Source organism: Anabrus simplex, chromosome 1 (genome assembly GCF_040414725.1).
Source record: "Anabrus simplex isolate iqAnaSimp1 chromosome 1, ASM4041472v1, whole genome shotgun sequence".
Taxonomy (NCBI): Eukaryota; Metazoa; Arthropoda; class Insecta; order Orthoptera; family Tettigoniidae; genus Anabrus; species Anabrus simplex.
Window position 1 is genome coordinate 345,694,402 of NC_090265.1, and position 72,089 is coordinate 345,766,490.

Consider the following 72,089-nt stretch of genomic DNA (forward strand, 5'->3'; position numbering starts at 1 on the left):
GCGGAGGACCTTGGCAATTCGATCTGTGGTGTTGTGAATGTAAGCCAAGTAGGAAGTTCCCTTCACTTCTTCCTTCTGTGAGTTTTGCTTGGTCGTTTCTCTGGAATGCAGGGCTGTATGAATCTGCAAATCACTGTAACCATTACCCTTAAACGCAACTTTGAGCGTGTCCATCTCCATCTGGATATGTGATGGCTCACAAATTTGTCTCACCCTCTTGGCGAGTGTCATGAGGATGCCCTGTTTTTGTGCTGGATGGTGGTGAGAATCTGCATGAAGATAGCGATTTGTTTGGGTAGGCTTACGATGGAGCCGTCCAGTTTCTTTCTTATTAGAACATCCAAGAAAGGAAGGCATCCGTCCGACTCCATCTCCAAAGTGAATTTTATTGACGGATGTTGCTGTTTCTCAGGACCTTCTGTTCAGATCACAAATACAACATCAACATACCTCCACCATATCATAGGCTTGACAGGCGCCGAAGCAATAGCCTCCTCCTCAAGATGCTCCATAAAGAAATTAGCCACTACGGGCGAAAGTGGACTTCCCATAGCCACTCAGTCCGTCTGTTCGTAAAAATTCCCACCCCACAAAAAGTAGCTGGACGTCATGCAGTGGTAAAATAGCTTAGTAATGTCCTCAGAGAACAGGTGTTCAATGAGACACATGACCGAGTCAATCGCCACATTAGTGAACAAGGACTCCACATTGAAACTCACCAAAAGTGCATTAGGTTGAAGGGTTATGGTTGACAGCTTGTTGACGAAATACCGAGAGTCCCTGATGTATGATTCAGTATGTCCTATGTGTGGCTGAAGCAATTTGCTTAGATATTTAGCTAGAGCATTCGTAGCAAAACCTATCACACTAACAATAGGTCTGAGGGGAACATCCTTTTTATGGATCTTAGGCAGTCCATATAATCTAGGTGGCACTGCATCTCCCGGAGCCTCCTCTTTTGGAATTGAAGATTGCCTTAAGAGCTTCGTGGTGGCGTTTGACACACAAGTGGTGGGGTCACGTGAGCTCAGTCTGTAGACAGGCTCTGACAATATAGCCGATATCTTATTCTTATACTCGTCAGTGTCCATAACCACTGTCGCATTACCCTTATCAGCTGAGAGAATGGTCAGTTCAGAATCATCTCTAAGTTCCTTCAGAGCTCTCCTTTTGCCTCTTGTTAAATTGGGCGCGGGTACAACAGCGGACCTTATGAATCTCACACATTTCTGTCTTAACTCCTCAGCCTCATCCGTAGGTAGTTTGTGGATGGCTGCCTCAACGGAAGTAATTAACTCCTCGGTGGGAATTTTAGAGGGAGCGACAGCAAAATTAAGACCCCTAGCTAGAAATGGCGTTTGGTTCTCATCCAAGGATTTCTTGGAAAGATTGACGACAGTTTTACTACCATCCGGGTTAATGCGAGAGACCGCCTGTTTCTGCGCTAGACAGAGGAACTTTGATTTCTGTCTGAATGACACCTGGTTGAATTTTCGTTCAGCCTGTATAGCAGTAATGCGATAGAAAGTCAACCACAATTCCCGCGAGAGAGTGTTGCTTAACAGCAGGTGTAAATGAAACAACTCTCGGGAGACCGAATTCAGTTCCCTACGAGTGTTATGCACTCTCTCGATCACAAGAGCCTTGCTAGCGCGTTGATATATTCTCCTGGCTTTCGGTGTATTTAACGTGTGCTTAAGCTTCACACAGTGGGAATGATATTATGGTCCCTGCATCTCAGTAGAAAGCACAAAGATGAAAGAATAGACTTCTTTCTCCTTAATTTGCCAAATTTTGAAGCCTTCTTGAAAGTATCCTCCCCATAGAGGCAACCTTACAAATTCTTTTGCAGCTACAGCAAATGTAATAAATGCCTGTCCTACGGTACCTTCTTTTAAAACTATGCTGACCATGCCAGACACATACGCAAACTTGCAGCATTCAAGCCATGTTAACGTTGACCAAATTCTGGAACTACAGGTTTCTATTCCTTTCCTCACAGCTGCCATGGCGACAACCATATGAAATAAATTTCACGTTGATCTGTACTGATGAACAATTACAATTGGATAGAAAAGAATGTCTACCTAATCATCACACATTTTATTGATGTGACTATACAAACATCACACTGTGGTACTAGTTTCGACCTTAATCTAGGTCATCTTCAGCCACGTATATCTAAAATTGACGAAAGTATTTACATTAGCGTCCTTGAGAAACAATTATATAACAATCTTAAAACCTAATGTTACATTTATATAAAAATACTAGCGAATGTACCCGTGCTTCGCTACGGTATTCTACATTTTATTCGAATATCGAAGTAAATAGTGTACATGCAGTAAATAAGATTGTTTTAAAATTGCATGCCTCTTAGCGTTATCCGAGAAAGAGCATGGGGAGGACCCCGTACGTTGTTTCCAATGCAAATTGTTTGTTACGGATTTGTGATATAACGGCAGGCTCACTTGCCTACTGCCATTCACAATCGAGTTGGGAAGTTTACATTATAATTGCAGGCCCCATTGCCTACTACGCGGACAGAATCGATTTGGGGAGTTTCCGTTAAAATGGCAGCCCCCCTTTCCTACTTCCAGACAGATTACAGTTGAGGAGTTTCTATTATAATGGCAGGCAATTACCCTACTATCACTCTAAATTGAGTTGTGCAGTTATCATTATAATGCCAGGCCCATTTTCCTACTGCCAGCCAGCTTACTGCCAGTCACACCAAGTTGGTGAGTTTCCATCAAAATAGCAGGCCACTATGCTTAATGCCAGTCACATTTTAGATGAGGACATATCTTTATAATGGCGGGCACCCTTGCCTACTGCCAAACACAATCGGGTAAAGGAGTTTTAAACAAAACTGCATGCTCACTTGCCTTCTGCAAGTCACATCGAGAAGGGAACTATTCATTACAATTGTAGGCCTTCCTTACACAGGAGTTGGAGAAGGAACCCTTTCCTACTGCCAGTCAAAGTTGGTGTGGGGAGTACTGATTACAATAGCAGACCCACCCTTTCTCGATCGCTAAAAATCGACATCAGTGAATATATATAGATCGACATACGAAAGTATATGCGTGTTTACAATATTGAAGACCTTCATTTACAGATTAACTGCTACTAAACGTACGTCATATCGACAAAGGATTATACCATAAGACACGCCGGATGTAGTGGCCTAAATGGCTGGTCCTATGATATGTCATCTATTCTTGGGTCAGATTGAGTTAGAAACATGGAACAGCGTAAAGGTTTTGTAAGATTATCTCACATTACATTACTTTTTGGATAATTATGTGACAGCTACATACATAGCATTTGGCTCACATATGGCTACTGAGTGGGCCAAGAGTTTGATGATTCTGTATTTGATATAAGTAATTGAAAGAATGAATTATGCATGTGAAAATTCCAAATTGACTTAACATCGATTAATAGAGAAAAATCAAACGTAAAAGGGATAGAGATACGGCAAAAAGTCATAAGACCAAGGTTGTAGATCATTCCAAATTGAACGGAGATTGTGCAATCCGTTATGTGATAGGAATTTCCGAAGGTCTGCACCATCATGAAAATTGCCTGCATATTTCGATATTCTTCGGGGATAAAAAGTGAAAAATTTAATGATCTAGGATGTTTTCCGTTCGTTACAGGCTAAAACGTATAATTTTGTCAAATTTCAATTATCTTCTTTTTCTTCTGGCAGATCACGCCACAATCTGGATTTTGGGCGAGGCGGGTAAAAATTAGGACTTCCAGGTAACTAAACCAAAAATTACGGAGATGATCATTATTACCCCTTAAACGGAAAGCTGTACGAAAATTTCGCCAAAATAGTCAGTGTAGAGGCACACAGTCGTTACGATTTGATTTATATAGATAAGGAATCTGCTCCATGTAAAACACCCTTCGGGCTATGTGTGCTGGACTTAACATGCAAAAGTGACCATTCATGATATCTCCCTTATTAATCCTACTGACGAAAAAATGCACATGAAAAAAAAAAAGGGTTTGGTCGATTTCGTCAGGTTGGTCTTGTTCTGTATATATTGTGGAAGAGTAAAATAACCATTTCGGTTCCCTATAAACCGCCAGTCCATTCCGGAACATGAAATGTTATTTAAGTTTAAAACCTACCTTTGGACAGGTGGATGCTAAATACAAAGTTTGGTTCGAATGTCTTCAGTAGTTTTCAAGTTGTAAGGAATACGCTTTACACGCACCCGCTCGTGAGTTAAGTCCGATGGGACTTGTACAGAAAAACGGTCCGTTAATGATATCTCCCTTATTAATCCTCGTATCGAAATGATGCATATGAGGTAAAAGGTTTAGAAATTAATTTCTACCAAGGTAGGTAGATTTCCATTAAGTTTGGTTGTGTATATTTTGTGGAAGTGCAAAATCACTGTTTCGGTTTCGTATAAACCCCCAGTCAGTTCAGAGATTTAGAAACAATATTTGCCCAAAACCTATCAAGGACAGGTGTATTCTAAATGTGAGTCTTGGTGGAAATACATCCAGTAGTTTGTAGCACACGCGTACATACGGCGTAATTAAGGAAGAAAATAGTACAGTTAAGAAAGTTGAAAGTAATAGAAAATGGATTATAACTGAGGACAGCTGGATAACGACAAATATGTAAATGCCAAGTGAATGTATTGGAAAATCAAATGCCCCTCAATAAATTATGCTAGTGTGAGTTATGGATATAATAAAGCGGTAACAGAGGAGAAATTTAGGTCCAGTGATTCTTAGGTAAACAAATAATAAGAAGATGACTAATGGTGTTATTACTTAATCTATTCGAGGGCGGTTATAACATCCAACGATATTCCGCCAATATCCCGCAGATAGGCCGATTGACGCCTCTCTTGCCTTCTACCCAAGGAACAACCACGAATTTAAAAGCATGATGAGGAAAATGGCAATACGTTACTTCCCTGCTGGCATGCAGTCAGAGACGTTGCCATGGTAACCTGTAGGTTCGTTGTCGGTCTGTCGGTCACTCAATGCAGAGCATGATACCAGTGGAAAATTGTAAATTTCTCCGTCATGTGAAGAGTAAGGTAAATTATGAACATAACGAAAGTTGTTTATAATGAAGAGACGTTTCACGTACGGTAAACTAAGTTTACTGAAAATCAATAGTATAAGAGAAAATGGAGGAAAACCATTCGGGTTTTCCTATAAACCCCCCGTCTATTCAAGGATTTTAAAATAATATGCATATCAAAACCTTCCCCGGGATGAGTATACTCCAAATATGAAGTTTGGTTGAGATCTATCCAGCCATTTCGAAGTGATGGTGGAAAAACCATTCTGGTTTTCTTATAATCCCCCGTGTATTCAAAGATTTTAAAATGATATGCATATCGAAACCTTTCCCCGGATGAGTATACTCTAAATATGAAGTTTGGTTGAGATCTATCCAGCCGTTTCGACGTGATGGTGGAAAAACCATTCTGGTTTTCCTATAAACCCCCCGTGTATTCAAAGATTTTAAAACGATATGCATATCGAAACCTTCCCCGGGATGAGTATACTCTAAATATGAAGTTTGGTTGAGACTATCCAGCCGTTTCGACGTGATGGTGGAACAGACAAACAGACAAACAGACACAAAACGTAAAAACCACCGATTCGGTCTTGAGTTGACCTAAAACGGATAAATATCTGAAAAATTGGCAAAACAGAAGAAATTACAGACAGCGGACCCCCTACAATTTTATTTATATAGATTGTCCAGCTCCAAGGTAAATGGTTAGCGTGCTGGCCTTTGGTCATAGGGGTCCTGGGTTCGATTCCCAGAAGGTCGGAAATTTTAACCACAATCGGTTAATTCCGCTGGCAGGGGAGCTGGGTGTATGAGCTGTCTTCATCATCATTTCATCCTCATCACAACTTACAGGTCGCCTACGGGAGTCAAATCAAAAGACCTGCATCTGGCGAGCCGAACTTGTCCTTGGACACTACCCCCAAAAGCCATACGCCATTTCATTTCATTAAAATACACAGTTCAAAAAAAAAATAGGGGAATATGTTTCTGAACATATGCCATGCTCCACAAAGCAATACCTCATACCCAGGAATATTACCAACTAAACCTTTATTCTTTACTGTTGAAGTATAAAAAAGAAAATCAATGGATTTGCTTTCATTTCAGAACACAAACAGAAATGTCCAAATAGGGTCAAAAACAAAGTGATAACAGTACTCCAGTGTGGATTTTTATAACAGCTGGAAAGCTTCAGTATGGTGTATGTCCTCCACGAGCATTTATCACAGCTTGGCACCTACGTGGCATGCTCCGTATAAGTCAACGGAGGTCACGTTGCGGTATCGGGTCCCATTCTTCAACGAGAGCCTGTTCAAGGTCTTGAAGAGTCTGTGGTGGAACAGAACCACACATGCTCGATAGGATTAAGGTCAGGACTCACTGCTGGCCATTCCATCTCTTGAATGTCCAGTTCTCGCAAAACAGCTCTGGTGATGCGCGCTACATGAGCCCTGGCGTTTGTCGTGCACAAGTACGAATTCAGGGCCAACACAGTATGCAGCAACCAACACGTGCTGTAGCAGTATCTGCTCGATGTACCCCACGGCAGTAAGATTACCACGGACGACGACAATATCCGTACGGCCATCAATACTGATGCCACCCCACACCATCACAGAACCTTGTCCGAATCGGTCGCCTTCTTGGACAACATTTGGCATGTACTGTTCACCATGGCGTCTCCATACACGTCGACGCCCATCGCGCTGTGTCAGGGGTAATCTGGACTCTTATGTGAACAACACAGGTATCCGTTGGCGAAGTTGCCAGTTGACGTGGGTACAGGCAAACAGAAGGCGAGCTGCGCGATGTTGCTGCCTTAAACAGGGCACTCAAACAGGATGCCTGGGTCGTAAGGACACTTCTCTTAACCTGTTCCTTACTGTCTGGTCAGACACCGTGACTCCATTGACCCTCCTGAGGTCTTGTTGCAGTTCTCTGGCAGTTGCTGAATGACGCCGCAACTCACGGATGGTCAGATATCGGTCATCCTGTGAGATTGTCATGTGTCCTCGACCTTATCCAACCTTCCTTGTGAACTGGCCTGTCTCACTGTAGCAATTCCACAAGCATTGAATAACTGACAGACACACTGGGATCCACAGCAGTACGACGAAAAGTCCATCCTTCCTGGACCAAAGTGACAGCCCTTGCAACTTGAACCTCGTTAAGATGTCTCATGGGATGTGCCAGTTTACATACAATGTGCTCAAATGATGGCATAGTCTGTGTACCTCACAACGACACACGGGTGTATCGTTATTCACTTTGTTTTGAGAGGTCATCTGACAGTTTAATGCATGGCTATGCCTACAGATGGAATACAACTTGACATACCCTGAGTAGCTAAGGTCTCAAGGCATGCTGTACGGCTATTGGAACCCCATCTACCAAAACGTTCAGATACCATACATTACAAAACATGTTCCCCTCATTTTTTTGAACTGTGTATTTTGGTTATTCCATAAGGAACAAGAATTATTTAATAAATTCTTAAGTGATAATAGTACGTCCTCATATATTAAAATTGTAATGAATGTTGTGATTCACCTCATCAGGGATCATTTTAGTTGAATCTTGAGAAATATATTGCATTATTGTATGTTCACAATATGCCACAGTGCAATTATTAGTCACATCAATAAAATGTGTATCAATTAGGTGGACATTCTTTTTCATCTATATATATATATATATACGTATATGAATATAGAGTTTTGTCTGTTCATTGCTCAGAATTTCAAAAGAATTGTATCTCTGTATCGGTCGTGTCCACAATAACAAGGAAATACCAATATAAATGGTCCGTTATTGGACATTATAAATTTTCCAGCTAACTCATTCCAGGTTGCCAGCGTTTCACCCCCGTGTACTAAGTTGGGCTCATCAGTTGGTAAATAGCACACCCACCAAGACGCATGGCTAAGTGCATACCGTGGAGGCCACTGCGTAGGCTACATGGAGCCACCGGCAGTGCCAATGCACTATGAAGGACTTTGTCTCATTACCAAAAATTGATGCCTGCCTGAGATACACAGCCAGGGAATGAGCCACTACAATCTAGGCTATAAATAATTTTATTCATGCAAATTAAAATGGTAATTTAGGGGAAGGTCTAAAATGTACTTCTCAAATATTTATCATATTAGTAGTCCTATCAATAAATACTACATAACTAAAATTCTACAGAATTAAATTTACGATCTTTTAAGTCTTGTACATTTTCACTGTACCGACACAGACTGTAATAACAGAGATATTCATGAATTTCAATTTTGGTTGCTAAGTCCATATCAACACCAAGTCATGCAAAATGGGTTAATAGAATTGAATGAAAATCGGTATGTAAAGTCAAGGAATAACAGTTTAAGCTATAAATAATTTTATTCACGCTGAATGAATTGGTAATTCAGGGGAAGGCACCTGAAATTTACTTTTAAATACCTATGTTAATATCCTATCAAAAATTAGTACATAAAAAAATTATAGAAAAAACAATTTCCAATTATTTATGTCTTAATCAGTTTTATCATACTGACTATGATAAAAGTGGTGGTGGTGATTATTGTGTTAAGAGGAACTGCAACTAGACAACCATCCTCTATATAATGCTAATCAGAGTGAAAAAATGGAAGGAGTCCGATGCTTCAAAAATGAAGGTATCAGCCTACGAAACACAAAGGTCACGAAAGGCGTGAAAATGAAAGACTCGTTATGCTTCGATACGTAAAACTGTCAGGGTCAGAAAAGAACAAGAGTTGACCAAGGGAGATCATAAAGGAACAATCGTTTGAAGAATAAGACAAGAGGGAGTCATGAAAGATAGGAAGACTACCTTCAGATTAGCTGCCCTAATATCACAGAGTTGGAAGAAAACTAAATGTGAAGGCCTACAATGTTGAAAGCTCATAAAAATGATCAACAATAGCAGCACATTCATCATTAATTTTTGTGATATGCTTTTGTCTTTTCTGTTGCCACTCATCTCCGATAGATGGGATTATTGCTGCGTACCAAGTATATCAGCCTGCCTGAATATTGGCAGAAAGTAGCTGGGGAGTTAGGTAACTTTCTTCTTTAGCATGCCATTCCTCTGATTCATAAATTTTCTGATACTACTGGTACGTAACACACTTGTTCATCATAGTATCCTTACTCTGAGGCGCTGATTGGAATGAGCAGTGTGCACATTAAAGGAATAATGGCAGAGGAGTGTACACAGTTGTCTGCGGCCTGGTCATTCTGTTGTATGTCCGGCGCTCACTTCTCGCTCCGTCAGCCAGCTGCACGCGCGCCTGTGTATCATTCTGCTAGCTTCGACGCGCAGCCCTCAGTGCGCGTGCCTGACCATCGAGTGTACTATAAATAGGAGCTCCCTGTCTGCTCACTCGCCCACTTGCCCCGGTGTCCAGCTCCAGAATACACCCTACGTCGAGCACGGAGGCTACTCCTCTTGAAAATGTGCTTCGACCAGGTGGACTGAATTTCTGGCAGTACGAGGTTTCACCTCTGGTCACCGCACCCTTACCTGTTTCCGCTGCCTATGTCCCGTAATTCTTTTACAAGCCATTTTCATTCCCTAACTTATGCAAGCTCCCTTAGTTTCGCTAGGTGGAATTTCTTCAATCAATTGAACTTGCTTTTTAGGAATTCAGGCACTTCAACAACAAGGACTCTCAAAGACATTTATGTTAGTGTGCCAGATAGTTCTCGACTATCAACGTGTCAATTCACAAAGACTATCTTTTCAAGATAGAAGTGTATATAAAGACTGCAAACCTGTACATATTGTATAAAGACAGACTTTTCTCAAGATTCAATATTCCTTTTTGCTTCAAAATAAATTTCAGTTATTTGTGTAAATATCATAAAGTGAAGCAATAAAAGTTGTGTTCTGTAAACTTCAACCTTGGTTACAACACAACTCTATGGCGACGAGGTAAAAACGCACCAACCTACAATTCTTCGACCCCAGTTGCCAACTCTATGGCGACGAGGTAAAAAGCAACAAACTACAATTCTTCGACCCCAATTGCCAACTCTATAGCGACGAGGTAAACACGAAACCAACACTACAATTCAACGGGCCCAGTTGTCAGCTCTACGGCGACGTGCTAAACAACAACGACACTCCAACCAGTTCTGACACACAGCTTACCTTACTCTTTCTTGCACGCATCTCGCAATGGCTACTGCGGAACAACTTGCTACGGTCTTCCAAGCCTTACAACAGCAACAACAACAGTTTATGCAACAACAACAGGCAGCATTAATTCAGGCTATTCAAGCTATTTCTGTCTCTACACAGCCATCAGCTATTCCTCCGTTCTCTGCTTTTGACCCGGCTAAGGAAGAATGGTCAGTTTATTTAGCCCGCTTGCAACAGCATTTCATCTGCCATTCTGTCACGGATGATCAACGCCGCCGCGCACTATTTCTTAGTTCGGTTGGCAATGCTACGTGTGAATTACTACGTAAACTCAGTCCAGAAGAACACTTATCTGAGGTACCCTTAACGCAGCTCTTAGCCCGTCTCACGGAACACTATGCCAAAGCTCCTCACATAGTGGCTGCTCGCTATAAATTTTTTCAGAGCAGAAAGCAACCCCATCAGACACATACTGAATGGATAACTGAATTGCGTGGTCTAGCTAAACCCTGCCAGTTCATCTGCTCCAAGGACGGTTGTGGTTCATCCTACACTGATTCTCTCATTCGGGACATGATAATTTTACATACTCCTGAAGACAAAATACGTTTTGACGCTGTCAAGCAGAGTAACCCTTCTTTAGAAGACGTCCAGCGTATTGCTACAGTTTATGAGCTTACTACCACGACTGCCGCAGCCATAGCTTCTACACACGAAGTTGCACAAGTCTCGCCTCAGGCCCGCAAGTCCGCTGCTACAGTGAACCGTACGGATAAGGCGCTCTCCACCAAGCATTCTCGCCAGGTTCCCTCTCGTCATGCTACACGGAAGCCCAATTCTAAAAGCACCTCGAAACTCCTGCCTTCCTGCCGAGGTTGTTTCAGGCATCATGAACGTCGTGACTGTCGTTTTTTCAAAGCTACTTGTCAACGATGTAATAAACTTGGACACATTCAGACTGTCTGTCAAAGTTCGCTCCGCCCTGCTAAGACTACTGCAGCGCGCCGGAAGCATATACAGCCCCGCCAAGACATGGAAGTTGATCAGATCAATCTTATTCTTCCCACAAAGGATTCTCACAAAATCATCATTCCTCTCTCATTCTCTGATCGATCTGTCGATTTTCAATTAGACACTGGATCACCTGTCTCTATTATTAACCTGACTACCTACCACGACTTAGGTTCACCTTCATGCTCTCCAGCTGACATCCAGCTAGTGACATTTAACAAGAAGAAAATTGACATCAAAGGTCAAATTAAGCTTCAGGCTACTTATAAAGGAATTCAGAAGGCCATTCCTCTTCTCGTAGTTAACAACTACACTGCATCAAACATTATGGGCATGGATCTATTTAACTTATTTGGTTTCCAGATACATGACAACATTAACGTCGTATCTACATTGCATCCTACTTCTGACGTTACCGCTCTCCTAGCGCAGTTTCCTGAAGTCTTCGACTCTCAGCTCGGAACAGCAACAGACTATACAGCTCACATACAGCTGAAATCCGGAGCTAAGCCTCGCTTCCTTAAAGCACGGCCAGTACCCCTAGCACTTCAAGACCAGGTCACGAAAGAATTAGAAAGATGGATACAAACTGGAATAGTAGTACCAGTTACTTCTAGTCAATGGGCTACTCCACTCGTGGTAATCAAGAAACCTGATGGTAATGTTCGACTTTGTGGCGATTTTCGATCTACAGTCAACGCACACCTCGAAACCGATATCTTTCCTATTCCACGTCCAGAAGACTTATTCCGTCGTCTCTCTGGTGGACAATTCTTCTCTCGAGTTGATCTTAAAGAAGCATATCTCCAGCTACTTTTAGACGAAGAATCTAAGAAATTTCTCACACTCAACACTCCTCTCGGACTGCTCCAGCTCCAGCGGCTCCCATTCGGTGTTTCATCCTCAGCGGCTATTTTTCAGCGCTATTTGGCTCAACTCACCGCCTCCATTCCCGGTTGTGCTAACTACCTGGATGATATTATTGTTACTGGAAAAGATCATCAGGAACATCTCACCAATCTCCGCCTTCTTCTCCAGACATTGAAAGACAATGGCCTACGAGCGAATCTCGCTAAATGTACCTTCTTTCAGCCTCAAGTTCACTACCTCGGACATATACTTGATAAGAATGGAATTCGTCCTAGTATACAGAATGTCTCCGCGATAGTAAACATGCCAGCACCTCAGAACCTCAAGCAGCTTCAGTCCTTCATAGGCAAAGCGAACTATTATAATAAGTTCATTCCACACTTCGCTACGGTGGCAGCTCCATTAAACGCTCTACGTAAAAAAGGTGTTAAGTTTCAGTGGACTCCGCAATGCCAACAGGCATGGAAAACAATCAACAACGCCTTAATCCAAGCTATACAACTCACTCATTTTCAGCCTGACAAGATCATCACGCTAGCTACTGACGCTTCAGACTATGGTGTCGGTGCCGTTCTCTCCCAGAAGGATCGTCATGGACAAGAACGCCCCATCGCCTTCGCTTCGAAAACACTTAATGACCATCAACGTCGATACTCACAGATAGAGAAAGAAGCTTTAGCCATCATCTTTGGTATTCGCCGTTTCAATGAATATCTTTATGGCAACCATTTCCTGATCATTACCGATCATAAGCCTCTCGTACACTTATTCCATCCTGGTAATAAGATCCCAGAGAATTCCCTCAGAAAGCTTCAAAGATGGTCCATGTTCCTTTCTGATTATTCCTATCAGATTGTATATCGAGCCACATCCCAGCATTGTAATGCTGATGCCCTCTCCCGCTTACCCGTTGGTCCTGATACTGCCTTCGATTCTCAAGAATCTGAATGTCTTCAGTTGGACATAGAACTTGAAGATACTGTATCCAGTTTTCCTATTGATGCTACCTGCATAGCTAAAGCTACGGATCAGGACAGTACACTTGCTACTGTACGTACTTACATCCGCAACGGTTGGCCTCTTCAGAGCACACTTCCTGCCCACCTGGCACCTTATCATCGTATGCAGCATCGTCTCACGACTCGTGCCGGAGTTGTACTACTAGAAGCAGGCACCATCTTCCGAGTGGTTATCCCACTTAGCCTACAGAAACAAGTTCTCGAATTATTACACCAAAGCCATTGGGGTATCTCCAGAACAAAGCAACTCGCCCGTCAACACTGCTACTGGCCCGGTATTGATGCCGCCATCGAAAAGCTAATACGTCATTGTGAGCAATGTCAAACGAATCAGAACGCCCCGTCTTCTGATCTTGCTTCATGGCCTCCTGCTACTACTCCATGGGAACGAGTTCACATCGATTTCGCAGGTCCTTTCCTCAATTCCATGTGGTTAATAGTCATCGATTCACTGTCAAACTTTCCATATGTCGTGGATATGCATTCGACTACTACAACCGAAGCTACCATTCGTGCTCTCCAGAAAATCTTTACTACAGAAGGTTTACCGCAAGTACTCATTTCAGACAACGGACCTCAATTTACAGCTACTGCTTTTCAGACCTTTTGTACACATAATGGCATTCGTCATATCCTAGCACCACCTTTTCACCCTCAATCTAATGGTGAAGCTGAACGCTTCGTACAAACATTTAAAAGAAGTATGAAGAAAGCTGTCTCTTCAGGCTTAACTAAAGACCAAGCCTTGCTCCAACTCTTAAACAACTACAGAACTCTACCCGGCGCTGATAATATCACTCCTGCACAGAAGCTCCATGGACGACCTCACAGAACTTTACTTTCTCTGTTACAGCCTCTTCCGGCCCAGCATAAGACCTCACCAACGAAGTTCTCCCTCAACGACAAGGTCTACACCAGGACATTCAAATCCAACCCACTCTGGATACCTGGAGTCATCTGCAGATCTTTGGGTCATCGTCTCTACGAGATACAGACTACGGAGAAACGTATCTGCCGCCATCAAGATCAGATACGTCTGCGCTACCGCCCCTGTCCAGCTATTGATGCTATTGCTAAACCTGATAAATCTATTGCTGAACGAGCCTTAGATCATTTAATAACAATGGGTTCCTTTCAGGACGAGACAGCGCCACTCCGCCCAGTTCCAGCTCCGGACACTACAACAGAGACATCAGCAGCTCCGCCCCAGCATCGCAGTCGCCGCCAGCGCCGCCGCCGTTTCACGCCGTACCGGCGTATTTAGGAGGGGAGGGTGTTGTATGTCCGGCGCTCACTTCTCGCTCCGTCAGCCAGCTGCACGCGCGCCTGTGTATCATTCTGCTAGCTTCGACGCGCAGCCCTCAGTGCGCGTGCCTGACCATCGAGTGTACTATAAATAGGAGCTCCCTGTCTGCTCACTCGCCCACTTGCCCCGGTGTCCAGCTCCAGAATACACCCTACGTCGAGCACGGAGGCTACTCCTCTTGAAAATGTGCTTCGACCAGGTGGACTGAATTTCTGGCAGTACGAGGTTTCACCTCTGGTCACCGCACCCTTACCTGTTTCCGCTGCCTATGTCCCGTAATTCTTTTACAAGCCATTTTCATTCCCTAACTTATGCAAGCTCCCTTAGTTTCGCTAGGTGGAATTTCTTCAATCAATTGAACTTGCTTTTTAGGAATTCAGGCACTTCAACAACAAGGACTCTCAAAGACATTTATGTTAGTGTGCCAGATAGTTCTCGACTATCAACGTGTCAATTCACAAAGACTATCTTTTCAAGATAGAAGTGTATATAAAGACTGCAAACCTGTACATATTGTATAAAGACAGACTTTTCTCAAGATTCAATATTCCTTTTTGCTTCAAAATAAATTTCAGTTATTTGTGTAAATATCATAAAGTGAAGCAATAAAAGTTGTGTTCTGTAAACTTCAACCTTGGTTACAACACATTCCAGCTCGGAAACTTTGGATTGTAGGTCGGCAGTGTAGTGCTGTTCGTTAAAAGTGAGAAAATGTGTGGTTTTTCATTTGATCAAGTATTTCATATGATGGCATTGCTTTTAATTGTGACATTCCTACTGACTTCATTGTAATGACCTATGTTGATCACAGTTGGGAAAACTACAAAGACAGTCTTTCTGAGGATGTAAAAAGGCAGGTGAAGAGTGTCTATGATTATAATGAAAACTGCCCAACTCGAATGACTGGCAGTAGGCAAGTGGGCCTGCCATCATAATGAAAACTTTAACTTGATTATGACTGATAGTAAGCAAGAGGGCCTGCTATTACAATGAAAATTCTCTAACCCAGTCTTCACATGAGAAAAGATGTATGGTGACTTTCCTGTCACATTTCTGGGATAACGTTAAAGAGCTATGCAATTTAATATAATTTTACTCACAACGTGTACACTAGTTAACCTAGAATTCTGTATACAATGTAGAATTCCGTAGCGAAGCATGGGTTTATTAGCTAGTCCTATTGTAAAATGTGACAACAGTTCAAAGAGAAGAGCGGAAAGAATTTCTCTCTACACCAAACAAGCTTTTAAGGGCAGGGGAAAGAGTGATTTGCATATATGGGTTATACATTTTGTGGAATTTTTTGTATATGGACCAAGAAAAAATATCATAACGTTCCTAAAGGCAATGTTAGCAATTTAGTAGCACATAACAGTTTATCACAAACATGTTAAATTGCACTTGAATGACTAAATGAAGAAAATAACCACATTACATTTTAAAATTTTATTTTCACCATTTGTTTTATGTTGCACCGACACAGACAGATCTCATGGCGATGATGGGATGGGACTGGTGAAACTGTGAATCACCTTCAATACTGGTGACAGTGGGATTCGAACCCACTATTACCTGAATGCAAGCTGACAGCTACATGAACCAAGCCATGTAGCCAACTTACTTGGAAGAAATAAAATATTTTGATTTACGCTTGTATAACCTGGTTCATAGACATGATAATCTTTTAGATTTATGCTGCATGAAGAGTACTGCAGAGAAACTTAACATCAGAACATAAACCTAGAAGACTTTAATGTCTAAAATTGTTCAGAAATCAATGCTTGTATGTCCACTTCCCTAGTTCAGATAGTTGGCTACAGAAACCAGAAGCTGTATTACTAAGATTTGAATGAGTTAAAAGATTACACTTGAGGTGTGTATGATCAATAAAAAGTGTTTTAAAATGATTTAAGTTTAAACTTTATATGTTATTAAACAATAATTAAAGTTCACCACTGATGAAATCAAGTGCATTTAATTGTTTTCCTTTTAACATCTTATACTTTATGTCCTATACATATGACACACAGTCCAGTCCATAACAATAAACTGAACTCTCTTCAATAATTACCCAAATAGCCTGTTCAGAAGCAGGCACACCATCTCAGCAACTTTTCACTTTTACCAATGTGCAAAATGATGGTGTTTTTGTATAACATGATATGTCTTGTAAAACTGTGATATATGTACAGTTTTGCTGCTAACACTTAATGAAACAGATATAAATCTTGAGAAATATAAAAAGAAATGCATAGAACATAAGCTACCAAAACACAGATATGTCTCTGACTCACTAAGAGAATGAAATTTACATAATATTCATTAATCGTGATGTCAGCTTGACATGTGTTATTTGTAAGGTCTGGGAAAGCATTTTTTTATTATCTTAGAAACATTTGAGAAATTACTTGTTTGATAGAAGGCAGTTCGGGTTTAGGAAAGATTATTCCAGTCAGGTTCAACTCGCAGAATTCTAGCAAGATATAGCAAATATAGTAGTTTCAAGTCAAATTGACTGTATAGTTATTGACCTATCCAAGGTTTTTGATAAGGTAGATCACGGGAGATTACTGAAGAAAAGAAGGGCTACTGGACTAGATAGAAGAGTGGTTGAATGGGTGGCTACATTTCTAGAAAACAGAACTCACAGAATTAGAGTAAGTGATGTGTTATCTGATCCTGTAATGATTAAGAAGGTGGTCCCACACGGCAGTATTGCTGGACCTTTATGTTCTCTCATATACGTAAATGATATGAGTAAGAATAGCAGATGATGTTATACTGTACAAAGGAGTAAATACATTTCAGGACTGAAAGAGACTACAAATAAGACCTTAACAATCTTGTGAGTTGGACAGTGGACGATGGTGTGATGGTAAACTGGATGAAAAGTCAGCTTGTAAGTTTCACCAAGGGTAAAAGTCCTCTCAGTTTCAATTAGTGTGTTGACTGGGTCACAGTACCTCAAGGAGACCACTATAGGTACCTAGGTTAATATAAGGAATGATCTTCATAGGGGTAATCACATTAACAAGGTTGTAAAGAAAGGTTACAGATCTCTTCAAATGGTTATGAAGGTATTTAGAAGCTGTACTAAGTATTCATATGTGTCTATAGCTCTAATATCTTCCTTGCCATCAGACTGCTGATCAGATAGTGAGGAATGTGCAAGGCTTCAGGAATGTCATAAAAGTATATTTTGATAATCTTTTAAATGGATCTGCAAATTATATTCCTCGCGAATCGAATATGGCACTGCATCTATAACATTTAGTTACTAAATCTCGTACAGTATCATGATATGGCAAAACTGAGTCAAGAAACTGTTCACGAAATCTTCTTTTCACTGCATCCGTGTATTTGTCACCTTCCCGCAAAACCTACTGCACTAAAAACATTCACAAGCATCGTAAGTCTTGCAGTCTACTGACCACCTCCCTGAACTTCACTTTAATAGCATTGTATCCTTCTCCGTTTGGCTGGAACGCTGCCAACATATGCAGTGTCCCCGTCATCCCAGGTCACTAATACCAATATAAATGGTCCGTTATTGGACATTATGAATTTTCCAGCTAACTCATTCCTGGTTGCCAGCATTTCGCCCTCGTGTGCTCGGTTGGGCTCATCAGTTGGTACCTAACACACCTACCAAGACGCTGGCTAGTGCAAACCGTGGAGGCCACTGTGTAGGCTATTTGGAGCCACTGGCAGTGCCAATGTACTATGAGAGAATTTGTCTCTTCAGCAAAAATTGATGCCTGCTTGGCTATTAGATGATATACATGTTGATTCCCTAGCCCAACCTAGCACACGAGGGTGAAACGCTGGCAACCAGGAATGAGTTAGCTGGAAAATTTATAATATCCAATAACGGACCATTTATATTGGTATTATAGATTTACTCATTCGAGACATATATTTCAGATTCCCTATGGGAATCAACATCTATATCATCTAATAGCCAAGCAGGCATCAATTTTTGCTAAAGAGACAAAGTCTCTCATCGTGCATTGGCACTGCCAGTGGCTCCAAATAGCCTACGCAGTGGCCTCCACGGTATGCACTAGCCAGCGTCTTGGTCGGTGTGCTAGGTACCAAGTGATGGGCCCAACCTAGCACACGAGGGCGAGACGCTGGAAACCAGGAATGAGTTAGCTGGAAAATTTATAATGTCCAATAACGGACCATTTATATTGGTATTATAAATTTACTCATTCAGGACAAATATTTCAGATTCCCTATGGGAATCAACATCTATACCATCCCAAGTCACTGCACAGACTCATTTCTAATGCAACTGTATTATGTTAAAACATACTTTCTTTTAAGGGCTGGGTTTATCTTATCACAGAGAACTTGCAGTCTTCTTCTGAGTCACCATTGGCAGATTTATTCCTCATTTCCTGGTCATGCAGACATGTTTGAAACTTTAAACACATGGCAATTTAAAGATAAGCAATTCAGGGGAGTGCAAAAAGATGAAGGGTGGTTTGTTTTGCAGAAACATGTACATGCATGAAGTATCACTTGTATGTACCAACACAATTTAAGTTTTGATATAATTAAATCTCTGTTATGACAATAATGATGAGCTATACATAGAATCCAGTAAATCTCATGTAATTTCTATATGTGCTAGGATAAAACTGTTTATATCCAAAATCAGCACACCGTTTTTTCATATAAATCAGTCATTTTCACCAAGATGAGCAGAATCATCACAGGCCAGTGTTACTAAACTCATTTCTTTCTTTCAAGTATAGAATAATTAATTTTAAAAAGTATACTGTAACAATATTCTATAGCAACTTCAATAGAAAAGAGATAAACAAATGAGGCAAAGTCAAATTAAAGGAAATGAAGGAAGCAAGAAAAAATCAAAGGGCTTTCGTGTTTATTTAATGTCACATTATTATTGCTGCATTTATATATAAAAATTCAATTGAAAGCGAAGAGAACATCTTGCTCTACTATGTAATCGCAGTCACTGACAAAGGATTATATAAACTTCACAATGCAATTCATAAAAATGAACAGGGTAGAATGTGAAATAGAACAAGAAGCATCTAACATGATTTTGCAGTTCGACTTCTTCACCACTAAGCACTCTAGGCTCATTTATTACACAAGACAACTGATTTCCGTAGGAATAAAAAGAGACTAGTAGCGTTTCCTTTCAAAATCTTACACTGTTCAAGAGTCCTCTTGGCAGGTCGTTGCTCTAGTCTTCAAGACTAACAAGAGAATAATAGGATTAAAAAATTAATCACACAAACTGGAGTAACAAGTCTGAGCACATTACAGCAATCCAAACCACTATATTCAAACCTGTCCAAAAATATTAATTCCAACATGTAAGAATAACAGTTGCAAGGAAATTAGAAATGTGCTGTGAAGTTTTCTTAAATTCATTTCATTAACAGAAAGAAGCTCATTACAAAAGGTACGATTTTGTTACTCTGACAATTTTAAATTACACTGATTTGGCCTTTTAGAAATATAATACATGGAGAAAGATTAAAAATATAATAACTAGAATAAATTAACTATGAACAAAAGAAATATAATTCAAAATTTAACTTAGTTTTCCATAAAAACAAATACAAAGATAGGTTTCCTCAACAGGCCTATCTAGGGAAAAGTCTGGCTGCTTTTCTCATCCTTTACGTATCACCCTTGGGTCGGATCTGATTAAAAAGGCGGTCCTTTATCATCTGTGCCATAAGTCCATGTATAATCTCAATCGTGGTCTTGCAGCTATCCTTTGTGGCTTTATGCAGTTTCTCTTCTGTCCTCTTCTCAATAGGATCAGCGCCACCCAGCATAAAACCACCACATCGTAAAGAAGCCTCCGACTGTTCCAATTTCTCAGATAAATCAAATATTTGTCCAGTTGTATAATCTGCATTAGTTAGTAGATTGGAGGAGCTTAGTGTATTCACCCAATACTTGTTCCACAGTGAATCCAGAAGCTGGCGATCAAGGGCCGATTTAAAATAAGACACTTCAAGTGCATAGTATTGCTTACAATGGACACCAAAATCTTCAATTTTGTTCAGAGGAATTGTTTGATATTCTGAAGGCTCTTCATTAGCAGGTTTATATCCTTTAGGATAGGTCCTGAAGGCTCCCAGACAAACTTTTCCAGCAGATATAGTTCTCACAGGATCTACAACAATGGCAACAAATGGCTCCTGGTAATTCTGGTTCAGCATTTGAGTAGAAACATCAATTCCTGATAACCAACATCCATAGCCAGGATGACTGTGATACCAACCAATAGCATTCTCTAGCCGTCCTACTTGTTTGGCTGCCTCAATATAAGCTGCCATGTACTCATATGCTTGAGCTTGGGCATTAACTCTGGTTTCTGTTCCTTCAACAGGCAGAGCAAAAGAATCCATGACAATCATTGTGTTGGCATCAACCTTACCTAACAGCAATCCCATCACTTCTAGTGTGCCCCCTGACCTGGCATGCATCACCATCTTGAGAAGAGCAAGAGCAGAAATCTTGATGTCCTTGAAGAAATGGGGGTCCTTGTCCCAGGGCTTAGCAGCCAATATGTCTTGCTGCTGTTTCTTGTCATAGCGATAAATCTCATCAATGCTACTAATGGTTGTTATGTTGTTCTCCAATTCCCACGTTTTCTGTAATAAAAATGAAAAATCATCAGAACTTCAGTTAATTTCATTCCACTGTCATGAAAGTTTTAAGCATTTATAATAATTACAATAGCATAAGACAACACAATCTGGACTGGAACATGGTGATGGACAATGAACAGAAGAAAGAGAGTAAAATGAAGAGAAGCAATAGTAGACTCAATCTAGCAGAATGTGGATAAGGAGACATAGGCCTAGTGATGATATATCATAAACAAAACCTAGACATGCATTCCACTAGCAAACTGGTTCTGTTAGTACATTTCATCTGCAACTACACGATCAAAACAAAACTTATCATTAAAAATAATGGTATTTGTTGAATGGATCAAAATACAGTAGTGCAATATATTTAGAAAATGTTATTTCCAATTATTTGGCTTAATACTCTAATTTCAGTAGTACATAATACCAGTACTAATATAAATATTTTCAAAGCTCTGGTAAAAAAAAGTTATTCTGACATTTCTATACACAATGACTAGACGAGGATTTGCATATAAATGCATGTTTTTATTTAAAGTGTCATATTTAAGAAATATTTATGTTTCTTTGCATTTCAAAAATATAATCAAAATAAAACAATTTCATTTTACAGCATATTTTGCAAGTTTAATAATAATAATAATAATAATAATAATAATAATAATAATATTAATAATAATAATAATAATGTTATTGGTTTTACGTCCCATCAACAACTTTTACGGTTTTCACAGACGCCGAGGTCAATGATCTGTGTCCCGCAGGAGTTCTTTTACGCGTTGGTAAATCTACCAACAAGAGGCTGGCATACCTGCGCACCTTCAAATACCACCAGACTAAGCCAGGATCGAATCAGCCAACTTGTATTCAGAGGGCCAGTGCTCTATCATCTGAGCTAATCAGCCCAGCCATTTTAAGAGTTTTGGAGAAAAAGGTGTATATTCATTTCATCTAGCATACTAGCTGTTACCCACGGCTTCACTCGCGAGGATTTCATAAGTTGATGAACATTAATATTGTTCCTCGGTACTGCACTAAGACATTATCTGAAATCTCTAAGTATAAAAACTCACCGAAAAATTGCATTTCATTTATCCCAGAACCTCTTTGTAAACCACGATTGTGGCATTGCCTTTTGAGGCTAAGATGATCAAGCTACTAGCAGAGCTAAATCTGGATCATGCAACATGGAACTCTACATGTGAGAAACAATCTTTTAAGTCGAAAAAAAGAAAGGGTTTCTTTATATCTAAACGAGATTCCAAATACCAATTTTCATGCCTGTAAATTCTTAGTTGTTGAGATATAAGTAACCTCATAAAGAAAATTCTACTCCTTCTTCACTTATCTTCCATCTCCAGCTTAAGTTGATTTTCCAAAAAATAAGTATGTGTTGCTTTATTTTTAAAGGAGACTACAAATACCAATTTTAATGTCTGTAACATGTTATGTTTATGAGATATACTGTAGATATACTCATTTTAAAAACTGCCTCACTCCTTGACTGAATGGTCAGCGTTGAGGCCTTCGGTTCAGGGGTTCCGGGTTCGATTCCGGGCTGGGTCGGGGATTTTAATCGCGTGTAATTAATACATCTGGCTCGGGGACAGGTTGTTTGTGTTTGTCCCAACACTCTCCTCTTCATATTCACTCAACACACCATATTACCAACCACAACACGAAACACGCAACAGCAATTACATCCCTACACACGGGGTTGGCGTCAGGAAGGGTATCCAGTCGTAAAACAGGGTCTCACCGAGCTCGATAGCTGCAGTCGCTTAAGTACGGCCAATATTGAGCATTCGGGAGATAGTGGGTTCAAACCCCACTGTCGGCAGCCCTGAAGATGGTTTTCTGTGGCTTCCCATTTTCACACCAGGCAAATGCTGGGGCTGTACCTTAATTAACGCCACGGGCGCTTCCTTCCCTATCCCATCGTCACCATAAGACCTATCTGTGTCTGCAAAGTAAAACAACTTGTAAAAAAAAACCAGGGTCAAATCCACATGCGTGACGCAGTTCGTACCCATGACCCCACAGGTGTGAGAAAAGCGGTAGAAGATATCTTAAAAATTCACCTGCTTTTTAAATTATTTCACCCCCTCAAGTGGATTTTCCAAAAAAAGTGTGTTCATTTATTTTTAAAGGAGATTCCAAGTACCAGTTTTAACATAGGCTATGTAACATCTTCAGTTTCTGAGATATATGTATCCTCATATAAAGAATTCAACTCCTCTTCACTTCTTTTCAGCTCCCCCTCACCACTTTTGTGGATTTTCTGAAAACAAACATTTGAGGTTTTATTTTTAAAGGAGATTCCAAATACCAATTTTCATGTCTGTAACATGATAGGTTTTTGTGATATATTGTAGATAATCTCGCTGCTGTAAGAATCTTGGAGCTGACATTGCTATGGTTACAGCAGTTCATTTCTTTATCCCGATTCCTAGAGGAGGGATAGAGTGGTGCCAATATCTCCATAACGGTTGGTTTTAGGGCCTTAAATCATGGTTTTTGGGCCCGTAGGGCTTACCGAGTTTTGTTCTTTGCGTCAAGGGGCTTAAAATGACTTTGTCTCGTCCTTGTACGACAAATTTGATTTCGCCTATATTAGGCTATTATTTTTATATCTCCCCCCGGCGCCCCGCCCCCCAAATTGTTTTGAAAATAAAATACAGCCCATGTTACTCACTGGCAATGTAGCTTTCTATAGGAGGAAGTAATTTTTAAAATCGGTTCAGTGGTTTTTGAGTCTATCCGTTACAAACAAATATACAAATTTTTCCTCTATATAATATTAGTATAGATAACCGTCTACTTTGCCATTTTTCATACAAATTTACAATTTAGCAAATTTCTCAAAGTGAGGAAGAAGTTTATGAAAATATGGTAAGGAATTCACAGCTTGTGTCAGTTATAAAGTATGGCACAATGGAATGCCTTTGTATTAAACTTCAGGTACTGGACTGTCCTACTGTTTGCTTCCCAGAAGGTATATTTGAAAATATGGTTTTTGGGAAGGAGGTAGTTTCACATTAGCTTTCTATTCAAATACAAGAATTTTGGAGCTATAACGCTCTTTGGAAATGGATAAAAATAGCTTGGTTGCAGCTCTGCGGACATGAAACACCATGCAGCTGGTTCATAGCTCTTACAGCAGTTATCACCATGATGCCCAAGGAAAAAATTTGTAACATTTTTAATAAAAGCGTAGTTAGCACAAGACTGCAGCGATAAATGTTTTACCTTGAATAGCCAGGTGATATATTGCCAGATCTGTGAAAAGGAGGCAAGATGAAATAATAATAATAATAATAATAATAATAACAACAACAACAACAACAACAAAAACAACAACTTGCCAATCGCCTCCTCATCAACAAGAGGTAGCATATAAGCCTTTTATATTATAATATTATTATTTGCTCAAAGTTCATAAGTACTATCAGAGCTTAGAAGAAAGGATACAGTGCTGGAATGATTGCTTGAGTGAAAATGGTCTGCAGCTCAACATTTCAAGCAGTAATGATGGAATAAATCGTCGTAGCTTCCTAAGTGGCCATGACGGAATATTCCGTCATCACATTGAAAATGTCTTTCGGCGATGGTATGACGACTTATTCCGTCGTAGGATCCGCAAGGAAAACCCTATTCGGCGGTTTGTTGTGTGTTCAATTAATGTAGTAATGGTCCACCTTTCAATACTATAATATGCAATATTCTAAATTATATTAATTAGGGACTAGTTTCGGCCGGGGCTGGCCATCTTCAGCCTTAATGTAAAACACCTAATAACTAAACAAATGTACATGCACACAATTGACATAAAACAAATGAAAACAAATATATACAAAGTGACATTAAAAACTGGGATGGAATTATGAATAAATTTGAAAATGAACTAGGTTCTAACATCTTGAGTATGTTCATCATTGAGAATAATTTCAAGTATTAATTTATATACACAGAACTGTTAGTTCTAATACTGCTGCTCATTAATATTTCAATAGTAAATGGGAAGTGGTAAATGTTGATCCTGTAGTTTGTCATCAAATCTATTTGTGTGGTGTTAGCTATATGTAATCCATTGGACACCGCTGTAAATAACCACTAGCTGACGGGGAACTGGTAGATGTTGTTTCATCCTCAATCAAAGTAATAAATGAGATGCTCTCATGATGATTGTTAAATCTTGCTGAAATGTTGTTGGACATTGTCAGGACAGCACATGAAGATGTGGTTAACACAGATACATTGTGTCTGGTATAAAATTTTTGCAATTCATTGCGGTGCCCATGAAGTTAACCTGATAAATTAGATAAAATTAAATTAATGAATTGAATGAGAGAATGTGTTAGATGGCATAGGTTATATGAGACTTACCTCTCAATACAGCATGAGATGTGTGGTCTACTCTTGAGTGTGCTTCAGACTAACTGTTGTGAGATTCAAATGAAAAGGAAGGAGAGGGGAGGGGAAGGTCCTGAAAGAGAGGGGGGGATTAAGGTGGGGCCGGAGGATGTGGGAAAAAGGATGGCTGTTGAGGAAAGGTGCTGTGAATATTATGAAAAACTGAATTATGACTTGTTGGTTTGACATTGCTGAAAATGGAAATTAGGTCAAAAAGGATATTTGGTTTTTCTGAAATTTCATTAAGGGTTGAAATATTGATCTAAATATTGATCTAAATGTATGAAGCAGCTTTCGGTAATGGTAAGGAGGGGTACTTTATTGATGATTTTGAGAATTTCCATATCTTGTTTTATGTCTGTGAATTTGTGCTTACAGTCATGCATATGCTGTCCTACAGCTTAAAATTTATTGTATTTCAGGGCATTGACGTGTTCTGAGTACCTTATCTTAAAATTTCTCCCGGTCTGTCTGACGTAAGAAGAATTACAACTGTTGCAAGTGATCCTGTTACTCCTGATTTTGAATAACTATTGAACTTGTTTATGGATGTGGCATTATGTAAGATTTGTGCATTCCTATTGTTTGTTTTGAAAGCTACTTTTACATCGTGCTTTTTAAAGATGTTGGTGACTTGGTAGATTTGTTCGTTGAAGGTAAAGATAGAAAGAGGGGAGTTGTTTTTCTTATCTTTTTTTCAAGGAGGTAGAAGGGCGGTATACTACATTCATTTAATAATTAATTGTACTTACAATTCAATACGGATCAGAACCATGAAGTTTATAACCTATGATTGTTGTGTGTTACTGAATGGGACAGAGATGGGAATCTAGGTATGAGTGTGAAGATTGCAGAGTAGTCCTGTGCGCTGCACCTTGCTTCCAGAGCTACCACAAAGTTGTGGACTTCTGAGGACTACTTTTACGGAAGTGGAAGCAATGCTTCAAGATTGACAAATACAAATAAAGTATTGTACAGTAGAGAAAAAGTGTTGTGATGGTAATACCTAAGACAATTTCTTTTATCCTCTAAGTAAATAAGTTATTTGAAAAAGAGTTAGTAATGTAATGCCCTGACTGAACTTTAATATGGAGACTTCCTTGGAACTGTAATAATTTTTGTAAGTTGATAATGAGTGTGTATTTTTAAAATTTGATAAAATATTTGATTACATAAGAGTATATTATTGTAGGTTTCCTGTTGCTTTCCTCACTGAGCCAGATTCTCTTTCCTAGCCCTATAATTATTTTAATAGCTTGATAGCGAGACTTTGTGTTTTTAAACCTCATGAAAATACCTGACCAATTAAAAGTATCCCACCGTAAGTTCCCGTTGCTTTCCTCAGCAAGCCAGATGCCTCGCCCTCTGTACCATGATCATTTTTGACAGCTTGATACATATTCTGTACTTTTTGAACCTGATAAAAATACTATACGACACAAGAGTATCTCACTATGTGTTACTTCCCAGTACCTTTTGGAAAATGTGCCACTGTATTAGTAGCTACTCAAAAGAAATGTACCGCTTGAAAGGTTAACGGTAAAGATCTCTTTAAAACCTCCTGCCTGAAATATCTCAGTTCCTACATCAGCTTGGATGGCAAAGCGCTTCTTCACAATCGCTCAAGCACGAATGAAATCAGTGCAGTTGAAATGGCAGCAAGTCGCCAAGTTCTCTGCAACAACAAACTACCCGACCATCTCAAGGGGAAAGCGTACAAATCCATGGTTAAGGCCACCATTCACTAAATGGAGCACTTCCATTCGGATAATATCCAAAAGTAGAGGCTATTCCCTGCCACACCACAAATGCCAATTACCTAATCAACAAGAGGTAGCCTGTAGGCCTTTTCGTTGTTGTGCATTTAGTTATTAACTATTCTGCTTAATGTAAAGGAATAGAAGAACATAAAATCATTACCGCCTAAAGCCTCTGAATGAAGACAAGGAAAAAGAAGAAAAGAGTGTGGGCAAAGCAACAGTTGTTCAATCGATTTAATAACTTGTGAACTTGATGCATCAGTTGTCATTGGAGCCAGAGGATAGGATGAGTCAACATACTTTCAATTGCTGAACATGCAGAGCTATTCTGTTCTGCTTACAAGAACATATGAAGTTTAGTTGAACTGTTCAAATTTTTAATTTGCTTCGTAACAACTAGTTTAATCCATCACAAAACTACAAAGAACAAAATACAAAAACAATAATCAATGTAATGTTTGGTAGTTTGAGGCATCCAAGAAAGCCGTCGTAATGGTATAGGAGACCTTATTGGCAGAGTCGGTTACCACCCTTGAAGTAGCATTCAGGCTGCCAATTGTCACAAGGAAAAGCATATCACCAATCAATTTCTCATATACTGGAACCACAGTACGATTCATTGACAGCAACTTCTCTGCTACATGTTCAGCAAAAGTGTCATGAGGCAACTCCATTTCCATATGGTCTTTTGTGGTAGCATCCATCCATTTGGCTATTTTCTCCCAAACTTGGTTGGGTTTTAACTTCGGACCCACTGTGGATGGGAGCGGTAGAATAACATCCACGGTTACGCCTGCCTGTCGTAAGAGATTGCTAAAAGGGGCCCCAAGAGCTCTTAACTTGGGAAAGTGGTTTGGCGACCACAGGGCCTGTGGCTGAGTCCTGACACTGCTTCCACTTGCTTGTGTCGGGCTCCCCACTTTCATCTATTCTATCTGACCTCCCTTGGTCAACTCATGTTCTTTTCCAATCCTGACAGTATTACGTTGTGAGGCCTAGAGAGACTTTCATTTTCACGTCCTTCATGGCCCTTGTCTTTCTTTGGCCAATATTTTCATTTTTGAAAGTGTCAGACTCCTTCAAATTGTTTTCTCTGATTAGTGTTAATAAAAGATTGTTGCCTAGTCATACTTCCTCTTTAAACAATAGGCCCTAATCGCCAAAAAAGAAAAGAAAAACAATAATCACCACCACTAATTATTTTCGGTCCCTTAACACAATCATGCTGGTGATGCTTACAAGCATTCTTCCATGTGGAATTCTTTACATAATAATGATTTTATTTTAACACAGAGTCCTTGTTTGCTTCAAGCCTTTTGGCCTTGAAGAGCAGGTAACAAATTCTACTAAAGCAGCATTTATTTTGCTATGATAATCACTATTCATAACCTGCCACATGCAGACCCCTTGTAAGTTGAATTTCAAAATATACAGAAATGGTATTTTACAGTCCCATTAAAACAACGTGCATGTTCTGACAGCTCGCAGCAAGTGGCACCGAGCAAAGATGCAGGAGCACCATGTTGCCATGTGTTCCAGCTGATATTACTACCAACACAATTAACCTGTTGACAAGTGCAGCTAAGGACAGTCAATAGAGTGCGCACGGCATTTGCAGTTTGGTCCCACATGAGGGAGCACGGGATTAGTCATTTTGAGCTTGTACTACGAACTTAATTGCTTCCTGACGTAATATGACATCTGGTGTGTTTTTTGGAACTTTTTCAGTTATTCAAATAGTGTCGCTGTACAAATCATAGTTCTGTATGACGGTGGTCTCTAACGGAAATGAGTATACTCCCTATAGTGTAAGAGTTTGGTGCGCAGTTAGCCTACAGGTTACAGCAGTGTTATGATTGCCGCTGATGTGGATAGTTGTTCGTGTTCTTCGTAGCTATAAATATTGACAATGTTTTCTCGATCCAAAATGTCTTTTCACGTGCCTCGAAGTCTCTCAAAGTTGTAATAAATAAGTTTACTGTAATTTTTAAGAAAAAATTTCTTACTCCCCAGAAGTTGTTTACCGGTCAAAGACGTACTCGGATGCAGCCGGCATTATTGCACGCCATATGCCGTGCGCACTCGTGAAAAGGTTAAACCCTCTCACCCTGCGCTAGGTGCTGTACAGGAATCATGAGAGCATTAGCATAATATTAAATATTGTTCATATTATTCCAAGGTGGCTCAGCTGTAATTTATTTGGTTCAGATATCATAAGACATGCTTCTCATTTCCCTTTCTCTCAGGCTTTTATCAGTCGATCTCTGGACAATTGGTCTCCATTTTTAGGTATTTTAGCAGGAGAAGGGCACATTTAAAAATATGATCTGTCTTCATATTTATGATATATTATCATGGAAATGTCCATTGATATCATCGGCAATAATAATTAGACTGGCCTGCTCAATATTCCGGATTCAAATGCGGGTGAGGATGAGAGCTAAGAGCATACTTTCCTTTGGTTAAAAAAGTGAAATCAAGTTGGACCCTGCCATAAGTACCAACCGGCACAATAAGATGAGAGTTGTTATCTGTAGCTAATTGTTTTGCATGGATTTTAATCTCGAGATCATAAGTCATGGTGCCTCTTTTTACTGAAATCCGAAGCATAGTGCCGAATCTTCCCCCGTGTTGATAACCCGTGATGGTCCTTGACTTTCAGTGACCGTCTGTTCTGACAACTTTGCCATGAAAATGACGAGGAATTCGCACGCTTACTTCTACATACGTCTGTGAGTTGGCTTTCCAAAGGAAACTGTTTGCGCAGTTTCTTCGAATTATTTGACACGGTTACTGAGTTGCTTGACACGTCTGATACCATTTTAAGTGAGAATTTGAAGCAACTCAAGTTGGAACTTGCAAACTTTACAGATATTTTTTGAAAAAATGAACAAAGTCAGTATGAAGCTTCAAGGAAACAAGATGAACCTCATCAAGGCCAAAGGAATTATGTCATCATTCATCGCCAAGTTTGAAATTCACAAGGTAAATATTGGCCGTAAAGAGCTGATTCAGTTTCCGACCCTTAGAAGGTGTTCAGTGTCAGATAATGAGATCCCTGAACTCCCAGAAGACAAAATCCTAATTTTTAGGCTTCGTGCACACCGAGCGCGCTTCGCATAGTGTGTCGCGTGTTGCTCAACGCTAAGCGTCACGCTAAGCATAAACCAGTGCTTTGTTCCTAAGCCAGGTGTTCACACCGTCCGCGCTCCGATGCGCTGAACGCCTACCTTACAGCTAAGCGAAGCGCCAGACAACGCGCACTGTTGGTTAATTGCTTAGCGTTACCTAGCTGGTTCTGATGCTATGGAAGAATAAATTATTCATGCAGTGTTTCAAAGAGAAGAAATATGGAACCCAAGACACAAAAACTGTAAAAATGTAACTGTTTTGCAAAATAAGTGGACTTAAGTATCTACAACAGTTTCATCGCATTCCTACAGTAAACATATACAGTAATATTACTTCTACTGTCACACTTTACTGGGCTTAACATTGTGACAGGCTGAAATTGCGTATGAATTTTAGTGTCGGAAGTGTCCGAAGAGAAGTTCGGCTTGCCAGGTGCAGGTCTTTTGAATTGATTCCCGTAGGTGACCTGCGTCGTGATGAGGATGAAATGATTATGAATACACACATACACCCAGCCCCCGTGCCAATGGAATTTGCTAATTATGATTACAATATTCCCGACTCTGCAGTAATCGAACCCGTGACTCCTGTGGCCAAAGGCCAGTACGGTAACCATTTAGCCATGTAGCCGGACACTTTGTGACAAAGTGCATAGAATCTCCCAGACTCTCTAATATCGGTTTGTAATTTTGCCAATGGAGGGTGGTAACATTAAGAATATCACTCTGCAGGCTAGTAGTCGGCTTGGAAGTAAACATTGCTGTTTATTAATTATATTTGTCACACATTTACTCCACTTTTGTTACGATGATTAATTGTGTATGCTAATTGTAACAATACTGCAAAATACTATTTATAATTATAATTCATAATTATAATATAATATAATATAATATAATATAATATAATATAATATAATATAATATAATATAATATAATATAGCCGGAAATTTAATTTCCATGTGTTCGCTGAACGGTGCTCCTAGACAATTCGGAAAATTGAATTTCTCCCAATACTTCTCTGCTACTTGTCGCCACATTTCAGTTGCAGGGTTTGGAAGGTCAAAGGTATTTTTTGTCGTTCTTAAGTAATCATAAAATTTATCGCGATAAAGTCTTGCATCTCTGTACAAACGATGGAATTCTCCGAAAGTAATTCGTTCTTCATTTTTTTTTCAATTGGCTTAACGTCGCACCGACAGAGATAGGTCTTGCGGCGACGACTTCATTAAATTCATGAACCCACATTCGATTCTTCTTTCTAATTTTCAATATTAGGTAACTGTTATCCATCAGTAACCTGTTTCTAGTGTACGTCGATAATGGCATTAGTTTGTGACCACCCTAAAATGCCTCGCGCCAAACTAAGCTGAGAGCACGGCGTAGAGTTTTCGGTGTGAACAGCAAGCACGCCTTGCGCTATGCATAGCATTTCACGCTACACGCGACATACTATGCGAAGCGCGCTCGGTGTGCACGCGGCCTTACTGATCACCTTGACCAGTTAAAAACTGACATGGAATCAAGATTTGAAGATTTGACCAAGATACAAATTCCGGATTGGATTCTAGATCCATTCTCGTTTGAAGCTTTGGATAAGCTTGATACAGTAATTCTTTTCAGACGAAATTTCTGGATATGAAGTATGACTGTGAGATGAAAATCATTTTCAAGCAGAGTCGTTACGAGTTAGCCTGGGTGAAGCTTATGGACACTTATCCACATGTGGGGAAAAACTGAACCACTTCTCATCTCGTTCCCGTCAACATTCTTAGTTGAAAAAGGATTTAGTTCTGTTGTCCAGCTCCTCACAAAACTAAGAAATGTCGGAAATTTGCCTCAAAGGAGACTTGTGCCTGAACTTGACGAACATAAAGCCGAATATTCAAGCTTGAACTGAAATCCACCTAGTACAAGGCAGCCACTGAAAAGGTAAAATAAAACAATAACAAAGTTTTCAAACTTTCATTTACTTTTTCAAATTTAACTGCCAACTTTCTCATTTTTCCACATTCCAATTTAAAAATGAAAACATGTACCCCTGTTTTTTAATTGCACGTCAATTATATTAGTTAATTCTTTTACTTCTTTGTTCTTAAAAATTCTGTAAAAAATGCATATTTTAATTTTTTCTATTTTATTTAAGAGTGATCGGATAAAACTGCTTTGGTTGTTTTTATTTATGGTAGTCAAATTGTTTAAAATTGTAAAACTGCTTTATTATTTACACTTTACTTCAAATTAAAATTAGGCATAAGCAATGAAAATGAAATGGGGGCGATAGGTGTTAGTCAACCTCCAGAAAGGGGAGATGGGCCACAAAAGGTTGGGAACCACTGGGTTAAATGAAGCGTTTCCAGGGAAATGGATTGGTCACGGAGGTCCAATGTTCTGGCCTCCACGTTCACCAGACCTTAATCCACTAGATTTTTATTTGTGGGGACACTTAAAGGAACATGTTTATAGTACTCCACCCATGGATGTACAAGACCTAATAGCTCGCATGCATGCTGCATCAGCAATGGTGGATACAGGTCTGTTGCATAGGGTCTGGCAAAGTATGCTCCAATGAGTGGGTGTTTGCAAATGCAAGGGTGTCGCTTTAAACATCTGCTGTGAAGTGAACGTTGCTCGTAAGTGTATATACCGGCTCTGTGAAGATAAGACTGGACGTCACACGTACACTATGGAATTATTGTGCATAGCATAATGTGCAATCCAGTGTAGCCTACCTACTGTACTGTATTGTGTTTCCTTGTACCACATTGGATAGAGATGATGTATCCACTATTATGTTCTACGTATTGGCTTTATTTGTGCCATGGACAAAACAAAGCGGTCGTTCACATCTGTAGGAAAGTTCATGTAATGTTTGAATGTTTAAATAAAGGTAAGTGTAAAGACAGAGCATAGTGGAGGTGTAGATTGGATACCATTTGATAAATTAACTGAAAAAAAAAAAAAAAAATTGGCGCAAAATAACTCGAACATCGGCGCGTCCGCACAACTGGCATTTATGGCATTACCTCGTCTCATTGAGCTAATCAGACAGCTCCGGCAGAGTGCCGAATTCATGCGACCTGTGCTTGGCCATGCTGCACGCCGTTACAGCGTTGCCAGAGCCTTGTTTCTTAACTCGCATTTCTATTAGGTTTTGCAAGATGAACTTTTGTCGTGAATTTTGACGAGGAACCGCATGTCACATGTAAGGTTTTTCAGGCGTTTGCTCTATTAACCAGCGTTTTGTCTTAGGTCTGACACTAGACTCATCAGAGTGGGATGTGTCAGACCCTACCCACTGACGCTGGGGTGTATGCAGGTGAACTTATCAGAAGCCCTTATAAGAGGCGCAGTCTGATAACTGCATACGGGAGGTAAATCTCCACAATGGAATTATTGCCCGCCTAGCAATTCCGAATGGAAAATTCTAAATTCCTATGGAGGGAATTAGATATTTTTCACCAATAGAGCATGTCAAAAATGTCAAAAACATATCAGATATAAGGTTTTTCAGGCGTTTGCTCTATTAACCAGCGTTTCGTCTTAGGTCTGACACTAGACTCATCAGAGTGGGATGTGTCAGACCCCACCCACTGACGCTGGGGTGTATGCAGGTGAACTTATCAGAAGCCCTTATAAGAGGCACAGTCTAATAACTGCAAACGGCAGATATGTTTTTGACATTTTTGACATGCTCTACTGGTGAAAAATATCTAATTCCCTCCATGGGAATTTAGAATTTTCCATTCAGAATTGCTAGGTGAGCAATAATTCCATTGTGGAGATTTATCTCCCGTATGCAGTTACCAGACAGTGCCTCTTATAAGGGCTTCTGATAAGTTCACCTGCATACACCCCAGCATCAGTGGGTAGGGTCTGACACATCCCAGTCTCATGAGTCTAGTGTCAGACCTACGATGAAACGCTGGTTAATAGAGCAAACGTCTAAAAAAAAAAATTACATCTGATATGTTTTTGACATTTTTGACATGCTCTATTGGTGAAAAATATCTAATTCCCTCCATGGGAATTTAGAATTCTCCATTCGGAATTGCTAGGCGGGCAATAATTCCATTGTGGAGATTTATCTCCCGTATGCAGTTAATCAGACTGTGCCTCTTATAAGTTCACCTGCATACACCCCAGCATCAGTGGGTAGGGTCTAACACATCCCACTCTGATGAGTCTAGTGTCAGACCTAAGACGAAACGCTGGTTAATAGAGCAAACGCCTGAAAAACCTTACATCTGATATGTTTTAGACATTTTTGACATGCTCTATTGGTGAAAAATATCTAATTTCCTCCATGGGAATTTAGAATTTTCCATGAGGAACTGCATGCCGACCTCTACATGCGGGATTTTTTATTCACCTTGTATATTAAAAGAGTTTAGTATAAACATCTTTGGTAAATCCGTCCGTCCATTCTACTAGACTGATCTGCTTCATTTCTCTTTTATTCTCTTTGGAATTACCAGCCAGTGAATCATGAGACATTGATAGGTCTCTAAGTTCGGCCAACTTTGAGTAATCATAAAATAAAATCATTAAATGATCACCCCAATAACTGCAGGTGAAGGCTTACCCTAACCTGCAATACATCCTGTACGTAACAGGTCGCTAAGTGACTAATACTTTCATTAAATTCTGGTATACCATGGGATCTTCATCGTTAGTAATATCAATGCATACAGCAATGATTGATTACTACCTGTCAAGCCAGACAGTACACACTCCCTCTGATCATGGAAGAATACTATACTTTGCTAAATACTCTCTAATTCTCTAACCTTTCCCAGCTTCCAAATATATTCAAAAGATGGCAGAGCGCCCCTAATAACTTACACGCTGCTAAGAGAAAACAAGCTACGTACAAACAGACCCCCATCATGACATACGCCTTAGACATTACCTGGGAACACCTATCGAAGTATAACCTAGCTACACTAGAACGAGTGAAGGCCATGTATTTAAAAAAAGTTCTCTGCCTGGCAAAAACTGCTCCTAGACCAACTTATGAGCTCACAAGACAACTGTTTTATATAGAAGAACTGCGATTAAAAATAACATTGCCTTCTACGACACAATACCAAGCTTTACAGCAAGAACCGGAACTGCAGAATAGAAAAGTGAATATATGGATGGATGTTTACCAAACAGACGGCATGATGACATCAGGATGGATGAATTCTGACTACGAACTGCAGCATACCTTATATAACAGGAATTAATTGAAGAATGTTCCACCATTCAACACATGATATAATACATAACATTTATTAAGTGAAAACCGGTTTCGATTGTAACTGTACAATTGTATGATCTCCAATTTTTAGGTTAGGAAATTTTTGTAAAATAATTTGTAATATTAAATCAGGAAAATCATGTAATTTTGATAATTTAAAACGTAAGAAAATTCACCGTTGCTTATGGAGCCATATTCACGAACCCGGAACTTCAACCAGACAGCTTCCAGTATGACTATCGCCTAATAGATCCTCATTTGGCAATCTTAAAAAACATTGGAATATCTTTCCTAGCATTCCAATAATTGTGAACTGAGGTCAGACCACACTGCATATTACTGTGTAGTTGCCTTGTTAATACTGCAATCATCAACCAATGGCAGAAATAATGTGATGCACATTGGTGCCAGACATTTTGTATCCTTTCTCCCCAACTGTTCAATAGAATAACATTAATTTACTGTGTAGTTGCCCAGTCAAACTATGATCGTCAACCAACGGCAGTAATTATCGTTATGAACATTGGTACCAGACACTTTGTACCCTTTCTCCCCAAACTGCTTCCATGTAAAAATATATATATATAAACTTTATAATTTCCTAAGATTTTCTAATAGAGCAGCGTCAATGATTGTTCAGACCACCACTGCTGGACACTGCTAAAATACCCTGTGGTTTTATGCAGTGGTGCCGACTACTGTGTATATAAATAAGTTAATATAACCCCTTTAAACTCCATATTAATGAACATTGTTTTCTCAATGAACACTGTTTCTTAATGAGATTTTAGTAACAGTTACCAATGTTTCTGATAATATAACGTCAATGCTTCACATGGAACAATGCTGCTGGACAATGTCAAATACCCTGTGGTCTTACCTACTAGTGCAAGCCACTTATCTTTCCCTTAAACTGCCCCATGTTAATATGTTAAATCATCCTTTGTAGGACATACCCTAAAATTTTGACGCTGTTATCCTTCACAACTGATAATTTACAGCCGACAGCTGATATATTGTTATCTATATCATCACTGAACATTGTTTTTCTCTTAACTTTCCCACTGTAATATGTCAATTTTATATCTTAGTATTTACAATTTAATTACAAATCAGGTACCCTACCTGATTTATGCCTTGAGGTATATGACTGATGATGCCCTCAAAGAAGGGTAAAACATGTCTCATATGGAAATACTGATAAATTCCCAAATGTTTAAAATTTCTAATGTATTGAATAGGTGACATTATAAACTGCTTAGCATCCTACATATGCTACCGTACCCAAATTCGCTGCAACGAAATTCAGTGAAAAAAAAAAAAAAAGGGGGTTAAAACAAAACATAATTTAATCTAAAAACTGTGTTAACCTAAGAAGAACAGAAATGAAAACAAATGATATAGATGGAAACAAACAACAAGTGCACATAGCGAGGTTGCGGACCTCTTAGTCTAAAAAATTTAGTTTTGTAACAATTCAAAACATAATGAAATCAACGAGTCAAACAATTCAGGCCGATAATCTGCCTTTGCAGAAACACCATCACATCGAATGGCTAGGAGGGGAGTGGGAGCGAAAAGTTTGAGAAACCAAGTCTGAGACAAGCGAATTGTTTATTGCTCCATATGATGATGTAAATATTGTAGCCTACATTGTGCTGTTTTTATTTCCATCATGTCTCTCATTTGTTTTTTCATTTGTTCCTTCATCATGTTTTAGGCACATTTTTAGCTTGTATTATGTAATTTACTTTAACCCCCTCCCCCTATTTGTTTCACTGAAGATGGCTCAAATGAGTCGAAACATGTTTGAATTTGATTACTCCATCTAATGATGGAATTATATGATGTATTGAATTAGGAGGATACACGTAATTTTTCCTTTGTAAAGTGAAAACCGTCAATACTGTATTGAAATAATAACATTAAGTTATTTATTAGACCATCTAATCAATACAAAATCGTCTTGGATGATTTACATCAATTTGTTAGCTAATAGTGGTGATGTAAATCATCCAAGACGATTTTGTATTGATTAGGTGGTCTAATAAATAACTTAATGTTATTATTTCAATCTAATATCATCAATACGGACCAAAAATGATATTTATTACATGTAACGTCAATACTGTACCCGTCCAAATGGTATTTTATTGGATTTAGAGAGGTTGGTTCAATTCTTGTAATGTAACACGGCTCTACGCACGAACAAGCATCAGCTGGTTACCAGGGCGTTCCGCTGCGGGTGAGAGGAAACTGTGTTGGACAGTCAAGGACATCATACGTCATAAGGTTTACGTCACATAGCAAGTGCCGGAGACGAAGGGGAGTGAGATTCCAGAAAAGCTGCACCAAATATGGAATAACGAATCACGTCGCAGAATAGCTGTCGACCAATGAGAATTAGCGAAGCCGTTCTATAGTCAGAGAATCATTCTGGAAGGAAGACGAACAGTGTGTTTTCCGTAAGACTGAGAGACAGATGGAGTACGATAGTCACTGATAGAGCAGTTGAAGAAATTAGTTGACTATGAGATAGTACTGCACGACGTTATAGTATTTGAATGTGCTAATTTAATTTTCTGTACAGACGGATCAGCCTAGTACGATATCTCATTGCAGTACATTTGCCTGGGTGAAAGATTCCAAACCACGGACAGTCACTGCAAAACGTTATGTCGAGTTTTGCCGCAGAAACTTATGGAATGTTCTATTAGGTGTTACAAGGGAAGATAATCATTGAAATGGAAGCTTTGAGAATAAACCTGGCCGAGGAACATCGTTTTCAACAGTAATATAGTGGACTATTCGAGATTATGACAACTCAATGAAGTGCTGTAAACTGATAAATAAGGTCAAAATTTGAAGCTTCGTGTAGGGTTGAACCACATTGTACATCATTGTGCCAGTTAAGTATCGTAAGGCAAACTATTAGTCTACAACGTGTGTGGATCCAATTTTAATATAAAATTTTTGTTTCAGCAACATCAATGAAGGCCAGTTATCATGGACCGACCAAGAAGGAAATCCTGGGGAACTCTAAAACACCGTTGGAGCGATTCTACACTATTTGACTGCACAGAAATCCTGATGTGTTAAGCCAACGTATGTGAGCCAGCATGATGAGTATGTTCATCTACAATCCGCCATAATCCAGAGGAGGAACCTACATCTACACCTATATTCAAGATGCCAGAGATTTACATCGGAATAATAAGTACTCTTGTCACATTTTCCTTTCTTTTGGTAGATTGCTAGTTGGATTGTATTCTTATATAATGAAACGTAGATTTAGTTAGAGATGTAGTATTTAAATTGTAGTGATGGTAGTCATTGATTTATTGATTCATTGATTTCATTTTGTTGATTTCTTGGAATGTTGCTGTGTTGAATCAGTGATTGATAACCCCAGTTGTTAGTGAATTTCATAAGGTTACGTGTAATTAAGGTCTTAAAAAATGGATTACGGGGGAATGAAGGATAATAATAATAATAATAATAATAATAATAATAATAATAATAATAATAATAATAATAATAATAATAATGTATGGCTTCATTAAAAATCACAACGATAATAATAAAGTATCGGATTATATTAAAACAATGATTTAATCGAAGCATTGGTAGTGAATGACTTGTGAAGTAATTCTGACCTTAGCTGTGGACTGTAGGCAGCTCACCGAGATGATGTGTTTAGGAATAATAATCGTGGATATAATAATGAGTCGGAACAATTTAAAGTTGTTGTTGAGAGATAAATGTGAGCGACGATTGTGATGATTGATTTTTCAATGATAATAATAGACAACATGATGACCGCTAGGGTACATGTTAGTTGTAAGGGTATTGTGATTTATGGTGATATGGTTAATTATTCACGGAATAATAACAAATTTTGGCTCAACAACTTGTATTGTGTAAAGTAGAGACTTAATCAATTTTTCCATGAGGTTATATGAGTGCATTCTTCGATGTATCCCTAACTGATGGTGGTGATTATTTTTTTCTATTCATCCTATTTTAGTCATTCATCGCATGTCATGGCGATTCATTGCAATTAATGCGAGGGTCTTAAACCTAATTCTGAAGGGATAAATAATAATAATAATAATAATAATAATAATAATAATAATAATAATAATAATAATAATAATAATCTTGATACTATGATAAAATCTAATTTGGGGAGATTGTATAATTGTGTGACAGTTTATCCACGTGTTTCAACAGTGATGTTTCTTTTGGTGATTTTTCATATGGTTTATGGTCTTGTGCCTCCGTTTGTTGCGCGTTTCACTACATGATACTCTGCTGTCTATCCACAGTAAATTAGTAAGTAAATGATTGTTTAAAAGTTTTAATAAAAGGAATACAGTCGAACGTAATCTGAGGAGGAGGGGAAACTTGGCAAAGAATTTTCCAATGAAATGGTAAAGGAATTTTCCAATGGAAATGTAAAAGAATTTATCAAGTAAATGTTAAAAAGAATTTTCTTACGATAATGTTCGAAGATTTTCCAAGTATTTATAAGTGAATTTTCTAAGTATTTGTGAAAGAATTTACCAATGGAAATGTTGCAAGAATTTTCCAAAGAGTCATGGTGAATTGGTGAATTGATGGGGTTTAGCCCAGAGCTTGTATAAAGGAGCAGTAAAATTGGTAAAGAATTTATTCATCAAGGGAATATTGTATAATTTAATGATCTAATGTAGCAATATTGGTCATAACGACATTGTCGCTAACATTATGATTGGTTCAATGTTACAGTTCCGTAAATTGACGATTTTGACCTGAAGCATGGTTTCGGACAAGGTGTTTAAATGAAGATGGGTTGTAACGAATGGAACCCATAAGCATGCAGTGTACATATGTTTACATTACAGATCAGAAGTTGTCAATTTGAGTTGTATTGGTGTAAATAGTTTTTTCTTTCTTTTCTCAACTGCATGTCCAGACTGTTGTTCATTTAATAAATGTTATTGTTATATTTTGTTCTGAACTTTTTTATCCTGCTGTGTCACCTATCCAGTCACCTATAGCCCTGCAAATTAAAAATTTCATAACAGTAAAGTTGGCCCTGCGAACGTTCCACCCTTTGGGACTCTCGCTCCGCCGACTGAGCGACCCCGGAAAAGGGGACAATATGGAATGATTCTAATATCTAGTAGTACGCTACATTTTATTGTAAGCAGGAGTTTGAACATGAGCCAAACTTAAAAGGGAGTGCGGAGTGCGAGCTGCGGTTTGGTAACATTTGCAATAGGGTTTTTCTTTTTAAGTAACATAACTTCAGTCCAAGAAATGCTCATTTTCATATCATACTCAATGCATTTCTTCTCAAGCTCCAAGATATTAGATTGAAAGCTTTCAGCACAGTCTGCTATAAGGACTAAGTTGTCAGCAGAGGTCAAACTGCTTACTATATTTCCACCAAACTGAATCCCCCTCTGCCATTTTATCTTATTCAGTAAATGATCCATACAAACAATGAACAAAACCAATAAAATAATTACAGCCTTGTCTAACCCCTGTAACAACTCTGAACCTATACACCATGTGAGTGGCAATGTGGTTTGGGTCACGTAGCTGTCAGCTTCCGTTCAGGAGATAGTGAGCTCAAACCCCACTGTTGGCAGCCCTGAAGATGGTTTTTCCATGATTTCCCATTTTCACACTAGGCAAATGCTGGGACTGTACCTTAATTAAGGCCACGGTCGCTTTCTTCCCAGCCCAAGTCCTTTCCCATCCTACCGTTACCATAAGACCTACCTGGGTGATGTGTAACGAAGCAAATTGTAAAAAAAAATGTACCTTCTACATCAATGAGCCATTACATTATGGCCATCCCAGCCCAGGAATATTTATCATGCCTGGAACATGGAGATATTCACTTGACATGCTGGCAGCATGTCATATGTAGGCCTATGGTACGTTTGAAGGCTCGATAGCTGCAGTCGCTTAAGTGCGGCCAGCATCCAGTATTCGGGAGATAGTGGATTCGGACCCCACTGTCGGCAGCCTGAAGATGGTTTTCCGTGGTTTCCCATTTTCACACCAGGCAAATGCTGGGGGTGTACCTTAATTAAGGCCACGGCCGCTTTCTTCTCACTCCCAGCCCTTTCCTGTCCCATCATCGCCGTAAGACCTATCTGTGTCGGTGCGGCGTAAAGCAACTTGCAAAAACTTGCAAAAAAAGGCTCACAGTTAGTCGTGTCTCCAGCGTGAAAATCTCGAGTTTGACAGAGGTCAAACTGTGATGACGCGACACCTTGATATCAGCCTCTCTGAAACAGCGTGGCTTGTTGACTGCTCTCCTGCTGCTGTTGTGAGCATGTACTGGAAGTAGTGCAAAGATGGGCAAACAACAAAAAGTCTTCCAGCCATGTGCTGACAGTGGCTCATTGATGCCAGAGGCCTGGAGAGATTGTTGAGTGTTGTTCGGAATGACCTTAGTGCCACTGTTTGAGAAATCACTCAGTGGTGCAACAGTAGTGTCCAGGGCAATATTTCACAGCACTTGGTTCAACGATACTGTAGTGTATGGAACTCTGGATTCGAAGATCCAATTGTACTATAATGAAACTACACTCCACCAACAGCAAAGCAGGAGGTGGGCACAAAATTATCCACACTCCAGTGGAAATAGATCACCTGGTCCAATGAATCCAGATTTCTGGTTCAGCACGTTGATGGCCCAGATTATGTACGGTGTTTGACAGAGATAGGTCAAGGAAGAGGTTGTGATAGTTTGGGTGATGGTTACATAGTCACACTGGAGTGCATTTTTCATGCCGGTACAGCAATCCCTGGCAGCTGTCTGGTATCTGCACATCCTGCTGGGAACTAAGTTCATCTGTTTACAACAGTGTTCAATGTTGATGACAGCCACTTCCAGCAGAATAATGCTGTGCCACACAGCCGAGATTATTAGACTGGTTCAAAGAACATGACAGTGAATTTGGTTTTAATTTCATGGCCCCTTCAACAGCCCAGATATGAACGCATCTGAACATCTGTAGTTCAACTTGTATAAGCGGGTTTGTACAACACCACCACTGCTGTACAATGAACACCAACTAAAGACCTGCTATTATGCTTGTGGTACAAGGTACCCCAGGATTGTTAAATCGATGCCTCGTAGACTTGTCACAGTTCAGTGGGCTACAGGTTGTCTTACACTGTATAATGTAGGTGGTCACAATGCAATGGCTCATCAGTATATTCTCATTGTAGTCTGATTGTCAACATAAGTTCCTCTCACTTCTTTTTGAACAAATTTGGAACCATTCTTGGTAAGTCTCCTGTTTATGTATATTTGCTCCAGTGACTACATTATTCTACCAATACAAGTGATTTTTCCAATCTTGACACTGTTGTTCCAAAGCATTTATTTGCCAATACTATTACAGCATCCTCATTTAACCACCAAGTCTCTCTTTTTTTTTTTTTTTTCTTTAACTCCTTACTGCCGTTTCTTTGGAACTTGTTACTCATCATATCTACTCTACAGGAAAACATACAAAGATTGCCCTTGTCCTTTTATGTTTTTGTATTTGCCCTTCTCTCTTTTCCTATTGTTTTCTTCCACTGATGATCTGTCCTCACATATCTCCAGTTTACAGATTAACATTGTTCAAAATCTACAGAGGATGGAAAGGAACACAATTTTCAACCTCAACGACTAATAAAAATTAAAAGATAAGATCTATTTTCAATATTCCTACAGTGGTTAAATGTTGGGTATATGTTATCAGCTTCTGGTATTGGAGTATCAGCTTCTGGCACTGGAGTAAGAGAATGTTACATACAGTTTGCTCTACCATTACCAGTCTGCAGTACACGATACTAAGCCTCTAGACAGGCCTATGTTTTAAAGGAAGTAGGTGACAGATTAGGCCCACCAATCACACTGGCTGAATTGAATGCAGCACTGTCCAGTCTCCAAGATAAGAAGTAACACTATGAATAGATAAAATTATGGCAGAGCTCTTAAAGGCAACAGGTACAGACATGAAGAAATGCCATTTTGAATTGATCACAGACTGTTGCCTTCATCCAAAGCACAACTGTTGCACTACTCAAAAAACCTAATGCTACAGATTTTTCCAATTCAGTGATTCGCTCTATTAGGCCTATAACAATGGCTTAAAAAGCTCTCCAAAATAAGAATTTGTTGACCAAAAAGCATATAGGCCTGAGCATGCTTCTCTGCTTTTAATGCTGGGAGTGTCCAAGGACAAGTTCGGCTTACCAGGTGCAGGTCTTTTGAATTGACACCCGTAGGTGTCTCGTGCGTCGTGATGAGGATGAAATTATGATGAAGACGACATGCACACCCAGCCACCATGTCAGTGGAATAAACTAAACCTGCCGGGAATCAAACCCGGGACCCCTATGACCGAAAGCCAACACGCTAACCATTTAGCCATGGAGCTGAACATTGAACACACAAGCAAAAAGGCAAGAAAGAAGCAGCAGAAAAGTGGATGAGGAGGAAAAGAATCGCATTAGGTGAACAGAAAAGAAAAGCGATAATGAAGTATTGCAAGAAGTTGGAAAAGATCATCAGCGAAATCAAGAGACGGAAGATGAAGTTCCTTGGTCAAATCGTACAATATAGCGAATTCCTGTGCAATATCCTTGAGGGAAGAGAACAATCAAGAGCTGCTTTTTTTTTAAATATAGGCCTATCGGTACATATTTTTTAAGGAACTTTCTGTGACTTTTCTATAGGATGGGATCCAAAATCAAAACTGAAAAGACTTGCTCAGGACAGAAACCTATGGCTGTAGCAACAAGGCTTGGCCTTTAGAATGTGATGATGATGTGGTATTACAGGCCTATGCTAAATACATACATAATCTCAGTTTTAAGCTCCTTACTTTAGCAATGGAAAAGTTACACAATTCCTGTTCAAGTAGCCCCCACACTAATTGTATTATACATATCAGTTCTTCAGTTACAAATTTAATACTTCTCTATTTCTACATTTCAACACGTTTGTGACTTATCATGGTGCCTTAGCATAGTCACAAATATGCAAGAATTCTCAACATGACAATTAAAAGTAAACTAATTTCATAAGACTTGTGAAACCGGTCTAAAATATAAGGTACTACATCGACCAAAATTTGCGCAAATTTCGCGTTTTGTCGGAGAATACTTGCGAATCGTACGGAGGTATGAAAAAATCAACCTGAAAATGCATAAGCCATTTTAATTATTAGCCTAGTTCTCACCAAAACATTTTACAGTCCAAGATGAAACTGAAGCAGTTTAATTTACGAATTGTGCTTTGGTTACGGACTGATAATATCCTTGATTAACACCTTAAAGAAAGTTATCTATGCATTTTATCTTCAAGCTTTAGATGTATATTCTTGTAATAAAATCAATTAGGCCTATGCATTCTTTCTTTTTCATTTTAGTTTTCAGAGTACTGTCACAGGAAATTTGGTTGGAATCCTCAGTCTCTTTCGGTAACCTCTAGTGTTTGAGGAAGAATAAATATATATATATATATAATTTCTTTCATTTTACAGCAAGTTTGCGTTTTAATCCAGTTGAGACTGATTCTTAACCGATGACAACATAATTGTACAGTACATAAATACATACCTGGGGAATACTATCCATTTCGATTAAAAAATTCGCACTACAACAACGACGACCACATTCACTATTACTCACTATTACTCAATAACTGATACAACCGAAATCACCAAAATACAGTAAACACATTCACGAAAGAAATCTTCGAATGACACTAAAAATCTCTTAGAACGTATGCTATTTAATTTAATGTTGGCAAGAGCAATGAAACAACCGGAAATCGGGTCTGTATTCACCATGAAGTGAAGCCAATCCCACACACGAAATTACATCATGCACCAAAGAGAATAAGTATCATGCACTAATTTTAATGTTCTCTTCTACTACTGATAGAACCATATTTATATCATTTGCCGTCATAATTAACCAGATCGTTCAATATTATACATCAATAATGGGGAAATAGTACCCATAGAGGACAATCTTTGAAAATTTCATGCCATAGTTCCGCGATGTTAATGTTGGGTACAGAAGTTACTATCTATGGTGGTTGACGGACAGACGAAATGCGAAATAGCGCGATACCTAATGCCTAATGCAAAGAGGTTAAAATATACAAGTAGAGATGGGCACTATCGACTGAAGACCACTATCGACTAGTCGGGCGATAGTCCCTTCGAACTATCGACTGATTAGTCGAATGTTTTCAGTCGAACAAAAGTATTCATTGCCTCCTGTCGAGAAGACTGAACAGTCGAATGATTTCAGTCGAATGAAAGTATTCATATAACGCAAGGAGTCAGTCCATGAAAAACATTCGAATGTTTCCAGTCGAAACTTTCCGTATCAAAAGAGGAGAGTCGTACTTTTACGAATTCGACTCATTTTAACGCAATTTACCAATAATTAGAGATCACTTGTATAGACACCCATTAGAAAAAAAATAATGCTATATTGAGTGACTTACAAACAGTGGCGGCGCGTGACTTTCGTCACTGGGGGTTCAACAGAAGAAAAAAATTGCACCCCCCCCCTCCACCTCTCCTGTCGTGGGCCGTAACCTCCCAAAATAAGATGATAGAAGTTTTGAAAATGTGATCGAATACGAGAGAAGCAGACAATACATGCCGATATTTACCACATGCAAAATTAGAAATGTTTCACAATCGACTTACCCTATGTAGACAGCTTATACAAAAAATCCATCCTGCGCTCCTTGAGGGATGCAAATTTATCTATAACTGCTTCGTTGAAGTCCACAGAGTCTCGAACCAAGTCCTTTTCAATTGACAGCATAGCAAGAGCATTAAGTCTATCCTCGGTCATTGTGCTGCGCAAGAAAGTCTTTATTCTTTTCAGGGTTGAGAAGCACCTTTCTGCTTCAGATGTCGTCATGGGAATAGTAATAACTATATTTAAAAGTTTTATGCTTTCACCAAAGACACTCTGCAACTTATTTTCTAAAAGAAACTGCAACAAAGTCGTAGCCCCAGAAACAGTTCGAAAATCATTTCTCATGTATAATATTTCAAGTTCGGTTCTCAGTTTCGGTTTGTCGAGAAATGGGTAGGCCTCACACGCTTTGTACAGAAGTGAGTGGGGAAACTGCTTCTCAAAGCTGCCGAAATTTTCAGCTTGAAACAAGTTTGCTGCAAGAAGGTGGTTTGTGAATTGAAACCGTTCCTTTGCTTGAAGAATGACTGTGTCACAAACTTCTTTTGCCGCAACTCGTTTCGAGGTACGCAGCGGCCCTCGTGATACCTTCACTGGCGGGGGCAGTATATCATGTTCGTCAGCGATGTGGTCAATTTTATTTTCCCGAACCATTTTTATAGCAGCCTCGAAACCTGAAAGTGCGCCTTTGACTTCCAACGGATCTGAATTTCGCTTTTGTAGCTGACTGTATAAAATGTCCACATGAGGCATTATCTGATGGAAAACAGCCAACCAGAACTGAAATAACGGGTGCTCCAATTTTAAACGCAAACCTCTTGCTTGCGATATGGTGTTAGGCTGTCGAGAGGTAGTTTCCAGTTGATCAAGGCATTCGATGAGGGCATCTCTGTTCTCGTAAACTACTTCAACGGTCCTTGATTTAAAATTCCACCTTGTGTTTGAAGCATGAGGTACTCTTCTACCAACTATTTCGGTCAATACACCTGATCGCTGCGGGGAGTTATTAAAGAAGCTGGGGATTTCACTTAAATCTGCAAAAAATATACGGACATCCGTATTCTGGCTTGTCGCTTGTGCCATGACTAAGTTCAAAGAATGGGCGTAACAGTGAACATAATGTGCATGCTTAAAATCTTCCCTGATGAGAGCTTGCACTCCTGAATGGCGACCACTCATTACATTCGCCCCATCGTAACTTTGTGAAATTAACTTATCTGGGCTATCAACAACATCGCTCAAAGAAGATTTTAAACACTCTGCTATTGTCTTAGCATCATGACTAGCGGGTGAGAGGAAACCCCAAAATTTTTCATCTGGCTTACCGTTGGGAAGAACGTAGCGCAGTACAATAACTAATTGTGCTGTAGTTGATATATCGGTGGTCTCGTCTGCGATTACCGAAATGAAGGGCGCAGTTGTGATTTCTTTCTTTATTTTCTCGCGACAGATTTCAAACATGCACGAAAGCAGTTCATTCTGAATGTCTTTCGAGGTGCCTTTGAAAACAGTAGCTTTGGACAGATGGTCCTTTAATGCAACGTCAATTTCAGAACTAAAATTAACGAGGCCTCGGAATATGCCAGGATTCGACGATTCACTTGTTTCGTCATGCCCGCGCAATGCCAACTCAAACGCGCCACAGAACTTTACACAGTCGATAATTTTTGACAGCACATAACGATTTTTCCGTACTTGATCGTTGTGTCTTTCGACAGACTGCCTGTAAGCACAATCAAGTTGCTGCCGGATATCGTGTTTTCCCAGAAGATCGAATTCTAACTGGGCAAGCATATGAGATTTAGAACTTTCGTGTTTCTTTATTTTTTGGGACAAATGTCCTAAATCTACTACTCCGACTTTGGTCCAAGTCCCTTCGCTTTCATCACTCACGAAGCATAAACACGGAAAACAAAACAACCTGTTACTAACTTCGCACCCACAGATCCACTCGGTTCTTTTGTATATATCCATTCTGAATTTACGCACGATTTCTTTACTTTTACTTTTAGTCTGCTTCGTTATAACAAGATCAGGCATTGGGCGCCCGGCATTCTTAATCTCAAGTTTTCGCTCAAGAGAGAGACAAGAAAAGTTTGTCTTCTTAAGTATCTGGACACTGTTCAAACTCATTATGTAGCTCCTTACCTTTCCGGGGCACAAAGATTGTGGACGTAACTACAACGCACAAAAACACACACACGCACACGGACAAAAGATTGTAACTTCTTTATATCCTAAAAATTAAGTTTCAGAACGGCACAACGGTGCAAAAAAACACTCACACGCTTGCACAGCGTACAATAATGTTACGAATTATGATAATTGCTAAGTACAAACGTTTACAAACACTAGTTTCACACTTGAAAAACACGAGGAAACTATAGGAATGAATGTTCGCACTTTTCACAATGTTGGTAACTTAATTTTAAGAACTAGTGTGAGCTGGTCAATTAGCGTTTTCATTGGTATTACCTTCCCGCTACTCTTTGCCTCAATGATTTTTAAGCTATGTTTCTCTCCAAAAAAGTAATTATTCCAAAGAAGGCAAATGAATAGATGTTTAGTAAGTATTGATATATTTGGGACAAGGTATCAATTGGAATTTGGCAATTTAATATGACTTTTGGTAGTAATGATGCTGTTCAACACTAGCGCTAATTATGTGCACTATTCTCTGCTGCCTGGTTAAATTCCTGTAAGGGCAACAGATGGCAGGCACATACTATTACAGTTTTCTTACCCCAACAACACGACTTGCGACAGACTTGAGAGAGAGTGGCATACTGCGCATGCCTACACCACGGATATTCTTTTCTGCGATATCCAGGTCTTGCTTTAATGCTGACAGACTTCCCCCCGCACCTCACTGGTCCCTTCGCCTAAGTACGGACGGAGATGCAGCCTTGTATGGGGGTTCATTCCAGACGAGTCTCCAGCCACAGACTATGCGCAGCTCACATGAATTAAGAGCCAGTACGAGTATATTACGGACAGATGGGCTTAGCACGAGCTTTGAGAATGACAAGGGAATCGTGAAAATTAAGTAGCTGAGTACAATTTGATATAAACTGGAGGTGCATTGCTCCATTGCGCTATACCAGAAACCGCCACTGCTTACAAATGTATTCACGTTCGCAACCGAGGAGTCCACTTCGCTCCACATTAGGAATAAGAAGCTGCACCACCTGGATATCCCAGGTTCGTATTCCATTCACTGACAGCGGATACCATATCCTTAATGCAGTTTTCCATGGGGTTTTCTACATTTATTCCTGGCAAATGCCACAATAGTACTGTACCTTGGGCGCATACCCCAATCCCGGATTATATAATCACACTATCGAGGAATTCACAGTTGCGCAGATTAAAATCCGATTTACGCACTCGTCCGTACACGGGGCTAATAAATAGAGAGATGCCCTTAATACGAACCAACATAATACGAATGGCCTTTCTTGGTGCTAAATGGACAGTGAAACGTAGAAAGACGGCAACGAGGCTCTATTCCCGAACAATGCTAACAATAATGATATGTATAACTTGTTGCTGTAGTACACAATCAAGATATATATGAGAATAGCCAAACACACTATTACTGTATTTTCTAGATTATTATTATAGTTATGCAGATTATTTTATAGTTATGCCTTATTTTCGAATAAAGTAATTAATATAAATATGTAACGAAATAAAGAGCACAAACGACAAGAGGAAATCGCCATATTAAGTAGGTACATATGAAGTTAACATTATATAGTTATTACATATCCGATGTGACCATAAACCGATAGTTCCATTCGCTTCCGCGTCGCTGTGACGGGAGTGCGGCTGAATTCAGTCGACTTGTTTTGTGCTGACAGGACAGGGAAACGTGGAGAGATCCGTGACGGGAATGCGACTGAATTCAGTCGACTTGTTTTGTGCTGACTGGACAGTCAAACGTGGAGAGATCCGTGACGGGAATGCGACTGAATTCAGTCGACTTGTTTTGTGCTGACAGGACAGGGAAGCGTGGAGAGATCTGTGACGGGAATGCGACTGAATTCAGTCGACTTGTTTTGTGCTGACTGGACAGTAAAACGTGGAGAGATGTGTGACGGGGACTGCGACTGAATTCAGTCGACTTGTTTTTAATGTAGTCGACTGTTACGATAGTTTAAACTATCGACTAGTTCGATAGTTATCAGTCGATAGTGCCCATCTCTATATACAAGAGTTTACGTAAAACCTGGACGAAGGAATTTTAGGAGAGAGCTATAAGTGCGACGGAACGAACTTTTAACACAATCATGCAAAAATCTAATTTTATTTTCGTTTTCATGTGCTCGAACACCTGTGATCATGTCATACGTACCGGTGAATATTGAATTTTCAGGACCGCATTGTAATCGAAACAGACCTTCAACGTATTAGGTCGTGTTACGTACATGTAGTACGTGTTGAAGAGATGTTAAGTACAGAACAAAAATGGCCAGCCGGACACCAGTGGGATCCGAACCCGACGTGAAATCGGGAGGTTGTGGGTTCGGATCCCACTGGTGTCCGGCTGGCCATGTACGTAACACGACCTAATACGTTGAAAGTCTGTTTCCATACGTACCGGTATTTTTTTTAAAATCCCCTGTGACTAGGGATAGAGGTAGCGAGGGATGGTAGAATACATTCATGGTCTCCACTGCCTGCTGTAAAAAGGGATTCACGGACTTTTTTTATTTCTTTATTTAGGGACTTTCGTCTTGGAAGCTTGGGTTGGCGTCCACAGGTGCCCTCCCCTAGCTTAGTCAAGCATTACATGCGTCAAATGGTGGTGGTGATTATTGGTTTAAGAGGAATTATTAATACTACTGGGCAACCATCCTCTATTAACGCTGTAGTCGCATGTACGGATATCATATGTAATGTGTATTTCTTTGTCAGGTTACATTAACACTGCATCTATAAAGACAATGAAACTGATAATTCGACGACAGCCCCTGACTGCCCTGACGGGCGAACTACTGCTTCATGGCCGAACCGTTCCGGAGCAAGCCGAAGATTTCCGAACGGCGTACTCTGTTCTCGAGTTGAGAATACAAACGAACGAACTATTGGAGATCTGTGGACGATCGAACAAACGAACTGAACTATTTTTCTGTAGTGGAGGTCCGCTACGAATACGTACGAAGAGAACTGGATAATGACGACTTTATGATGACTTCCGCATAGGCCTTCGCTCTTTCTCCGGGGACCTCCGGTAGTCCTCCGAATGAATTCACTGGCGGAAAATTCAAATGCGTTGATGTGGGCAAAGTTGTAACGGTGATCTAGGATGGAATTACAATTTAGGTTTTGATAGGTAGGCTACTAATTCCACAGATGCCTGTGTCTTCCTGTGTTTGTCATTCAAATTCTGCAGTCGTATCAAGATTGCCACATTATTTGTTACGCTATGAATAAAAGTTCTTGATCTGCTGAAATTCAGCCTGCAGTAGTTTCAGGTGGATAGAATAATGTAGATTGAATATTGCCATATATGATATCCTTGCAAATGCATTTACAATGTTAGTAGCCTAATAGTAAAAATGTTTAAGTAATAATTATATTCCATTGCATGTAAACATGCTCTTACATGAATTATAGCTCATTTATTATTGAAGAGTAAGAAATGATAGTAATTTTTTTGTATGCTGTACTGGGCTGAGTAGTTCAGACGGTAGAGCGCTGGCCTTCTGAGCTGAAGTTTGCGGTTTCAGTTCTGACAGCTCAGTGGTACTTGAAGGTGTTCAAATACGACAGCCTCATGTCGGCAAGTTTACTGGCACATTAAAGAACTCCTGTGGGACAAAATTCCAGCACCTCGACATCGCAGAAAACAACAGAAGTAGTTAGTGGGACGTAAAATAATATTATTAACAATAATAACCTTCCTTTCTCAATCTGTTTATCCCAGGGTTGGTTTTTCCCTCGGACTCAGCGAGGGATCACACCTCTATCGCCTCAAGGGCAGTGTCCTGGAGCGTGAGACTTTGGATCAGAATTAAACTGGGAAGCAGGACCAGTACCTCGCCCAGGCGGCCTCACCTACTATGTTGATCAGGGGCCATATAATTTGCTTTATGTCGCACCAACACAGATAGGTTTTATGGCGTCCATAGGATAGGAAAAGGCTAAGAGTGGGAAGGAAGTGGCCATGGCCTTAATTAATGTACAGCTCCAGGATTTGCCTGATGTGAAAATGGGTAGCCAAGTAAAACCATCTTCAGGGCTGCCGGCTGTGGGGTTCAAACCCACTATCTCCCGGTTGCAAGCTCACAGCTGCGCACCCCTAACCGCACTGCCAACTCGCCCGGTAAACAGGGGCCATGTGGGGGAATGAGAAAATTGGAAGAGATAGACCAGGAAGAGAGAAGGAAGCGGTCGTGGCCTTAAGTTATCTACCATCCCAGCATTTGCCTGGAGGAGAAGTGGGAATCCACGGTAAACAACTTTGAGGATGGATGAGGAGGGAATTGAACACACCCCTCTACTCAGTTGACCTCCCGAGGCTGAGTGGACCCCGTTCCAGCCCTCGGACCACTTTTCAAATTTCATGGCGGAGCCGGGAATCGAACGCGGACCTCCAAGGGTGGCAGGTAATGACACTAACCACTACATCACAGAGGTGGACAATAATAATAGTAATAATAATAATAAACAGAAAACATAGTCATCCGCAGATCCCCATCTCAGCGAATTCCAAATTAACCACATTGCTATTTCTCGTATATCTCAGAGAGAAATCCTGAATGTAAAAGTCTTCAGAAGCGCAAATCTTGACTCTGATCACTATCTCTTAAAGATAAAAATGAAGCTTATTCCAAGATCCACCAGCAGATTTCAGGGAAGAAAGATCAACAGGTTTAATGTGGAAAAATTAAGGACTCAAAGAGAATTCAGTCAGAAACTTGAATCTCTTGAGCCACAGAATTGGGAACAACTCAAAGAAGCCATAGTTGAAACGGCAAAAAAACCATCCCATTTAAAAAATCGAGGAAGCATCCTTGGTGGACCAATGAATGTGAGGATGCCATAAACCAAAGGCAACTTGCCTGGCTGCGATGGAACAAACGGAAGAACAAAGAAAACAGAGAGAGGTTCCTGATCGTGGGAAAGCAAGCTGACAAAACCAAACGTAGGGTAAAACGAATGTTCTACAAAAATTATTTGGCACAGATAAACCAAGATTTCAAAAAGAACAAGACTTGCGACTTCTACTAAACCTTTGAGCAAAATCTCAGTAAATACACACCACCCAGTTTTCACTTTAGGAATTACGTTGGGAAAGTTGCTTACAGTGACGAAGACAACTGTAAGATCCTGGCAAAATACTTTGAGTTCCTCGTCATTTGTGAGGCTCCAACATAATTTTCCTTTCAAGAAAATATGCCCATTAATCCAGACTCAAGTCCACCAACCAGAGAAGAAATTAGGCAGATCATTCAATCACTTAAGAACAATAGTGGACTCAATAGTTGCTGTGCTTTGGAAGCATGCAGGGGATAAAGTGGTTGACAAGCTTACGGATATCATTTGGGAGATTTGGGCAACAGAGGAACTGCCAAGTGACTGGAGATGGGTCCTGATTCACCCCCTGCACAAGAAAGGTGACAAAGCGTACATAAATAACTATCGTGCCATATCACTCCTCTCGATAACATACAAGATTCTCGCAAAAGCACTTCAAATGAGAGCTGAAGCACAGCTAGATCAGCAACTAGGAGAAAACCAAGGAGGGTTTAGGAAAGGGCGATATTGTGTTGAACAAATCATGAATCTAAAATCAGTTCTATCATACATGAAACTGAGAAGTAAGAAATTCGTAGTGACCTTCGTTGACTTCAAGAAGGCTTACAATTCGCTGAATCGAAGTACCCTGATCCAGGTTCTAAAAGAATTGGATTTAGATAATAAGACAAGAACAATCATTCAGAAAACCCTGTTGGACACGACCTCCAAAGTGAAATTCAGGGGAGAGATTTCTGAGTCCTTCGAAATACAGACAGGGGTAAGGCAGGGAGGAGTGCTCTCCCTCTGATATTCAACTGTGTTCTCGAGAAAATTATTTGCGAGTGGCAGAAAGAAATGTGTAAGAAAGGTGTAGAGAATGGGGTCAGACTAGACTGTAAGAACAATGACCTGAAAATCAACTGTTTAGCCTTCGCAGATGACCTTGCAATTCTCTCTAATTCTCTTGACATGGCCACCCAACAAATCAGTCAACTACAGATGCAAGCAGCAAAGGCAGGGCTTCAGATTTTGTTTGAGAAAACACAGTTCATAACGAACATCAAGTCCACACCCAGAGAACTTAAGGTGAACAAAGGAAAAATAAAGAAGGCAGAGAAATTCAAATACCTGGGTGAGTGGAGAGAGCCCAACATTTGTGAAAAGGAAGCTTTCATGTCAAGGATCAACAAAATGGAAATGGCTTACTATCTAACCAAAGACACCTACAATAAACGATCAGTGTCCTTCAAGGCCAAACTCAGGCACTACTGTACTGTTGTTCAACCAGAGGCGATATATTCATCAGAATGCCTTGTGATGAATGAGAAAGGCTTGGCAAAACAACAGGAAGCCAAAGAGAGGAAGATTTTAAGAAAGATCTTGGGCCCGGTCAAAAAACAAGGAGAGTACAGAAGACGACACAACGATGAACTGTATCTACATGTGGATAAAATAATGGGCACCATATGCAAACAGAGAACTTCTTTCTATGGCCATTTGACACGAATGAGCTCCGGAAGATTATCCAATTGAATCTATGCCTACTTTGTGGGAAAGGAAAACAAAGGGATCTGGTTTATAGAGGTGGAAAAAGACCTACAAGAACTTGGGATCTCACATGAGGACATCTTGAAATGTGATTCTTTGAAGAATAAACTTGAGGAAGTACATAGTTTTCTGCCAAAACCCAAAATGAAAACCGGCAAGAAGTGGACCAAAGAATGGAGGGATGCTCACCGAAGAAGAATGCGGGAACACTGGATAAATGTGAAAGATAGTAGGAGAAAGCAGTTGAAATAGCGTGGTCCATAGAAGACCGAAATGAGAATAATAACATACTCACTCATTCCGTAGGCTTCTGAGGGACATGAAGTACCCGTGCTGATCTCACAATCCTCTTCCATTCTTTTCGATCTTGAGCCCGCTCTTCCCATTTATCAATTTGGAAGCTCCAACATACCTTGTTGATCTCCTTCTTCCAGGTGCTTTGGGGTCTTCTTAAAGGATTTTTCCCATTAAGAGATCCCTTGTATAGATCTACTGGTGCTCTGTTATGCTGCATCCTCAGTACATGTTCAGCCCAGTGCAGTCTGTTGGATTCTATCACACCCATTAGAGTGTGTTGTTGAGAGAGGGTGTAAATCTCATAATTAGATCTTTTCTGCCAGCTTTGGGAGATAGGATCGAACCATGGGTCAAATATTTTTCTATAAACTTTATTCTCAAAGACTTGCAACTGCTGCTGCTCTTTCTTGGTTATACTCCATGTCTCAGAACCATACAGAAGTACTGTTCGAATAATTGTATTGTAGATAATAATTTTTTGATTCCTTGTTAAAAACTTTTTTTCTACAAAGATTCTTAGCTTCTCTTCTGCATTCCACATATGTTTGGCGAGTAGCTCTTGCTGCCCTTTGCATATATATCATCCTTGCTTTATTTCTTTTCTCCAAGGCTAGTTTTACTTCCTCTTCAGACCAATCCTTCTTTGGCTGTTTCTTTCTTTCTTTCTTTCTTTCTTTCTTTCTTTCTTTCTTTCTTTCTTTCTTTCTCCTAGTACCTCCTGGACTGCATTCATGATGGCTTCTTTAATTACCCACCATAATTCATCCACTGTTACTGTACTTTACGGTTTTTCAAACCTTCTTCAACTTGTCTTTGACATTCCTTCCTCCTTGTATCATCATTAGGTTGTTCTTGATTAAATCCTTTCCTCCTTTCTGCTTTACCTCTGACTCTTAATGCAAGCTTTTGTTTCAATTTACCTTTTACCAAATAGTGGTCTGAATCTATATCTGCACATCCTGTATATTTGACGCATGTCTTTTATCAATCAGTATATGGTTGATTTGATTTTTAGTGTTTCCGCCTGGTGCCTCCCAAGTTTATGAATTCTCTTGTGCTCAAATGTAGTGCTACTGATTACCATATCCTTTGCTGTAGCGAAGTCAATAAGCCGTAACCCATTGTTGTTACTTTCCAAATGTAAACTCTGTGCTCCTATTGTGGGTCTAAATTCTTCCTCTTGTCCCACTTTTGCATTGAAGTCCCCAATTCCTATTTTAATATCATGCCTAGGTGCCTCATCATACTGTTTCTCAAGCTCTTCATAAAACTTATCCTTTAGTTCATCCTCCTTTCCTTCCATAGGTGCATGTACGCTTATAAGTGTATAATTGAAGAAACAGCCCCTGATTCTCATGACATAGGTTCTTTCATTTACTGCCTTGTAAGACTTTAAGGTATGCTTCAGTTGTTTAGATATCATAAAGCCTCTTCCACAGATGTTCTTGCTATTTCCACTATTGATTAAAGTATAATCCTGTAAATCGAACATCTCAATTTCCTGCCATCTAATTTCTTGTAGAGCAGCAATTTCAACATTATACTTTCTAAGTTCCTCTTCTAGTTTTCTACTTTTCCCTGGCTGGAGTAGGCTTCTCACATTCCAAGTCGCTGATATCAATCCATAATTATTTCCTCGCCTAGGTAATTTTTCAGTTTTATCCGTCCGGTTTGTTCTTATTCTTTGCGGCTTCTCAACAAGTTTTTTTTTTACAGGATAGAATTGTCAACCCTATGTCCAATCCCATACCTGGAGGACCAGGGTATCCCTTGTAGTCTGGATCATCACCTTCGACCTATCCGGCATGGGAGGTCCTACCAGTAGCTAAGCTACCGCCGGCATAGCTGTCAGGATCTTTTGACCACACAAGCCCCATCACCACGACAAGGTAAAGATACAATTGATGGGGACTGCATTACTTATCAGTGTTAAAAACAACAATTTTACAGTAATGTTTGTAACTTCCTATTTATTGCATCAAAATCCTGAAAACAGTGATTGCTTAATTCTGTGTAGCAGTTTAGCTTCATATTAACTAACTTATCTATTTCAAAACTTTCAAAACTGTTTTCTCTACTTTACAACAACAAACACATACCTCATCTAAAAAATTACCACTAATATCACAACATTCGGGGACCAATGACCTAGGTGTTAGGCCCCTTTAAACAAGAAGCATCATCATCATGTCAAAATATTTCAAACATTACTAACTGAAATAACAACTGCTTTTGATATGAAACACTCAAAGCGGAATAATCATAGTCACTTTAAATCAAACTTTTCATGATATTATACACACACTGACCAAGCTATGAGGTGTGCAGGACCACCCCTATTTAATTCACAAAAATCTGAATATTGTAAGTTCTTAGTCTTTGAGGGAATTAATTCCAGAATATTGTTGAATAAAATTATGGAATACATTGTGAAGAAACTTATCACCAATGTCAAATTCTGTAACTTTTATTTGCAGCATAAAACATAAGCAAATTTTTGCCATCAGATGCTGTTCTGTATCGTGGTCTTGATCTGTAGCCAGGTTTTCTGTACCGCCTTACTCACTTCTTTCATACAGCTTCTCACCATATCATCTTTGAGTACTCCTTTTCAAGCCCTTCATGGCCCTTGTCTTTCTTTTTGAAGTGTCGGATCGCTTTCCTTTTTTTCCCTCTGATTAGTGTTAACAGAGGATGGTTGCCCAGTTGTATTTCCTCTTAAAACAATAATCACGATGACCACCACCACCACCACCACCACCACCTCCCAACCCCAAAAGTATTAGGTTTGCAAGGCCTAGGGAATCCTTCATTTTCATGTCTTTTGTGGCCCTTCTATTTCTTTTGTAAATTCCTTCATCTCTAGATGGTTGGACCTCTTCCGTTTCTCCTCTGATTTATGTTAAGAGAGGATGGTTGTCTAGTTGTACTTCCTCTTAACATAGTAACCACCTACACCAAAAAGACAACAGAAAGGAGACCCTCCCCCTTTGGGTGGGGGTGGTAGAATACATCCACTGCATCCCCTGCCCGTCATAAGGGGCAAATAAAAGGGGGTCCAGGAGCTCTCAACATGGGAACTTGAGTTGGTGACCATGATTCCCTAAGCTGAGTCTGGCATAGCTTCCAAATACTTGTGTAAGGCTCCTCACTTTCATCCTTCCTATCCGATCTCCATTGGCAAACTCTTGTTCTTTTCTGACCTCAACATTATTAGGTTTGTGCAGCCTAGAGAGTCTTTCATTTTCACGTACTTTGTAGCCCTTCCCTTTCTTTTGGCGATACTTTCATCCTTTAAAATATCAGACTTCTTCTATTTTCTTACTGATATATGTCAAAGATGATGGTTGTCCAGTTGTACTTTCTCTTAAAACAGTACCTAATCATTCACTACCACCGGTATCCCCTGCCTCTTGTAAGAGGTAACTAAAAGGGAGACTAGGGGCTCTCAACTTGAGAGTATTGGTTAGTAGCCATGGTTCCCCTAGCTGAATGTGGCATTCTATCAACTTACTGGTATCAGGCTTCTCACATTCATCTTTCCTGCCCAGCTCTTGTTCTCTTCTGATTAGGTTAGTATTAGATTTCCCCCTGTGGATGGGGGCAATAAAATACATCCACTGTATCCCTACCCCTGTCATGAAAAGTGACTAAAGATGGGACCAGGGTCTCTGAACTTTGGAGTATGGGCTGGCGGCCACAGTTCTGTAAGCTGAGTTTGGACTCCCTCATTGCTTTCATCTATCTTATCTGACCTCACTTGGTCAACTCTTGTTCTTTTCAGACCCCAATATATTAGTTTTATGAGGCCTAGGAAGACTTTGATTTTCTCAACACTTCATAGCCCTTGTCAGTCTTTAGCCCATACCTTTATTCTTTCAAGTGTCAGACTTCTTCCACTTCCTTTCTGACTAGTGTTAATAGAGATGATTGCCTAGTTGTACTTCCTCTTAAACAATAATCACCACCACCACCACCACCAGTATTAGGTTTGTGAAGCCTAGAGAGTCATTCATTTTCATGTCCTTCCCTATCTTTGCTGAAACATTCATTCTTCAAAGGATCAGACCTCCTCTTTTTTCCTTCTGAAGATTGTTAATCAAGGATGTTTGCCCAGTTGTATTTCCTCTTAAAATATTCCCCATGACCACCACCACCACCACCACCACCACCACCAAAAGGGTGGTGACCCCAGGTACCATAGTTGAATCTGGCACTACTTCCATTTACTTGTGTCAGTCTCCTCGCTTTCGTCTTTACTATCTGACCTCCATTGGTCAACTCTTGTTCTTTTCTGACACTGACGGTTTTAGGTTTGCAAGGCCTTTTATTTTCATGCCCCGCATGGCCCTTGCCTTTCTTTTATCGATATCTTCATTCTTTGAAATATCAGACCACATCCATCACCTTACAGTTAGCATAAATGGAGGATGGTTGATCACCATTCACCATCACATCCACCATTTTCTGTTGTTTTTTCTGTTCCAGTGTTGATCTGTTATCCTATTACATATTCTGGCACTTCTCTTTCTTTTACCAATATCTTCATTCTTTGCCAAAAGTTTTGTCTGGCGCATTGTTCTATTTGGATATGAAACGTGGATACCCAAAAGAAAAAGCAAGAGAAAGAAAGAAACTAGACTAACCAGACAGCTTTGAAATGTGGCTGTGGAGAAGAATGCTGCAAATTAAATTGACTGATAGGGTGAACAACATTGAAGTACTGAGAAGATTTAGGGCACAATATAACATCAAAAATAAGATTGTATGCAGATGTCATAATTGTTTATACGAGAATAAATAACATAGAGGATTGTACAGAATTACAAAGAGACCTTGACAGTATCCACCAATGGGTTGAAGAGAATAATATGAAGAATAAAGGAGGCAAATCAATTGTTTAAATATTTACAAACAGGAGCTTAAAGCTGAATTTAAATATACTTTGAATGGAAGTAATTGTCCCAAAAGATGGCAAGTGCAAATACTTAGGTGTGAGTTGTCGGAAGTTCTGAGTAACTTTATCCATCTCTTACCTGGTCCAAAACAACCTGCTACAAAATATTACGAAGCCAGGAGAAAACAACATCTCGGACATCAAGGTAAAACATATAGCAAGTCCTCGAACCCACAACGTGCGACCAAGAGAGAACGCCAAGAAAGAAAACATAAATATGACTATCAGCTCACTCAGTTTCAGTTCTACAATCAGTGAAGGAAAGCTGTGCGGAGGGTACTGAATCCGAAATCTGCATCTTGCAACGTTGATATTTTCAAAATATCTGCCAATTACTCAGATTTATTTTCCATTGAAAATTCCAATATAAGGCATGATTACTGCTCCAAAATCAGTGACATAGACCGTGTAGAGCTAGATGAAACGTACAACACCAGAATCACAAAAGAAGAAATCTCTGCAGCAACAAGTCGAATTGCAGTAGATACTGCTCCTGGTCCTGACCGTGTCTTAGTACGTATCATCAGGGACAACACGGTATGCGAAATCATAGCAATCATTGCGACTTTAATGCTTTCCACAGGCAAAATACCCCCAGTGTCTAAAGAGTGCTAGAACCGTGTTGATACATAAGAAAGGCGATGTCGAATGTCTGTCAAACTGGAGACCGGTAACGATTTGTTCGGTAATAAGACGTGTTATTGAAAGGGTATTAGATCAGCATTTGCGCTCCTTTGTATCTTTCAGTGAACACCAAAGAGGCTTTAATGACCAGCCAGGATGCCTTATAAATACTTCCATTCTCAGAGGACTCCTCAAAACAGTACAGATATGTAAGATGTTACCGTGATTTTCTTAGACATATCAAAGGCCTTTGACAACATCGGACATCAGCACCTAAATCTAACACTAGCCACTTCCGTCTAAACTGAAGGAATTAATCATCAATCTACAGACTGACAATACAACACAGATTGAAACCACTAAGGGTAAAACAAAGCCAGTTCGCTTGTTGAGAGAACTTGTGCAGGGATCACCTTTATCGCCAGCATTGTATAACCTGGCCACAGATTTCATTTTTGATGAGATAACAGAAGAAAACCTACTACAAGCAAATGGCAAATTAGTTTCTGCAGAATTGCCCCCTCTTAGTATTATAGGTTTTGCCAATGACACAGTCATTGTGGGCAAAAATAAGGAAGTAGCTCTTGAGTTGACATGCATCGCTATCACATTGTTCCAGGAAATCGGTCTACAGATAAATGCCAACGAATGTGCGGGCATATGTATTGAAAAGGGGAAACTTGTGGACAGAGTGCTCGATATTCACGACAATTTTAAGATCAGTACTATTAAAGAAAGAGAAGAAATTTGATGTCTTGGCATCAGTTTTAATGAAACACTCACCTTTGATGTGAACACTTCTTTAAAAACCTTGCACAAGAAGTTAGATGCGCTTACAGTCTCACCTTTGTTAAAGGCAGATCAAAAGTTCATTGTTTTTGAACAAAGCAGTCAGCCCTACTCTTGTGTATGCTTTTCAGACCGCTGAAATTAGACAAGTACCGCTTAGCTTCCTGAAAACCACCGACAAAATGGTAAAGAGCTCCCAGAAGGAAATTTTACAATTACCCACGGATACACCCGATAGTGCTCTGTATTCTGATTTAAGATTCAAAAGCCTCGGATTTTTCAAAGCAACCTGGGAAGTACATCTGCAACAAATAAGTGCATGTAACGCTCTTCGCCGAGCCAACAATAGCTACATTTTAAAGATGCGTGATCTGACATTCGAAATGATGCATTGTCTACAGGCCCTCAACATCACAGATATTAACCGATTCCCCGATAAAGGCAGTGACCTTCCAAATCCAAGAAAAATCCACCAAGAACTAAGAATGGAAAAGTCTAAATTCCCATGGAGGGAATTAGATATTTTTCACCAATAGAGCATGTCAAAACATATCAGATGTAAGGCTTTTCAGGCGTTTGCTCTATTAACCAGCGTTTCGTCTTAGGTCTGACACTAGACTCATCAGAGTGGGATGTGTCAGACCCTACCCACTGACGCTGGGGTGTATGCAGGTAAAATTTATCAGAAGCCCTTATAAGAGGCACAGTCTGATAACTGCATACGGGAGATAAATCTCCACAATGGAATTATTACCCGCCTAGCAATTCCAAATGGTTAATAGAGCAAACTCCTGAAAAGCCTTACATTTGATATGTTAAGAACTAAGAAGTCGTGAAATGGCAACTTGGTGCTGTTTGCCTCAGAAGGGGATTGGTGTATAGTTGTATAAAGACTACACTCCGGCCAATAATTGGATTAGGCATCACCAGGGATTTTCTTGTAGCGAATGGGGAGAGGCAATCCAGATGACATCAAATGTTTCTTCAGTATGAACTATCCTGGGCAGAACTCAGGATGGAAACCTCTGTTACAGATGTATCAGAGAGAAAGAAACACTGGCTCACGTTCTGGGTTCTTGCCCCTACTGCGAAGTACTGAGAAAGTTACGTCACCACAAAATAAGATCACTGATTGCAGAAGAACTCTGTAGCAAAAACTTTAGTGTATATGAAGAAGTCCACGGTTTGTCTACGACAGGGAGCACAAGACGAATTGACATAATTGCCTTTAAAGATAACAACAAGAAAGGTTTCATTATTGATCCGACCATCCGATTCGAGCACCATGTCGACCAGTTTACTGAAGTTCATCTTGAAAAGCAGAACATTTACACGCCCACCATTCTGTTCTACAAAAATAAATATCAGCTGAACGAAGTAGAGATTATCAGCCTAATGGTTGGTGCTCGTGGCACAATACCTGCCTTGTTCATAGATTTATGGAAGAAGTTTGATCTGCCTATGAACAGCATTGAAAGAATAGTTACCACCACCATACATGAATCTGTACACATCCTGAAATCTCATCTGTTCGGACCTCCATAATTTAAAAAATCTGTATCACCGCTATACTTCTATGTGATAAAACATTCTCTATCCTGATATGCTTTACTTTGTCCATTGTGGCAATCTGTAATTGTGGGAAGTCGTTGATTCGGTCAATAAATATATATTGCACTGGAAGGGGTGACTTTGTTGGGTAAGCATGCAGATCATTACATGTCATAATGAGGCTACTTAAAGGATGCAAAAACCAAACAAACCGCATGGCACTACAGCCCTTGAAAGGACTTGGCCTACAAAGCGACCACTGCTCAGCCCGAAGACCTGCAGATTACGAGGTGTCGTGTGGTCAGCACAACGAATCCTTTTGGCCATTATTCTTGGCTTCCTAGACCAGGTAAAGGATGCAACAAAGAATTAAAAGTGAAAAGTTACTTAAGTATGGTTTGTCCATTATTGGAATATACAAATAGTGTTTGGGATCCTCTGTCCATTATTGGAATATACAAATAGTGTTTGGGATCCTCACCAGGAATACCTAATAAAAGAAATAGATGGTGTGCGGAGGAAAGCAGCAAGTTTTGTAACGGGGGATTTCAGGAGAAAAAGTATGTTATCAGATGTTAGAGAAACTTGGATGGGAAGTTTTAAGTAAGAGAAGGGAGAAAACTAGACTTATAGGATTATATAGAGCCTGTACAGGAGAGGAAGCATGGGAGGATTCCGTGAGAGGCTTCAGTTGGAAAATAATTATATTGGCAGGGCTGACCACAAGTATAAAATTATACGGGATTTTAGCAGAAATGATTAGGGTAAATATTTATTCATTGGGAAGGACGTGAAGGAGTGGAACAGTTTACCTGGGGAAGTGTTTGATCCTTTTCCAAAATCTGTACAAATATTCAAGAAAAGAATAAACAACAGAGAAAAGAAATGTTAGAGGGCATTTGACCTGTGTAGGTTATTGTAAATAAAGAACTTCTGGGAATAAATTAATTCCATCCCCTTGTCTATGGAGATTGGCCAGCTGAATCAGGGGACTGCCTGTAGGGGTGAAATACAGTGGGGACTTCGAGGGCACTGGGATTGCTACGGTAGTTGTGATGGTCCTTCAGGAACTCTGAAAAGCAGTGGCAAAAGGGGCTCTTGTTAAGACGTAGCAGGTTGTTATGCACGTTAGGTACCAAAATGGGTTAAAAAAGCAATGTAAATTTAAATCTTATAGCAAATGTATAGTGTTTTTTGAAGTGATTCCATATACTGTATATGAGTTGATTATGTGTGTAAGTACAGAATATATTATGAGTGGAATTTTGTAAATAATATACATTTGTTAAGGATGAGCTCTGTGTTTAATAGAAAAATTGTTAGTGTAAATTGTATAATACTGTATTTTAGGAAAATGTTTTCTCTTCTTTTTAATTTAAAATTTAGTTGTTGAGAACAGTGTATTTTCGTGTATCATTTGCCACCGAGATAGGCACCTCATTTGCAAATAAAGTATTTTGATTTGATTTGAAGAGTGAAGGAAGAATGAACCTTCATCAAGACAATAAGAAAAAGGAAAGAACATTGGATTGGACACATTCTCCAGAAAGACTGTTCCAAAAAGAATAATGGAAGGATTTTAGTAAGAAGAGGAAGAGGTAAAAGAAAATTTGATATCATGTATGATCTGGAAATGGGAAGGAAGGGCTTGCTCAGGTCAAGAAATGCTGGAGGGAAGAGTTCAGTTGAAATATGTGTATGTACAGATTAACAAGTGATGATGATTCCTGTTTGTTTTCCTATTTTTCTACATACAATTTGATTTGTTGCTTGTTTGTTCCTTTTCATTACAAACATTATTCTGTTGGGTTCCTTTTTCTCCTGTTGTGTCCTCCTGCAGGTGGGGGCTGTAGAATACATCCATGTATCCCCTGCCTATCATAAGAGGCAACTAAAAGGAGGATGAAGGTTTTTCAACTTGGAACGTGGGTTGGTGACCACTGATCATCTAGCTGAGTCTGTCATTGTTTCCACTTGTGCCAGTCTTGTCATTTTCATCTTTCCTGTCTGACCTCCTATGATGAACTCTTGTTTTTTCCCCTGACACTGATGGTATGAGGTTTATGAGGACATGGGTGTCTTATTTTCATACCCTTTGTGGCCCTCCCCTTTCTTTTGCAGATAACTTCATTCTTCAAAACTTCCATTTTCCCTCTGATTAGTGTTAAGAGAGGACAGTTGCCTAGTTGTACTTCCTCTCAAAACAACAAACACCACTACAATTTCCTGTTGTGTTTGTCCTGTGTTCCTAATCCTTTACCACCTGTATGTATCTTTTTGTTTTACCCTATGTTTATTCATCTTTCTTATCCTACACCTCCCACATCAATAACAAAGTTCTGTCTAAATGGGTCCTGCATGAATATTAAAGCCCACATTCCTGATGTAGCTGGTGGCTGTGAGACTGAGAAGAAATGGATGTAGAACTGGAATTGATAAGGAGCAAGCACATATACATGAAGATGGCAGTGTTTGAATTTGTGGAGACCTCCTTGCCCTTTGTGTCCTTGTCTCTTCTTTCTATTGCTCCCTCTTCCAAAGTTGACCTATCAGTTTTAAAAGAAATCCTATTATGTGTTCCCATTCATTTTCCTATGTTTATATATATAAATTGATTTGTCATTTGTTCATTTCTTTCCATTTCTTAAATAAATTAAATAGGTACACTTCCTTTTACATGTATAAATATTCAATCAACTTCCTTGTTCTAACTTTCTTCCACAGAAATATATTCTTTAAATACATTTTTATATTGATGATGTATAACACAGCAGTGCCAGATTAAGGTGTTTGGGGGCCGTGGGCTATTTAAAAATGTGGGGCCCCTTCTTCGTAATCAAGCCCTCCCCCCCCCCCACCCAGGCAGCGCCGGGGAAGGTTCCTGGGTCTTTGCGGGTGGCAGTCATTATTGCTACCACTACACCAACGAGATCGGTAATTTATTATTTATGACTCCAAGTTTACAATGAGACTGAAGTTTAAAATACACATTAGGATTCCCTTTCATTGTTCCTAAAACCATCTTCCTAATGCTCATGCTTTCCAATATCATAAAGACTTAATCTCTCTTAAAAGAGCAAGATATTACACTGTTCACTTACCTGTAGAAGGTTCCAATTCACCAGTAACAGTCTCTTCAGTCGTTGATGCACTTGTAGACTTCCTGTCAAATATTTTGATATTTTCAGCAACTTTTCAATTTCTTTCAAATGTTGTTCTTTTAATTTACATTTTTTGGCACCACTAGGATATTTTACATCCATTTTACAAGAACATTACAGTTGTAACTTACGAATGGTTCAATAACTGGAGTTCTCTTACTGATTCAAAGATATAGTATAGCATCCACATTCCACCGTGCTTCTCCTATCCCCTCCCGCTCACTTCCTAGACCTCTTCCCCTCTTCCCCTTCTGCCCGTACTCGCAAGCTACTAGATTTAAATTTTCGTCAACAATAACCTTTGCATAAGTAGCGCAGATTTGTGTCACCGGACGGTAACTGATTCTAGCAGTGATGGAATACTAACGCGTACAGCTGGTAAGAAGGAAGGAAGGAAGGAAGGAAGGAAGGAAGGAAGGAAGGAAGGAAGAATGCGTGTTTGATATTTTGCGAGCATAAATATTTATATACGTGCACGGAGGTGGAGCAGCATGCTTTTTTATACAATTTTAGGTTCGGCCAAGGGCACATGGGGCCCAGGGCTGTAGCCCCTTTAGCCCCCCCCACTTAATCCGGCCCTTTATAACACCTAAGGTTATGGATGACAAAACTAACACATGAACCCCTTCCTGTGGATGAGGATGGTAGAATACGTCCATGCTAAACCCTCACTGTTATAAGAGGTGACTTAAAAAAGGGTCCAGGGTCTCTCAACTTGGGAGTGTGGGTTGGCGATCCCAGTTCCTCTAGTTGAGTTCCTCTAGCTTGCTTCTACTTACTTGTGCTAGGATCTTCACTTTCATCTTTCCTATCTGGCCTTCCTTATTCAACTCTTGTGTATTTCAGACCTTGACAATATTAGTTTCTGAGGCCTAGGCAGTCTTTTATTTTCTTGTCCTTCATGACCCTTCACTTTCTTTTGCTGACACCTTTATTTTTTGAAGGGTCGGGCCTCTTCCTTTTTTCTCTATGATTAGTGTTAAGAGAGGAGAGTTGCTTAGTTGTTCTTCCTCTTAAAACAATAACAACCACCATTAACACATGAACGGTGTATAATGACTGATAGAAGAGTGATTTGTGCAATGGTTTCATAGCCATGATCTCACCAATCATCATTTGTTAATGTGAGCTAGTTTATAACCATCTCCATTAGCACTGATTCAAACTTAACATTTATTCTTCTATATCCCCCTGTGGGTGGAGGTGGTAGAATACATCCATGGTATCCGTTATCTGCTTAAGAGGTGACTAAAAGAGTAAACAGGGTCTCTGAACTTTGGAACATAGGTTGGTGACCATGCTTCCCCTAACTGAGCCTGGCAGTGCTACCACTTACTTTTGCCAGGCTACTCACTTTCATCTTTCCTATCTGGCCTTTTTGGTCAACTGTTCCTCTTTTCTAATCCTGACAGTATTAGGTTTATAAGGCCTTATTATAAGAGTGGAGCTGGACTTCTGTTATATAAGCGGGAGCCGTGTGTAGAGAACAAGAGTGAACTGCTTCAAGGTCAAGAGCGACCGTGCATCAATGTTTATGTCACGCAGGTAGTGAATATCAGTGGTAGATCTCAAAGTTGATGAAATTTGTGTTGTACCAGTGTTGAGGCGCAAGAAAGAAGACGTCAATTTGAACCTGAACTGTTGAAATGGAGGCCCGCAGGAACTTCATTTAATATCGATGGGGCCACCTGGCTGATAAGGAGTGGCGAATCAAACAAGATGAGTACAAGCTTTGAACGAATTTATAAGATGTAAAATATTATCTAATGACCAAGGGGATAGGTTAATTGTGATTAAATAGTTTTGATAGATAATGTTTTCTGGGATGACGTCCTAATTTCATTCTTTTTAATGTAGGGTAGATTTTTAGAGTAACTTATAAATATTGTACAGTGAAGGATCACTTGTGCATGGAGTCATAGCATCTTTCTTTCATTTCAGGCCATGTGGGTTGACATGGTTTGTAATTATTTATTGTTCTTTTCTGTTATATTTTGATCTTTGATTGTATTGAGATGCTTTGTACATCTCAGGATAAATGGCAAGTTTAAGGGAAGTAAAATTAAATCATTAATGTAAATGTCTGTCAGATAAAGGGATTTGAAAGACAGAAATGTGGTCAAATTTTCCTTTGTACATACATGACTATGTGAGTGTGCATGACTGTTTGGGTAATAATAATAATAATTTTTTTTTTGCTAGTTTCTTTACGTCGCACCGACGAGGATACGTCTTATGGCGACGATGGGACAGGGAAGGGCTAGGAGTGGGAAGGAAGCAGCCGTGGCCTTAAGTAAGGTACAGCCCCAGCATTTGCCTGGTGTGAAAATGTGAAACCACAGAAAACCATTTTCAGGACTGCCGACAGTGGGGTTCGAACCTATTATTATTATTATTATTATTATTATTATTATTATTATTATTATTATTATTATTATTATTGAATCAGGTGATGCGACGTGTCAAAGAATGGATGATAAATCACAAGTTAGAACTCGCAGATCACAAAACGGAAATTGTCCTTCTGACGAGGAAAAGGATTAATACTGTTGTACCGATGCAGATCGGACAGATAGCCATCGAAACAACTAGGAGCACAAAATATCTTGGTGTAACGCTTGATATTAAGCTTACATATTGGGACCACATCCAACGGGTAACAGATAAGGCAGCGAAAACCATAACTGCACTGAGCAGACTCATGGGAAATATCAAGGGACCGATATCTAGTAAAAGGCGGCTTCTCATGTCAATTGTTCAATCGATACTGCTATACGGTTCGGAAATTTGGGCTGAATCGTTAAAAATTGTGAAATATCGGAGAAGAATTGCGGCTGTACAATGGAGAGCAGCTTTACGAATTGCTTGCGCATATCGCACAGTATCAGAACCCGCGATTCTAGTAGTAGCAGCAGTAGCTCCCATTGACTTGTTGGCCTTCGAAAGACAAGAAATTTGGCTCACACAAGAAGAGCTAGGAAGGAAAAGGGCAAAGGCTTTGGCTCTTAGTAGCAGAATGCAACGATGGCAAACAAGATGGGAAGATGATTCTAGAGGGAAATGGACGAAAAGGCTGATACCTTCTCTGGGCGTATGGGTTGGCCGAAATCATGGTGAAGTGAACTACTATCTCACACAGTTCCTGACAGGTCATGGATACTTCCGAAAATTTCTTCATAGGCTAGGGCTAGCAACTAGTCCGGTGTGCATATACTGCGGCGATATCGATGACGTATCACATACTTTCTTTGTGTGTGTTCATTGGCTGCCACAAAGAAGATGCTTAGAAGTTATGCACGGAGAATTGACGCCAGAAGGGATCGTGTCAGTAATGCTACGAAGTCGAGAATCTTGCGACCAGGTGGCAGTCTACGTAGAAAATATTCTGCGTCAGAAGAAGAAGGACCTGGACGATTACGACAGATAGTAAAGCAGAAGAAGGAAGATGAAGCACAAGATGCATCAAGCACGACATCCGCCCTGAAGTAATGCGAGAGTGGTTCCGGGGCGGAGATAAACGTCGTGGGAAAAGGGAGTGTGGTTTTTAGTGGGTAAGAATCTCCACACACTTGTTGAGTGCGGACCCTCACAAGCGTCTTATGAAAGATTTTCCACACTCCCTCGCAAAAAAAAAAAAAAAAAAATTATTATTATTATTATTATTATTATTGTCGGTCTCGAAACCAAACAGCTGGGGACAGAAACTTGCCATCTTCGAAACCAAAGACGAGGACGCTCAGAAATTACTGGAAGCAGGAAGAATTAGGATAGAATGGCTATACTGCAGAGTAAGAGCTAGAACCATGTTACCTCGCTGCTTCCGATGCCTATCATATGGTCATCTGGCAAAAAATTGCACAGGCCCCGACAGAAGTAAGCTCTGTTTTAAGTGTGGAGAATCTGGCCACAAGGCAGTAGACTGTAAAAAGAACAATCCACGATGTATGCTTTGTACAGACAAGGGTGTCAATGAAGCTAAACGAAATCACATTCCTCGATCGGGAGCATGTGCAATATTTCGTGAAGCTCTGGAGAAGGCAAAAAATCACAGTAAATGATGCGAATACTTCAAGCAAACATGCACAGGAGTCAAACAGCTAACGATCTTATGACACAGCTGATTTACGAGATGGAAGTAGACATCGTTATTATTAGCGAACCATATCAAGAGAGGGACCATCCAGGGTGGTTTGTGGATAACCTCGGAACAGCTGCAATTTGGATACCAGATCTAGGAAAAGTCCCAGTAACACAGCATGGATGCGATGACGGTTTTGTTTGGGTACAGACTGGAGGAATCACTATTGTAAGCTGTTATTTTACGCCAAATGAATCTGTTTCCAACTTTCAGATGAAAATTGATGGCCTTGAGGATGTAATACGCAGAATGGAAAAAAAACTAGTGGTCGCTGGTGACGTAAATGCTCAAGCGTTGGAATGGGGCATGCCACAAACAGACTCCAGAGGACGTCGTATAATGGAGATGGCAGCCAGAACGGGTTTGGTGGTCAACAACATTGGAAATGTGCCAACATTCCGACGGTCAGGATGCCAGGGAACAATACCGGATGTAACCTTTTCATCAGAGGATATTACGCCTAAGATTTCTGAATGCAAGTGATTGAGAACTATACGGGGAGCGATCACCAATATATCATCTTTCGACTTCTCCAAGAATCTCCTCAAGAAAGAAACATCTTGCGCAGACCAGCACGGTGGATCGTAGCCGGTATTGACAAGGAAACGTTCATTGATGTAATACGGAATGGAATGGAGAACATAACTGAAAAATGTTCTACTCGTAGAGGGAAAGAAGCAGCTGGTGTATGTGTTGAACTCACTATGCAGCTAATCCATCAAGCATGCAACGCCTCAATGCCCCGAAGGAGGCCGCGAAATAGCAAGCGCCCAGCGTACTGGTGGACCGAAGAGATTGCTGAACTGAGAAAGAATTGTCTGCGACTTCGACGCAGGGCTCAGAGGATGAGAGGCAGTCAAGAGAATACCTCAGTCACAGCGGAGTACAAGTCAGCGAAGAAGGAACTCCGTAATGCAATCAGAAAAAGTAAAGCCGATAAATGGTGGGCACTGGCTAAAGAAGTAGAAGATGATCCATGGGGACAAGGTTATAAGATTGTACTGAAGAAACTCGGGACATTTTCAACCCCGAGTGCGGATCCGCAAACAATTAAACAAATTGTGGATACACTATTCCCAGACCATCTAGAGAGGATTAACTGTGATGACGAAAAAGAACTGGACGACATACCCCTCTTCACTGTAGAAGAGCTGAATAGAGCTATTAGCTCTCTTAGAAACAAGAAAACTCCAGGACCAGATGGTATACCTACAGAAGTGTTAAAGATAATAGCAGAACTATGTCCAGAACTGTTGCTGAATATGTACAATCATTGCCTGCAAACGGGTGTTTTTAGTCCCCGATGGAAAATGGCTCGTTTGGTTCTGATCAGCAAAGGAAAACTTGGCGGTTATAGACCTTTATGTATGCTGGACACAGCCGGAAAAGGCCTGGAGAAACTTCTGCAGCCCAGAATCCTCTCAG

General features: G+C 39.8%; 1 protein-coding gene across 1 annotated transcript; it reads right to left on the reverse strand.

The window, feature by feature from the left end:
- Positions 1 to 19,300: 19,300 nt before the first annotated feature.
- Positions 19,301 to 45,471, reverse strand: CSN5 (COP9 signalosome subunit 5). The gene is made up of 2 exons (XM_067142621.2): positions 45,245 to 45,471; positions 19,301 to 21,073 (listed from the first exon to the last, which is right to left on the reverse strand). Exons 1-2 carry the CDS (start codon positions 45,260 to 45,262, stop codon positions 20,087 to 20,089), a joined length of 1,005 nt encoding a protein of 334 aa, XP_066998722.1. The 5' UTR covers positions 45,263 to 45,471; the 3' UTR covers positions 19,301 to 20,086.
- Positions 45,472 to 72,089: the final 26,618 nt, after the last annotated feature.